The sequence below is a fragment of the Macaca nemestrina genome, chromosome 1 (assembly GCF_043159975.1).
Source record: "Macaca nemestrina isolate mMacNem1 chromosome 1, mMacNem.hap1, whole genome shotgun sequence".
Taxonomy (NCBI): Eukaryota; Metazoa; Chordata; class Mammalia; order Primates; family Cercopithecidae; genus Macaca; species Macaca nemestrina.
In genome coordinates this window covers 132,201,163-132,262,110 of record NC_092125.1, presented here as the reverse complement: position 1 = coordinate 132,262,110, position 60,948 = coordinate 132,201,163, and the positions used below count along the sequence as shown (strand labels likewise).

Sequence of the window (60,948 nt, the reverse complement as noted above, 5' to 3'; positions counted from 1 at the left end):
TGAATCCAACTTTTGTCCAGGCGCTTTTGAAAGATTTGCCCTGTCCTGGCTTCCTGAATGCCTGGGGCTGGCCCCTCTGCATACCTGCTAGATTGAGACTCCCTACCTATCCTGTGTTCTCTGGAATTAGCCTCTGGCCGAATTCTACAGTGGCCTGTCAACACTCCTACAGAGCAGTCTCTTCTGTTTATACACTGGGTTAGGAAGTTGTTTGGTACAGTACTGCAGCGGCCAATCTTATGTAGAGTTTTGGTTTTCCTAACCACAGAAGCCACCCTCTGTTACACTGGTCTTGCTTTCCCAGTTTCCACTTGCAGTCCTCTAGCTCAGGAATCTTGAGTGGCTCTCTAATGCTTATCAAGTGTAAACTCTTCTGAACAACTTTTGAAACTTAAATGCATTTCTTTCCCTCCTTATTAAATCAAACCCTTGATTATGGCACCAAACTTTTCATTAGTCTAGAGCAAAAATAACAGCAGAGACAAGGAGGAGCAAACAGGTTCAATAGGTGTAGACAGAATGATAGCAGTTTACTATTTTTTTCCATTCTTTCCAAAAAAAAAAAGGAAACAGCATTTTAATTGGATTCTCGTTCATTAAAACATTATCAGGTCATCCAGTTCTACTTTGAGGCAAAAAAAAATCTACCATGAAATTCAGGCTTAGCACATGCTACCAACATTTAAATTCACAATTCAAATTTATCTGCTAATGTTAACAGTAAGAAATGCATAGTCTGGCACAGTGTAGGCAAGGCAATTTATTGAAAATGGATGATTTTTGCTTTTTAATGTAAAGTTTAACTCTTTGAAAAGTGATTATGTATGAATTGTTAAAGTGAATAATACTCTTTGTGAGAGAGCAACTGCTGAAACTAAAGAATAAAACAAAATAATACAAAGACATCGTAAAAAGTATTTCCTGAACGTAGCCACCAAATGGCATTTTTTAAATGTGGTATTTTTTAAGTAAACAAGATATTCAGATTCACATATAAGCAGGAGCACTTTCATAGCAATTAAGGCTTGGCTTGGCCATTTGGCTTGGACTTTTATCATTTTGACTTGTAAAATTACAAATAAAGTAAGGTCCATCTGATTAGCCGTTGCTGTCTTCCACCCTAGACAATAAGTTAGATCATAATGTTCAGCTTTACAGGGTTTATTGTCCCGTATGTGCATCATACTACTTTCCCCATGAGCAATAATTTGTACATAGGTCATGTCGGTTTCTACAGTCTTCAAAAGAAGGCAAAGTTACTACATTTGTTGTTAACATTAGTTGGAGGGAAGACTTCCCACTGCCTTCCAAAAGCTTCCCCCAGGCAATCCTGTGGTGGTGGCCAACAGTTATGGAAGCCCACAGGAACTAAAACTTTGAGGGAGGGGAATATTTCTGTTTGGTCGAGTTATGGTTTTAAAAGGGTACAGCAACCCTGTTGCTTTTATTTCTCTCTGTACCCCCTCCACATGGGTCAGAATGCAGGCCCAGTCATGAAGGTATGAAATAGCAACAGAGTAGAGTAACTAGATCCCCAAGTTTCTGGCCAGAGGACCAACCAAGAAAGGGAGCCCAGGGAACCAGGAAGTAGTGGAGAGATTATGGAGTGGGAGGAAACTAGGAAAGCAATCTCAAAAAGTTGTTTACAAACGCCAAGGATCATCCTCAAATCACTAATGCTTGGATCTGGTTCTACTTAGCCTTGAGAATCTTGAGAACTAAACTATCCAACAGACTACTTCGTAAGTCCCAAACTGCAGGCCACAAACTTGAAATAGATCCAAAGAGAACTGCAGTCTTTGAAAACTGAACTTACACTGGAACTGTAGCCCATAAAGAGCAATCTGATAATTGTATCCTGAACCTAACAGGTTGGTTGCCTGCTAAAACAAAAAGATTGATATTCTCCATTAAATCTGAACAAGACCCAGCAACTCACAACGTAATATTCAAAATGCCAAGCTATAATCCAAAATTACTTGACAAAGTGCTGCAAAAATTTCAACTTACAGAAAATCAATAGATGCTAAAACTGAGATATCAGTCTTAGAATTACCTAACAAAGACCTTAAAGCAGATATTTAAAATGCTCAAACAAGCAATACAAAAATGCTATATGAAATGCTAAGACACCTACAGAAAAATACGTGACAAAGAAATCAAATAATCTTGCAACAAATGTTTAAAAAACAGAAGATACAAAAATAACCAAATGGAAATTTTAGAACAGTAACCAAAATTTTAAAAACATACAGAATGGACTCAACAGCAGAATGGAGAAGACAGAGAAAAGAGTCAGTGAATTCATAGATGGATAAAAATTATCAGCTCTGGGCAACAGAGAAAACAGACTGCAATAACAACAATGAACAGAGCTCAGGAACCCGTGGGACAGTAAGAAATGTCTAACATTTATATTTATCGGAATTTCTCAAAGACAGGATAAAGTATATAGTGCTGAAGGAAGATCTGAAGAAATAATGGCTGTAAACTTCCCAAGTTTGGTGACGTACACATAGAGTCAAGAAGTTGGGCAAACCCAAAACAGAATAAACCCCAAAATGTCTACACCATCTCAAACAATTCCAATCAAAATCTCACAAGCTCTTTTGTATATGTCAACAAGCTCATTCTAACATTTATATGGAAAGGCAAAGGAACTAGAATAGCTAAAACTACTTTGAAAAAAGAATGTTAAAGGAACCACACCACCTGTTTTTAAGATTTACCATAAAGCTAAAGTAATTAAGACAGCATAGTATCACAGAAGGGAGAGACACACAGATCAACAGAACAGCAAGAGTTCAGAAAGAGACCTACATAAATATGGCTTAATGATTTTTACAATGGTGCAGAAACAATTCAATGGAAGAATAGTCTTCTTATCAAGATGTTGTAACTAAACATCTACATGCCAAAAAAAAAAAAAAAAAATCAGTGTGGATCTAAAACTCACTTCATACAAATATTGAGTCTGTTGAATTTGGTGATGGGATCTTAGACATGGCAACAGAAGCATAATCCATATAAGAAAACATAAACTGGATTTAATCAAAATTTAAAATGTTTGCTTTATCAAAAATGGTTAAGGGAATGAAAGGACAAGCTACAGATGGGGAGAAAATATTTGCAAGTCATATATCTTACAAAAGCTTTTATCCAGAATATGTAACAAACACTCAAAATTTAACCATATGGAAACCATCCAATTTAAAAGTAGGCAAAAGACATGAAGAGATGCTTCATCAAATAAGATATAAGAATGGTGAATAAGCACATGAAAAGATGATCCACATCATTAGGCATTGGGAAATACAAATTAAAACCACAACAAAGACACCACTGCGGCCAGGCACGGTGGCTCACGCCTGTAATCCCAGCAATTTGGGAGGCCGAGGCAGGCAGATCACCTGAGGTCGGGAGTTCGGGACTGGACTGACCAACACGGAGAAACCCTGTCTCTACTAAAAATATAAAATTAGCTGGGCGTGGTGGCACGTGCCTGTAATCCCAGCTACTTGGGAGGCTGAGGCATGAGAATAGCTTGAACCCAGGAGGCAGAGGTTGTGGTGAGCCGAGATCATGCCATTGCACTCCTGCCTGGGCAACAACAGCAAAACTCTGTCTCAAAAAAAAAAAAAAAAAGACACCACTACACACCTATTGGGATAGTTCAAAATACTGCCAATATGAAGTGCTGGCAAAGATAATACAATGCTGGCGAGAATGCAAAATGTACAAGCACTTTGGAAATCATTTTGGCAGTTTCTTATAAAATTAGGTGCACACTTAATCATGTAATCCAGCAATCCCTCCGGATATCAGGCAAAAACCTGTTATGTTAATGTTTTAACAACTTTATACATAATCGCTAGAAAGTGGAAACAAACCACTTATCTCTCAAATAGTGAATGGATAAAAATGGATAAACAAACTGTAGTCTATCCATATGAGAGAACACTACTTAACAATAAGGAGGAATGAACTAGGGGATGAATATAAAGGGAGAGTGGGAGATCTTGTGGGTGATGAAACTGTTCTGTATCTAGATTATGGAATGGGGTTTCACTACATGATAATTTTAAAGAACTTTATAGTATTAAAGAGCTAAACACTATTAAATAAATAAATGTATGCAGCCTTCAGGTATTTCCATTTTAACTAACACTGGGATTTCACTACTGTTCATCCTTTCCCTGCTGAGTAATGCAGTGTTCATTTTACAATTTCATTAAATTGAGATTAAGTTACATACAGAACAGGATTGCCAGATTTAGCAAACAAAGGAACCTAGTTAAGTTTAATTTCAAATAAAAATTTGGCAGGTTCCCTACTAACACCCGTGGTAGCTTTTTTCTTTTATCCTTGGTTTTCATCAGTTTTACCTGTTATGTTAGGTATGATTTTCTTTATTTCATTTGGGGTTCACTCAGTTTACTGGATCTGTTGAGTTGACAGCTTTTTGGCTTTGACAGAATTTGGGGTAATTCTGGCCTGTAAGTTACTTATATTTTCTTCTGCCCTATTTTCCTTCTATTCTTCTAGAAATCCAGTTACGTAAGTTAAATTGCTTTATATTTCCCCAAATGGCATTGAGGCTCTGTGCTGTTTTCCTTCTAATCTTTTCTTCTCTCTTCCTCAGATTGGACAATTTCTTTCATGTATCATCTGTATTCTCCAGTTAAACCCATTTTTTTTTTTTTAATGTTTCCACTTTTGGGGTGAGAGTATACACTTATATGCATTCATTACAACCACACTACCTTTTCTTTTTTTTGAGACTGAATCTGGCTCTGTCACCCAGGCTGGAGTGCAGTGGCCGGATCTCAGCTCACTGCAAGCTCCGCCTCCTGGGTTTACGCCATTCTCCTGCCTCAGCCTCCCGAGTAGCTGGGACCACAGGCGCTCACCACCTCGCCCGGCTAGTTTTTTTTTTTTTTTTTGTATTTTTTAGTAGAGACGGGGTTTCACCGTGTTAGCCAGGATGGTCTTGATCTCCTGACCTAGTGATCCGCCCGTCTCAGCCTCCCAAAGTGCTGGGATTACAGGCTTGAGCCACCTCGCCCGGCATCACACTACCTTTTCTTCCATGAACATAGTTCTAAAAACTGCTTTAAAAATAACCTTGTCTGCTAATTCCACTATCACCTAGTTTATATTAGGATTTTTTTTTCTATTGTCTGCTCTTTTTTTAAAACCATAAGCTATAAGCCGTATTTCCTTATTACTTTGGATACCCTATAGCATTTTATTGTATTCAGGTCATTGTTTATATGTTATGCAGATTCATTTTATTATACTCTGAAGAGTGCTAAGCTTTGATCTCATTTAAATTATTGGCTAATCACCTTGATTTTACATTATGTTAAAGGTTTTATCCTTAGTTTTAGCATAAATCTTTAGTCTTGTGCACAGCCTTTATTAATACATGGCCATTCTGGGGCTTTGGGAAGCTCAAAGTTCTATCAAGCCCTTCTAACTTGTCAGAATTCAAACTTGAAACTCTGTCTTCTGTTGCAAAAGAAAACAGCCATCTCTGTTCAGCTTCTTGAGCCTTCCAACTGTGGCTTTTCACCAAGGTCCATGGAGTCTTCCTGGGGCCTGCACGGTTCGAGAGTTAGCTAAGGATTCAAGGAGAGATCATATGCAGACAGGAAGCCTCCTCCATTTCTGACACCTTCATTTCTAGGATCTGCTGCTTTAATTTTCAGTCCTTCTAGCAGCCCTTAATTCCATCCTAACACCTCAAGCCAGTAAGACCGCAACTTTCTCTTGAGTTCTAGCCATGCCTTACCACACAGTCTGGGAATGACCTAAGGGGAAAAATCATATATAGTTCACAGCTGGTTTCAGTGACTCCCTAGAGTTTTTAGACCATTGTTTATTATATTTTGTCCACAGTTTATAATTGGGAGGGTTTGGACATTACAAGCTGTAACACCATTACTAAAACCAGAAGTTCTTCATTTTATAGTTCTTAAATGTTTAGTTTAACATATGAGAACAAAATAATATACAACTGGTATTTAAATGTACTTGGCTCTCTCCCCTTCTGTGTCTAACAGATTGAAAATGACACCAGGCATGGTGGCTCATGCCTGTAATCCCAGCACTTTGGAAGGCCGAGGCGGGTGGATCACTTGAGGTCAGGAGTTCAAGACCAGCCTGGCCAACATGGCGAAACCCTATCTCTACTAAAAATAGAAAAAAAAAAAAGCCAGGCGTGGTGCCGCATGACTGTAATCCCAGCTACTCGGGAGGCTGAGGCAGGATAATCGCTTGAACCTGGGAGACAGAGGTTGCAGTGAGCCAAGATTGCACCACTGCACTCCAGCCTGGGCTACAGAGTGAGACTCTGTCTCACAAAGAAAGAAAAAAAGAGATGTTTCATATATATATATATAAAAATATATTTTATCTCGAAGTAAAATAAGTTGAATAATCTTTAGCTAATTGATGAACCCAGGGAGTAGGGAAATCTTTGTTCAACTTCCAATGGATTTATTAAGGGCTCAGAAAAATTGGTTAGGCCATGGAAATACTTAGAGTTGAACCAATTGAACTAGCATATTAAGAAAGCTATTTCTATTCAGAATTGACAAAAAATATAAAACTCTTTGGTCATGAAATAGAATGACCTGTGGTCATAAATGGAGTGTTATTTAAAACTAGTAAGATGTGTGACTACTCGCACATATACAATGGCGTATTAACTGAGTTAAGTGATATGGCATTATCTTGACTAATCCATTGTTGCCTTCAAACTTACATTTTTACAAATTTTATTTTGTAGTCAGCAAGTTTTCCATTTGTCTGCTTGGATGTGAAAGATGCTATTTAAAACCAAACAGCAACTGTACAAGACTGGCTGAACATTTATAATTAAACAATTACATAACCTCCAAAATACAGCAGAATATGAGCCACATAATTAGGATGTCAGCTAACCAAGACAGTGAATTCAGAAGAATGTCATTTTGTGGCATGTGCTCAGCTGAGCTTTAAGTCAGACTGCTGGATGGAAATGTAATCTTTCTACCTTTGTTTATATACAGTAATACGAGCTGCTGTCAGGACAACTCATGCAGTCAGGACAGCTAACTTTTTTAAAAAGAAGAAAATTATAAACATATTTTGTGAATGTTTACTAATCTCTTATTTGCTTTTCTTGGCACTCATAACTTCTACCCTTTAAAACTGAGATTCAAGTGATTCAAATTCCAGTTACCTCTAAGTTATATTCTGTTAACAACCATCTTGTATAAATTGGTTTCATAAATAAAAACTGCTCTTAAATGATTCTGTCACTGGATGTCTATCCACAAGCTTTCCAGTCTGGTCTGCTCTATATGTGTACATCCTGAAAAGTTGCCAAAATAGCAGCAACAACTGATGATATCATAGGGAAAAAACTCACTGCCACGGGAAACCAAGCATTGTTGAGTCAACTTCTTTTTGGTCGCTTGTTTTATACTTGCTAGATAAGCCAAAAGACCTGTTTGTTACACAAATGTGCATGCATCCATGTATTAGTCCATTCTCACACTGCTAAAGAAACACCCGAGACTGGGTAATTGTAAAAGAGGTTTAACTGACTCACAGTTCCACGTGGCTGGGAAGGCCTCAGGAAACTTACAATCATGGTGAAAGGCACCTCTTCACAGAGTGGCAAGAGTGAGAATGAGAGCCAGTAGGGGAAATGCCAGACGCTTACAAAACCATCAGATCTCATGAGAAGTCACTATCATGAGAATAGCATGGGGGTAACCACCCCCCATGATTCAATTACCTCCCACAACACCTGGGGATTATGAGGATTAAAATTCAAGATGCGACTTGGGTGGGGATACAGCCAAACCATATCAATCCATATATGGTTGAAATTTAAATTAGACAATAGTAAATATCTACGTTCAAAGTCCATCTATGCTTTGAGATTCTGAGCTATTTTCTGGTATGGAAAAGAGATTTAGCATCTCCATCTCTATTGGATGTATGCTGCCTCCTGTGATGATCAAGGAATGCAATGGTTCTCCCAAGTCCACAGTACACATTTGCTGTAAAGTGCCTGCTGCAATTTTCTGGTCGTCTGCTCCAACCCTGGCTAAGCCAACACAAAGTGTCTCCTCGGTGATTGCTATTAAAAAAAAAAAAAAAAAAAAAAAGATACTGCCATTCAGTTCAGCAAATGCATCATCCTGTCCAACAGTCAAACAAACATCAGTACCACAAGTACATTTCAAGAAGCCCCAAATATCTTAAATCTCTTTTGCCACTTATGGACCAGTTATCCATTAATTCATCCAAGGGATTTTCTAAATCATTTGTATTACCTAATATTATAAAAGAGTACTTTCAAATTTTACCCTTTTCAGAATTCCAAAGGCTTACATTAAGCTTTTAGGACTTGACAGGCTATACTTATACTCTACAATTGCACAGCATTTGTTTTAAAATAAGTTCTGAGTAAACAATGTTTATTACACACTTATGTTTTTAATAACTTACTTATGTTCATATTGACCTAGCTATACTGAAGAAACCATGAGATTATGAAATAAATTCACAGATTTGAGTTTCTCCCTTGCCAATGTGATAAACTTCAGTTTTCTGTTTTTAAAATGTAATACTCTCTCTTTTAAATCATGGTAATGAGAGCTAAGATAGTAGATACGAGACTAGTAGATTATAGATTCCTTAACAAATAATGAGCATTTGGCATGATTTATGTCTTTAAGTTCAAAAGAGCCAGCCTTAATGAGCTTTAGTATTATTGACTCTGGTGCTACTGCTAAAGAGCTGACCCTTTAATGGTTGTATTGTTTAATTGGGAAAGGGGTCTTGATTGAACAATGATCAAAAGGGGGCAAATGATTTATCCAAGGACAAACGGGAATGCAAGCAACCTCTGTACAAAGTTATGGATATAGAACAGCCTTGCAGACTATTTGTTTCACGACTGTAACATGGCCTACTAATGAGAATAAAATAAGCAACAATCACTCAAGAATCTCTTGACCAGGCGCAGTGACTCGCACCTGTAATCCCAACATTTTGGGAGGCTGAGGTGGGCGGATCACTTGAGCTCAGGAGTTCGAGACCAGCTGGGCAACATGGTGAAACCCCATCTCCACCAAAAATACAAAAAAATTAGCCGGGCGTGGTGGCATGCACCTGTAGTCCCAGCTACTCAAGTGGCTGAGAATGGCTTGAGTCCGGGAGGCAGAGGTTGCAGTGAGCCATGATTGCACCACTGCACTGTAACCTAGGCAACAAAGCAAGACCCCATCTCAAGAAAAAAAAAAGATCACAGTGGGTCGGGCGCAGTGGTTCACACCTGTAATCCCAACACTTTGGGAGGCTTTGGGAGGCCGAGGTGGGAGGATCGCTTGAGCCGAGGAGTTCGAGAACAGCCTGGGCAATATGGTGAAACTCTGTTTCTACCAAAAACACACAAAGAAATTAGCCAGGCATGGTGGCATGCACCTGTAGTCCAGCTAAGGTGGGAGGATCACTTGAGCCCAGGAGGTGGAGGCTGCAGTGAGCTGAGATCGCGCCTCTGCACTCCAGCCTGGGTGACAAAGTGAGACCCTGTCTCAAAAAAAAAAAAAAAAAGAGAACCTCCCATAAAGATTTACTGACAATAAACATTATTATTATACACCACACACTGTGTCTACATATTAGGAATATAATAACAAATTTTCTCATATTTACCCTGAAGAAAACTATTCCTAGTCTCAGTGTTAAGAATGAAAAGAGGGAAAATAAAAGTAGGATAAGTATATTTTTGCAGGACAGATCTCACCATTGATTAGGGATAACATGATAGATACATTTTACAAAAATATTTATATTCTAATATATTTATATCAAATGTGACTGATGTTTAATTTGTGAAAAATCCTCACGTTCTGGAACGGTGTTAATTACACTATAAAAGAATGCCAATTTTTTTTTTCTTACAGTACAACTTGAAGCCTATGGGATTAAAGTTGGACAAAAATGACAAGAAATAGTACAATACGAAAACACTGACTCTTGCTTCCACAGTGGTATGAGTCAATATTAAGTCATATACACATCTAAATGCAGCAACAGAGGAATAATGTGAGAGCCCTTCTAGGGTCTTGAGTACCTGGTTCTTCTCCTCGTATTCTTTGATTTTGAATAATCTCCAGAAGCTGCTGGGCTGCTTGGTTTACACTCATATACCGTGGAGGTTCATAGATCTTCCTTCCCCTATAGGTAGAAAACTAGATGCCACTGTTCTTAGCCATTAAACTACATAATACAGTATTAATGCAATTACTCTCCCAGGTATACTCAAGTACCACAGTCTACATTCTGTTTGATGTTTTTTACATATACTCACTTTAAGCATACACAAAAGCATGATGACTGTTCATTTCTTAAGCTTTTTCATTGTTCTACTTCAACTTTCCTCTCATCTCACTGAAATGATGGCAGGAACACATAAAGATAGATGTCTAAATGAAAGTTATCTTTATTCAAAGTGATACCTTTGGCAAAAACAATTCAAAATAAGTGCAATTTGGTCTATACTCTAGCTTAATCAGGTTTAGTGTCCTTTTTATGGCCATTTTTAAACCACATTTCTTCTTTTCACTGTTTCCTCTAAGAAAAGTAAACTAAAGCATCTTGGATGCTTAAAAGTCTCAGGTGATGTTTATTTCTGTATGCCTCAAAAGCCTATCAGGCTTGCCGAATTATCATATTAATAAAAATATAGCTATTGCAGGTCACGTGTGGTGGCTCATGCCTGTAATCCCAGCATTTTTTTTTTTTTTTTAATCCCAGCTTTTTGGGAGGCCGAGGCGGGTGGGTCACAAGGTCAGGAGTTCGATACCAGCCTGACCCACATGGTGAAACTCCATCTCTACTAAAAATAAAAAAATTAGCTGGGCTTGGTGGCACACGCCTGTAATCCCAGCTACTCAGAAGACTGAGGCAGGAGAATCAGTTGAATCCGGGAGATGGAGGTTTCAGTGAGCTGAAATCACAGCACTGCACTCCAGCCTAGGCGACAAAGTGAGATTCTGTCGCCAAAAAAAAAAAAAAAAAACATATATATACACACACACACACATATACATATATATATAGCTATTGTGGTTTATAATACATTTCATATAGATTATTTTAATGACTTTCAAAACAATTCTGTAAGTCAATGCTATCGAATAGAAATATAAATGAAGCCACATATATAATCAAGTTTTCTGTAGCCATATTAACAAAAAAGTTTGTAAAAAGGCAATTTTTTTTTTTTTGAGACAGTCTCACTGTGTTGCCCAGGCTGCAGTGCAGTAGTGTGATCTCAGTTCACTGCAACCTCTGCCTCCTGGGTTCAAGCAACTCTCTGCCTCAGCCTCCCAAGTAGGTGGGATTACAGGTGCGCGCCACCATGCCTGGCTAATTTTTTTTTGTATTTTTAGTAGAGACGGGGTTTCACCATCTTGGCCAGGCTGATCTCGAACTCCTGACCTCGTGATCCACCTGCCTCAGCCTCCCAAAGGAGGGGATTATAGGCGTGAGCCACCACGCCCAACCAAAAAAGGCAAAAATTTCAATAATATATTTTATTTAATCCAAAATGTTGTAATTTAACACCTACTCATATAAAAATTATTAAAGAGATTGTTTTTATATTAAGTCTTTGAAATCTGGTATGTACTTATAGCACATCTTAATTTGGATATTAAATTTTCACTGGAAATAGTTGATCTGTATTTAAATTTCATAAAATTTATAGTTGTAAAAGTAGATTTATATACTAAAGCTGTTTCAAACATACTTAAAAGTTTTCCAACAAGAGTATCATTTTTCAATTAATTAAAATTAAATGAAAAATTCAGTTCCTCAGTCACATTAACCACATTTCAAATGCTCCTTAGTCACAAGTGGGTAGTGGGTACTGTATTAGACACTGCCTAAGTAAAAAAGGATTAGTACTATCATTATGCATATGAAGAAAATAAGGCTCAGAGATGGAAGTAACTTGCCCAAGAGCACTCAAGTAGAGGCAGACTCAGGACTCAAACCCATGTCTTTTTTTTTTTTTTTTTTTTTCCTCACTCTGTTACCCAGGCTGGACCACAGTGGCATGATCTCAGCTCACTGCAACCTCTGCCTCCCAGATTCAAGCGATTCTCGTGCCTCAGCCTCCCAAGTAGCTGAGACTAAAGGCACGTGCCACCACGCCGAGCTAATTTTTTCCTTTTTAGTAGAGATGGGTTTCACCATGTTGGCCAGGCTGGTCTTGAACTCCTGGCCTCGAACAATCCACCTGCCTCAGCCTCCCAAAGTGCTGGGACTACAGGCGTGAACCATCGCCCAGTCTCACACCCATGTTTTCAGAATCCCAATGCATTAATTCATTCCACAAGCACTGAGTGTCTGTTAGATGCTAACCACTGTTCTCAGTGTTTAATCTATAAGATATATTGCTATTTCTACTCTATTATACTGCTTATCATTTCATAAGAATAAAAATGTTTAATGTTCACACTGTTAATGAGAGCTCATTTTCAACCATCTTTAGAACTCAGGTCATTTAAGTAGAATTTATTGAATTTGGTTCAAGGAAATAAAACAGATGTATGCATTCTCAGAATAATAACTTACTTGATTAGATTTTCCAAAGACTGCTCCTTTACTTTGATGTCTGTAGGAAGTAAAAATAGTTCTTTTAATTTAATTAAAAACTTTATCCAAAACCCTATGTGTAAACCTCAGTTAAGAGTCACCTAAATTTTGGGGAAACATTCTTCCCTCACACTTTAATTAGCCACTTTGTTACAGTAACATAGAGAAGAATGGAAGCTTGTGGTTGTGCCACTAGTTAGAAAACAAACATGAGCTTGGCCCTGAGACCATCCTGCTAACATCTAATTTCCTTTTGGAAAAGAAGACAAAGGAAAGAATTAGATAAACATTGGCAAACACACTACTAACAGCTAATCACAATCTTTGTTTTCATTTCTGCCAGCTAATAACTGCACAGACCCAACTGAAAGGCCTTCGATAGATATAAGTAGAAAAAAAATCTTTTCCACATTTAAAAAAGTCTTTTGCTTTCTTATGAATGTTAACACATGCCATAATTTTGAATAAATACTTTAATTCTAAGTATTCATGCTTTTAACAGGGATCTGAGCACCAACTGTGTGTCAGACACTGTGCCAGAGACTGGGAGACCACAGGGACCTGACCAGATATAACCTCTGCTCTCAAAAAGCTTGACAGTCCAAGCATCACAAATATTTGATTCGGTATACTTTTTAATCACTAATGCTTAACTGAACTATTTGGTAAAGGTAAAAAAGCAGAATCACTCTACATCCTCAAAGGAACTCAGTATACAACAGCAACAGCTGCTTCCTGCTTTACATGCTGAAACAAATGGTTCAGCCAAAGTTTGTTTTTGCAAAAATAAACATAGTGCAACTGAGGAGTCTTTAATAGCTTTATGCACATTTCCTAAGTGATTATAGAAGTGTTTCTTATAAAGAATATCCAAGAGTTTGCTTGGAAATTATAGCAGAGTTAATATTAAATACATATTTTTAAATGTTCTTGGAACCAGCACTGAAAGCCTTTTTCAGGTTTGAAATATATTTGTACTTGTCTGTCACATTATGGAGAAAAAAGTGAATGTCTGTTATTAAGAATGTGGCCTCCCTATAATCAATGGTGTAAGTCAACTTTTAGATTTCCATTAAATTATGTTTGTAAGATTTTAAAAATTTTAACCCATTTATTAATTCATTCACTTTGAGCTTCTGAAATGTTGTGATAATGAGATTTTTCATATTTTCAGTTTTCTTTACTTTTCAAATATGCTCTATAGAATCTGATTTTTAAAGTGAAGAGGGTTGAGGAGAATTTTCACAGGTAAATCCTTTTTAATCAAGGAATGCATTCGTGACTTCGTCTCAAGCCAGACCCCGTGTTACTTTTCCCTTGTCTTCAAACAGTCCATAATTTTTCTTCTCTATTTCTGCTTGCTAGAATGTAAGCGTCTCTGATTCATCTTAGTACCAGGACCTAGCATAATGTGAAGTACCCAGAAGACACTCCATAAATGTTTACTGAATAAATTTACTCATGTGGCTGCCCCACCACTCAGTCACCAACCCATCTTAAACTATCCGCCTTCTGGACAACCTAAGTCTAACTCTTTCATAAAGTCTTTGTTGACATCTCCTCAAATGCTTTTTGTTCTTGGAAAGATCTATACAATTAATGCTATCTTTTATTAACCTCTAATTATATCATATATATTGGTCTTCTCTTTCTAAGTAAATTTTAAATTCTCTGTGTTTTCCTACCATGATTTACCCACACTAATCCCTACAGAACTTAACCCACAGCAAGCATTCAATAAATACATACTAATTTAAATAATGAGAATGCCAGACGATAAAACGATAAGAACTATGGTTTGAGGATTTGAAATCATGACATCCTATACCTCACAGCCTGTTCCTGCTTTTGTTAATGGAGCAAGGAAGATATATTGTTTAACCTTGTTTGTCTTTTCCCAGGAAAGCTAAGAAAAGTGGCAGCTCTTAGAGAACTCAAGAGCCAAATTTCTGGTTTGTCCTTCCTGCCTCTCCATACAATAGAACTTAATTGTTCTTTAAACTTTCACATGCACAACACATTAGTTCCAAACTAGATTTCAAAGCTTTGAGAGCAGGACCCACGTCTATACTTTCTTGGTATTCCAAAAGAAACTAACTCTACATGGGGCATAGGGTAAGCACTCAATAAACACCTATACACTGATCTTCTATTTGCCTTTCCAAAGCTTCTGAAAAGATAAGCACTGCTTGCTCTCCTTCCTGTCACTTTTTCTTTTTTTCTTTTTCTTTTTTTTTTTTTTTTTTGAGACGGAGTCTCGCTCTGTCGCCCAGGCTGGAGTGCAGTGGCGCAATCTCGGCTCACTGCAAGCTCCGCCTCCCGGGTTTACGCCATTCTCCTGCCTCAGTCTCCAGAGTAGCTGGGACTACAGGCGCCCGCCACCACGCCCAGCTAATTTTTTTATATTTTTAGTAGACACGGGGTTTCACCGTGTTAGCCAGGATGGTCTCCATCTCCTGACCTTGCCTGCCTCGGCCTCCCAAAGTGCTGGGATTACATGCGTGAGCTTCTGTGCCCAGCCTTTCCTGTCATTTTTAATGGCTATAAGGGGAGGTTATCAGGTAGCCTGCCTCTCAGATTCTTCCTTCCCTGTTCTGTTTTAGAACCTTTCAGTACTGTTGTAAAACACACATTCTAGTATCTGAGCTCCAATGAATCCCCATTTTTCATCCCTCAGATACATCTTCTTCAGCAAAAGTCCTTTCAAAAATTATCCTTCACCTGTCATCTACTTTGACCTTCTACCCACAGCTGATCTTAACTGGATCGAACTTTGGGATAACAAGATAGATATATCTGATGGCATGGTCCACACCAACTCATAAGTCTTACAGTGTCCTTTTTAGTAAGGACTATAAAAAAGTAAGACCAGTCTCTTTTTACATGGAAAATTCAAGGACAAAATTATAAAGCTAATTAATGATGAATGAAGCACTAAATCACACTGGCAATAAACTAAAATAAGAAAACGTCATACTAGCTGATTGCCAATATTGGCATAAGACAAAAGAAAATGTGTTAGAGAAGAGTTTATGGCCTAATCTAGATCTATAATTAATTAGATGTCAAGAATAAAAGGAGGCCAGGTGCAGTGGCTCAAGCCTGTCATCCCAGCACTTTGGGAGGTCAAGATGGGCAGATCACTTGAGGCCAGGGGTTTGAGACCAGCCTGGTTAACATGGCAAAATCCCATCTCTACTAAAAACAAAACAATTAACCAAGCATGGTGGCACACTTCTGTAATCCCAGCCTCAGGAGGCTGAGGCAGGAGAATCACTTGAACCTGGTAGGCAGAGATTGCAGTGAGCTGAGACTGCACCACTGCACTCCAGCCTGGATGACAGGGTAAACCTTATCTAAAAAAAAAAAAAAAGAGAGAAAAATGGAATTAAAAGGAGTGTATTCTGGCTGGAATTGATTGAACTAGCAAGAGTTAAAAGATTTTCTGTGCCAATGGGTAATAAGACCAAGTCTGAGAATATAGACTAAATAAAACTTCAGTTAATTTCCATAAATATTTATTTAATGCCTACACTGTGCTAGACTTCCAGACATTAGGAAGAGAATAATGAGCAAGATAAAGTCTCTGCTCTTACGACACAGTGAAGAAATCAAGTTAATAAGGTAATTCATATGGCTGGTAAGACTATGAAAAAAGTAGCGTAAGGTTATAACACATCACTGAAGGGATTCAGGGTGCAGCACATGAGATTAGATAAAATTTCACTCAAGATCAGGAGTCAGCAAATTTCTGAAAAGGGGCAGACACATTTTAGGTTTTGAGGACCATATGGTCTCTGTCACAACTACCCATCACTGCTGTTGTGGCATGAAAGTGGCCATAGATAATATATAAATGAAGGTGCATGGCTATGTTCCAATAAATCCTTATTTACAAAACAAACAGCAGGCCAGATGTGATCCATGGGTCCTTGTTTGCTAATCCCCGCTCTAGATATTAATTTCTATCCTAAGAAATGCCAATCATTAGTAAAAATGTATAATAATATTTTCTATTAAGACATACGGCCAGGCACTGTGGTTCACTCCTCTAAGCCCAGCACTTTGCGGGGCCAAGGTGGGTGGATTGCTTGAGCCCAGAAATTCGAGACCAGCCTGGGCAACATGGCGAAACCCCATCTTTACAAAAAATACAAAAATTAGCTAGGTGTGGTGGCATGTGCCTGTGGTCCCATACCTAGAAGGCTGAGGTGGGAGGATCACTTGGGTAATGGGAGGTTGAGATTGCAGTGTGATGAGATTGTGACACTGCACTCCAGCCTGGGAGACAGAGCAAGACCTTGTCTCTTAAAAAACGAACAAACAAACAAAAAACTTACTGTGTTGCTTAAAATTAAATATTGTTAAATAATAGAGAATTGGTTATATTATGCAAATAGCTTAAAAATTTTTGGCAAACAGGCCGGGCGCGGTGGCTCACACCTGTATTCCCAGCACTTTGAGGGGCAGAGGCGGGCAGATCATGAGGTCAGGAGTTTGAGACTAGCCTGGCCAATATGGCAAAACCCCATCTTTACTAAAATTACAAAAATTAGCTGGGTGTGGTGGCAGGCACCTGTAATCCCAGTTACTCGGAAAGGCTGAAGCAGGAGAATCGCTTGAACCCGAGAGGCGGAGGTAGCAGTGAGCCAAGATCGTGCCACTGCAATCCAGCCTGGGCGACAAGAACAAGGCTCCATCTCAAAAAAAAAAAAAAAAAAAAAAAAAAAAAAGGCCGGGTGCAGTGGCTCATGCCTGTAATCCCAGCACTTTGGGAGGCTGAGGTGGGTGGATCACGAGGTCAGGAGATGGAGACCACCCTGGCTAACACAGTGAAACCCTGTCTCTACTAAAAAACTACAAAAAATTAGCCGGGTGTGGTGGCGGGCACCTGTAGTCCTAGCTACCCAGGGAGCCAAGGCAGGAGAATCGCTTGAACCCGGGAGCTGGAGGTTGCAGTGAGCCGAGATTGCGCCACTGCACTCCAGCCTGGGCGACAGAGTGAGACTCTGTCTAAAAAAAAAAAAAAAAAAAAAAAAGTGGCAAACAGAAATCTTTTCTAATGTTCTGAATATCTGTATTTAATATACAGAGGCCAAAATCATGGGTTTATCTGCCCTGATGTTGTGCTATGTGATAGACATTTTGGTGAGTGACTTCACACAGTTTCACTAAGACAGTACAATTCAAAGTATGATCTCAGGACCAATGCCAGTATGTGAGCTTTGTGTTACCAGTAAATGATGAAGTAACTACAGGAGTAAGAATATGTACAAAATTTATAGTAACTTGACACTGACATAAAAGATTGAAAATTTAAAAATCAAACATATGTTTTAAACAACCCAACCATGGTTCTTTACCACAAATAGTTTGAGAAGTACTGCTCTATACAACTCCATGAAGGAGGAGGAATTATTCCTATTTGATAAATATGAAAGCTAAGGAATGTTTACAGTATTCTCTAGCTAGTAAGTAGTAGCACTGGGATTTTGTCTTCTGATTCCAAGTAGAAGTATCATTTCAAAGTTATCAAAAACGTCAGTTAGCTGTGTTCTGTTCAGTCACAGATTAAGTCTTTGATACCAGTATTTCTTTCTACAACATATGCTACTAAAATAGGGGCTGATTAGCAAAGGTGAGTCAGTAAAATTTCAGTGCCTCTGCTAGAAAGAAAACACCAGGCCTTTCTGAATCTCAGTACTATTATCTGGGTAAACAAAGACAGTGATCCCAGCCAGCTCTTTCCACACGAAACAGGAAATGGGATTTGAGCAAGATGGTACAGTGAAATGAGCTATTATTAAAAGGCTATCTGATTCTCCCAGTTCTGCCACCAACTGACTAGGTGACATTGGGGAAATCATTCAATATTCTGGGCCTCAACTTCATCTGTAAAACAGGCTTCAGTAAGATGATCTCCAGAGTCTCTTTTAGATCTATCATTGTGAATCTGATAGCATCAAGACTGCAGTATTCAAAGAACCTCCCTAGGAAGGTGCAGGATGGTCCTTGGTAAGACTTGCTCAGTGCATGTCTATTGGATTGCAGTAAATCCTTGATGGACAAATGAGTAAGATATGGAATACTGGAGAGGATCTACTAGGGCATAAGAGGGAGCAGCATAACTATGGTGTGTATGCAGAAATAACCACGTGGTACCTGAAGCAGAAGATGCATCTCTCTCTAAGAGTGTAGGAAAGAGTGTGGTCTGCATAGAATGGCTAGACTGTGTCTTTTCTTACCTCTAGCTAATTATCCATACAACAGTTTTTACCTTAACACAAAATCAAAAAAAAGAAAAATATGATAGTTCCATATTGTTACTTCAAGGAAATTCCCAAACCCTTACCGAGTAAACATAATGTGTGCATGCCATTTTGTCTGTTCTTCTTCACTTTGTCAAAGAAGCTTTCTGGTCTCCAAGTGTCTGTCCAAAAAACAATAGAAACTGTCTCTCCAAACTTATATAACTAGAAAAAAAAAGCACATTAATTAATGATGGAACAATTCGCTACTATTTCATAGATAAGGAGAGAATTTAATCATTTTACAACCAAAATAAAACATGAAAACCCAACTTGATATGGGTTGGGGATCAAATCTGTCACCAAAAAAGGTAACAGGAACTTCTCTTTGGTTCATGGTAACTGGTGTCTTTCTGACGCCAGTAGTAGGTAAATTTCAGTAATAAGTTTCTAGTATTTCTGCATTCTGTATAGGAACATGTATAACAATTTCATAATTTAGCTATATAGTGTTACTAAAAATACTGAAATGCAAAGAACCCAGGAGAAAAAAAAAAAAAAAAAAGAGTTCTGAGCAATCAGAGCAGGGTTCACAAAGTTAATATTGTTCTCATTTTACAGATGAGACCATCAAGGCTTAGAAAGATCAACTGACTTAGCTAGTCACATAGCTAACTAATATAAAAACAAATACTTAAATCTAGTCTGAGGGAATGCTCCTTTTCATCACACTATCTCAATAAAACCAAGTATATACTCACTCCTGCCATTGTTCCAAACCTACAGTCCCTTAATTTGGCAAGATTCTATTTGTTCCTTCACTACAGAGTTCAGGGGTGAGGGCCTTTTTCCAAACCTCCTCTTTAACCCTCATGTGGCCTACCCCACTTCACCATCACTACAACCAAGAAGCTTGCTTCTCTGATCCAGACTGGCTGAACTAGTTCACTTAAGTAAGTCCAATTTCAAATCTTACGCTGAGAAAATCTACTTTTGAATTCTGGCTCTGCAACTTGTTGGGTGTGTGATATTACCCTAAGACTTTATCTCTAAAATGGGAATAGTGATAAAATTCTGTTCTTCCTACTCTTCAGGTTGTGAGGATCATATTACATGTAAAAAGTTATTCAAACTGTGAAACAATAGGTTAATATTAGTTCTTAGCACTGAGCAAAGGATATTTATTTTCAAAGACTTAATATAAAACAGGATACTAAAGTTGTATAAAGATTTCATTATTCAATTTAAATGGTACTTGAAATAATTTATAACAGAACTGGTAAGCACTAGACTCTGAACGTCCCATCTAGTCCTCTGCCACAAATTAACTGTGTGCCTGAAATAGCCGTGTGACTTCAGGAAGTCACTTTTCTCAGCCTTGGGTTCTTCATTTAAAAATGCAGAAACTGGGCCGGGCGCGGTGGCTCAAGCCTGTAATCCCAGCACTTTGGGAGGCCGAGACGGGCGGATCACGAGGTCGGGAGATCGAGACCATCCTGGCTAACACGGTGAAACCCCGTCTCTACTTAAAAAATACAAAAAACTAGCCGGGCGAGGTGGCGGGCGCCTGTAGTCCCAGCTACTCGGGAGGCTGAGGCAGGAGAATGGCGTGAACCCGGGAGGCGGAGCTTGCAGTGAGCTGAGATCTGGCCACTGCACTCCAGCCTGGGCAACAGAGCGAGACTCCGTCTCAAAAAAAAAAAAAAAAAAAAAAAAAAATGCAGAAACTGGTCTGGAGCAAGGATTAGTCATCCTCTGCTTCCAGTAGCCTAAGGCTTGTCAAATCAGTTTCAGAGGCTCCGCAAGAGATGAGGGGAAGACAGGCAGGAAGGAAACAGAGAAAGTGGGGCATTCAGGTGCTTCATCCTTAATTCCCTAGAGCAGCTCGACGTTTCTCAGTTTTTACATAATGAGGTCCTATAAACTATAATCAATACTCATAATGGTGACTTTGAGTTCTAAAGGGAAGGCTCATCATGTTCCTCATAGGCCACAGTCTACATCTTACCTACCAAGAAGCTTTACTCCAAAGTCCATTTGAAAGCTGCCTAAATACGTATTCTCTCATAGAAGTTATGCTATTCAGTAGCAATCGAATTCACAGGTCAGTGTACCAAGACGTACCAAGACCCATGTAACTCCAAATATTCAGTCATGAAACTTCCTGCCACATGTGACAAGGTTTCTCTGTAACAAATGTATTTCTGGTTCTAATGTGGAATGCCAGGAATATGTTCACTCTGTGCCAAGCTACCAGGAATGGTCCGGGCCCTGCTGAGAGGTTCCATTATTATTATTAGGTGATGAGAGGCAAACTTAGCCAACATATACTTGTTACAGATCATCTACTATGTACCAGGTATTATGCTAGTCACAGGTTTAAAATGACAGGTAAAACATAGCTCCGGCTCTCATGGATTGTGCAGTCTTGCTCATGTCTCATACAGCAGGGAAAGGCTCTGCAGTCATGGCACTGGTTCTTATTATGATTAATCACGGACAAGTCAAGTAATGTTCCCAAGCCTTGGGAGGAACCCTTCTACAAAATGGGTATAATAACTGTAAACATAAAAATGTGGTTTTTTAGGGTTGAATGACACAAAGTATGCAGAGTGCCTAGCAGTGCCTTGCACATGGAAAAGTCTCAGTGTTAGGAATTTGATGATATAATAATGATAATGTTTTAATAATGATGATGTTCTAACATGCTGTGCCCTGCTATAATCCAACTGCTTTTCTTATTGGAGTAAGCTCAAAAATATTAAATATTTGAAACTACATTTATGATTTCATTCTGACAAGTTCAACTGTTCACATTCTAAAAAGGATTTTTCACGTCTCTGATCAAATTATGAAATATTAGTATTATTCCATAAAAAAACTTCAAGGTAAAATTGTTAAAAAATTATATATGCAATAATACATACTTTAAATGAGTCTTAAATACTTTAAGAGTCATGGGAATACAGTCATGGAAGGAAATAAGTTCTTCATTCAAAAAGAAAGTAATAGACCACTTAAGAAAGAACTGAGATGCAAGTCACATATAAACACTATCTGAAGCATTTTGTGTAGCAGTGTCTTTGAATTGTCTAATTTGAGAGATTAAAGAAAACCTCACACAAGCACTGCTCTCCAGGACCCTGATTTATAAACTGTAACCACTCCTATAGCTGTGGTGCAAAATTCTTCAGTGAATCCTGGAATCTTATGCAAACAATTTCACCATATGTCAATACCTCAAAGAACAAAAGAACCAGTTCTTTGTGTTTCACAATCCAAGGGCTCACCAGTGAACTATACTAGAGCAAAATCACACACTGATGAGAACTGAAATTGCAGAAGCCTAAGTATTGAGCCATCCTATAATACTAATATAAGCCTTTGTGCTGTAATCACTTTTCCTCCAAAACATTATCTGCAAATCTAAATTTAAAGACTACAGAAACAGCTGTTTTATAAGAAACAGTAGGTAAACACAGGCCTTTTTAAATTTTAACCTGGAGTAACCTATAGAGAAAGCAGTTTACCTAACTTATATTGGATTATGTTTTATCTAAGACAAAAACCAAAAAAACTCAACTCAAAACATCCACTTATTAGGCATAAGGCACAATCTAGTCAGAAGATGCACAAGACAGACAATAGCAGGTAGTAATAATTATTATTAAATATGCTATAGACTCTAAGCATTATAAGAATTCAGCATTTCCCCCACTCAGAGGGCATCTGAAGGCATCTTCTGAAAATACAAGGTGTAAGCTAGACCTTGAAAGACAGTTAAGATTTAAGACTGGAGAAGCCAAACATGGGGAAAGAATGAGATACTATGAACAAAGTAACAGAGGTGGGAAGTCTTGGGCAATATTTAGAATGGCATTAAGCAATTACCTAGAAATAGCTAACTGTACCTGACTTCTCTCTAAACATATATCTAATTCCTGACGTCTTATTTAGTGCCAATTCCTGTAAATTCTGCTGTGTAATTTATGTAGCTGACTAGTCATTTCTTTTCCTACAACTATGGTTTGAGCCCTCAATGTCACTTGCCTGAATAACCTTAACAGTCTCCTAACTCATCTCATAGCCATCAATATTTATTTCCTTTTAGAAGCATAGATGCTTTGTAAAACTCCATTTTAGACTTCAATGCTTTTGTTATTTTGTATAATAAAAATATTTTCTGTGGTATTTAAGTTAAAAAATCTGTTAAATTAAGAAAAATTAAACTTGTTAAGAACTCTATTAAGCCCTGCAAGTATCATATATTTATATCCTAAATTAAATCAGTGAAATCTGTGAAGTAAAAGAAAGCCAAGCCAGCAAAACTGTCAAAAAATGTACCACAAAACCACATAATCAAGAGTGATTAGTTTTCTCTTCTATACAGAATACTGGTCTTGGGGTTAAGTTTGTTTGTTGTTGTTTTTATCCCCACATACAATCTGCTTACCACTGATGTAACACTGATTTTTGATGACACTAAGAAAGAGTATGCACATGGCCACACACTAGGTACATAAAGTTGAATGACTATGTGGACAGAAGAGCTACAGGATTTATAATGAGAGCCACTTATAAATTAAATTTTAAAATGACAATTTAGAGCATATAATTTCAAAGACAAGATCGAACTCCATGGTGGAAGGCAGGGGGTTGGGGGAAAAAAATAAATAAGAAATTCAACCCAGCAAGTACTTGTTACATATTGATTATATGCATGGCACTGTGATAGACTGTAACGGCAGACAGGAAAATCAGTAAATCAAAGCATTTATAATATAAAATCATAAACATATATAACATGGCTTGGGTGTGCCCCCAACCAAATCTCATCTTGTAGTTCCCATAATCCCCACATGTCGTGGGAGGGCCCTGGTAGTGGGAGGGTGAAGAGGGGGGCAGTTACCTCCATGCTGTTCTCGTGATATTGAGTTCTCACGAGATCTGATGGTTTCATAAGGGGCTTACCCCCTCTTTACTCTGCACATCTCCTTGCTGCTGTCATGTGAAGAAGGCTGTGTTTGCTTCGCCTACAGCCATAATTGTAAGTATTCTGAGGCCTCCCCAGCCATGCTGAACTGTGACTCAATTAAACTTCACAGTTTATTGACCTCAAAGTCAATTTAACCTCAAAATTGAGTCAAAATTGACCTCAAAGTCAATTTCCCAGTCTTGGGTATGTCTTTATGAGAAGCATGAGAATGGACTAATACAACATACAAGTAACTGAACATTCTATATAGGATGGGGATTAATTTACCAAAATTGTTTTAATAGAAGAATGGCACAATTAGATTTACAATTTAAAAAGAAAACTATGAAGTAGGAAAAAAATGATGGTAAGGTGGCTATTAAAAAAAATAATGATTAGAACCAGTAATAAGTGGAAACAAAAAGGAAGAAAAAAAATTAAGTATGCTCATGACTTAGCAGGTAGTCAAAAACTGTTGCTAAGTGACTAAAAGAATAGAAAGAGCTTAGATTGTTTTCTTCTAAGACCACAGAAGGATGTAGAACTCTAGATGATAAAACCTAGCTTAATACAAAGAACACTAAAACTACGTGTTCTTTGTATTAAGCTAGAGTTTTTCATTACTACGTTAGTCCCTGGACAACAATGAAACCAATTAATGATTCTGAAAACTAACAAGAAGAATCACTACAAAGTTGACAATGCTGACTATCACACTGAATGTTGTGGTATTAAAAAAAAGGGAGGAAATGAGTTGTTACTTTCAGAAAGTAACATACATTTTTCTAAACTAGAAATGCATTATATAAACAGATGAACATATGGCAATACTCAAGGTCACTCATGCAATAGCAAGAGAAAGTGGAAACATTTCACAATGATAGGAAATTATACAACCTTTTCTCTGAAGTCAGCCACAACTGATAATGCAGTTTTTATCTAGAAATCATTGCTACCTAGTTTCATGGAATTGTCTCATTTATCTGCCTTTCAAAATGTTTTAAAAACATTTCAGTCACCAAATTTCTACAAGAGAACTAATATATTCTATCACACAAATGATTAAGATAATAAAATTATATATAAAGAAGTATTTCAGAATTTTTAATTTCTTCTAATATTTGTTTGGCCTATAAGATTGAGTAAATATACACATACTAAGTGTTGAATAAAAAGACTGAAATATGCCAAAATTGGTAATTGTGGATACCTCTAGGTGGTGGTACTATGGATGCTTTATTTTCTTTTTATAATCAATATAGCTTCCTAATTTTCTATGAGTATAGAAATCATTTATTATCAAGGAAAATGTTTCTTCTAAAGCAGGAACAATGCTAAATGGAAGCAATTCTGACTATGTCTAAGCTGCTTCTGCAGAAATGTTAAACTCAAGAATTCAAGAAAAGGGCTTTATTCTCCTATCTTCTGTGTATTGAGAAAAATCTCTGATTTATTAAGATTGATCCTCAATTTATTAAGCAAATTTTCATTACCACGACATCTGAACACAACCAACATGCCTGGCTTTAGACATACAAATAGGCTTTTCTTTCATTAGAAAAATCTGAAAAATGTTAAACAATTACAAGTGTTAGAAATGTCTGTTAGGAATTTAAAAACATGATTTTAAAGTATATGTGTTTATAACTATTATTTTAATGTAAAAAATCCTAAAATTTATTGAATGAAAATTTGAGTACCTAATAGTATCTCAGTCAAGATAATCTTTCCCAAATGTTGGTAAAGACGCTGGCTTTTTGGCTTCCAAATCTATAAGATATTAGAGCTTATGTAGTTTAGTAATTTTCATACATTTTACTGGCACTTAGTGTACATTTAGTTCTTTTTTTCTAAATGAACTACTCTTAAGTAGAACATCAATAGAGTTAAAGATAATAATTGGGCTCCCTGAAGATCTAAATATTTGTTATTTGTTGTTATGTCACTACTTCATTATCTGTAGAATCCCTAAAGCATCTTCATATATCATGGTGTGGTTTGAAAACCAGCTCTCTCATCCAATCACCCTCCCAATCCTCAACACATACCCTTACGGTAAAGAAATCTGAGATCCGGAGAAGTAAGATGATGCCTTAGTTACTGCCTAGGCAAGAAGTAAAACGAAGGCCTTTTAATTTGAAGTTAAATTCTAAATCTTTTCCATTATATTTTTCCTCTACCAATTCTACCCAATATGTGGTCAATTTTTATTCAACATACATATTCTAAGCCTTGTGTTAACTGACTCCCTAGATAGCCAAGGTTTCTTTGGTATTTATTTATGTGCATATTTGTATGTATGTGTGTGTTTCTGCAATACCTTACAAATTCCCTAAGAATTTTACAAAGTCCCTAATTCTTCTAAGACTCTCTCTTTTAACTACACTTCTCTCTATGTTGGGAATGCCTTCTGCCCTTTTGCCTATCTAGCTAACTTCTTATAATTCATTTTTTTAACCACTTTACTGCATTATCATTCACATAACAATGACCCTTTCAAGCGTATAATTCAACACTTTTTAGTAAATTACCATGCTGTGCAACCATTGCCATACTTAGTTTTAGAACATTTTTCATCACCCAACTAAGACCCCTTATGTCCATTCACAGTTAATCCCTGTAATGCCCAGCCCCAAACAACCATTAATTACTTTCTGTCTCTACAGATTTGCCTTTTGGGGACACTTCATGTAAACAGAATCAAATAATACATGGTCTTCCATGTCTGGCTTCTTTCATTTAACATACATGTACTTAATATCTACCCCATGACTTTAACTCTTCCCAAGACATTAGTAGAGCCTTCCAAGCAACATCCATACCCTCAAGAGTCTAGGAGTAAGATAAACATAATACTACTCTTCCACATAATCAATTCTATGATTAATCTATGGTCCTGAAAGCACAGGAAGACTGGCACAGGGCTCTTACTGAAAGGAGGCAACTGCTCTAGCAATGACAAGTTTAACAGAACCAACCAAAGTAGGAAGCCAATTGAGCAATAGTAATAGAAGAGTCCAGCCCTACAGACAAGTTTTTGTGGGGTACAAACCATAATAACAGTGATAGTGAAGATGATGCATAAAGACCCCAATTCCTTTCCTAAGACTATTAGTAAGGCAGAAGTGGCTCTCTACATCTCCCCAAATCTCAATTCTCTTAATAGAAAATGTTCCTAAGTTCACTTTCTAAATCTTCTCTTATGCCATACTCCATACAGTACAAGCCAACATCATCTTTCCTCTAAATGACTATAATTAGCCTCCTAATTGATTTCCTCAATTCAAATCTTGCCTGGCAGTAATTCAATCTTCACATATTGGCCAAAGATTATGTTTTAAAAAATTTATCAGATCAAGTATTTCTATTGCTTAAAACCCTTCAATGTCAATCTATGTCACTTACGATAACATCTAAACTCCTAATGTTGGATGAGAGTCTAGTGATCCAGCCCTGTCCACCTATCCAACCTCAGGTCACTCTTCCCCTTGCCTGCTACGGCCCAACAGCCTTTCCTTGGTTCCTTTAACAAGCCAAGCTCATTCTCACTTCAGGACCTTTGTACCGACTGTTCCCTCTGTATAGAATATGCTGGTTCCTTCTTGATTCATATCTAATCTTAAATGTCACCTTCTTAGAGATACCTCCCCGACCTCAGTAGTGACTTAGTCACTCTCTAAATTCCAGTCTACTTGAATTTCTTATACTTACCAATATCTAATATTTATCATTTTATTGTTGTTGTCTCTTCTGCCCACTAAAACAGAAGCTCTTTGAGAGCAGGGACTCTATTGGTCAAGTTTATTACTGTATCCAAAGGCACTTAGAAAAATAAGTAGGTTAACAGTATTTGTTGAATGAATGGATCACTATTCTCTTTAAAGATGTCTAACTTAGAAGCCTCTAATACACTTTTTATTTTACAAGGAAATTTTTCATCAAGAATATGGAGTTTGTGGTAGATAATTTTATTTTATGGCAAGCCTCTAAGTGCATATCAACTGGCTGTGTATGTGAATGTCTGTGTGTATGAAGGAGTGTTAGATAAACAACTATTTTTACCATCATAGTGATAAACAAAAATTTTCTGTTGGCTAATAAAACTACAAAGGTAATGAACAAATACTCAGTGGTTGATTCTGAACTCTGCATGTTATTTCTTTAGAAAACAACAAAAACAACAGAATAGTTCAAAGGGGGTTGATATGTTGATAGCTGAAAAGTCTGCCTATTTCTAGGTTAGAAATTTCACACTGCTACTCTTTAAGTCAAAGACGTTAGAAAGCATATATGGTTCAGGTTTGTCACAACATCCAAAGTATATTTCTGTTCAATAACTTGATGACTGTTTTTGAACTCATGGAAAGCTCTTTCATGGAGATGACAGAATGCCTTTTCACAGTGGTTCTCACTTCCCTTTTAAAAAATTGAGCAAGAGAGCATGGCAAGATAACCTCTCAACAGCCTACATTTAACAAGTGTATACTGGGAATTAAAAACCTACTCTTCCAATCCTACCATGTCAAATGAAAGATAATACAGTTCTCTCACTTTCTAAGTTTTTAATTTGTCTAGGTTGGTGGTTCTCAAAGTATGGTACCTGTAGCAATAGGTTCAGCATCATCTGAGAATTTGTTAGAAATATAAATTATCAGACCCCATCCCAGATCTACTATATCAGAAAGTCTGAAGATGAAGCCCAGCAACCTGTCTTACAAGCCCTCCAGGTGATTCTAATAAATACTAAAGTCTGAGAACCACAGATTTAGGTTATGGTTTCTTCCATAAGCACTAGTCCAAATAGTAAAAAGGCCAGCTATTATAAGGAAGAAGACTTTGTCAAAGTACTTGCATTATGCAGGATATCTATACATTTATTTTAAAATTTAAGTGTTATGCATATGATTTGTAATGCTTTTTATATTAGAAAACTGTATAAAATGAATCAGTAATTACCTCTTCTGATATGAATTTCAGTGGTACAAGAAGTATATCCTCATGGAAATGTCATCACTATATAAGACAGAACCTACAAAGGCACCTCCTGTTTCTCACACAAATAGTCATTTCATATTCAGATTAGATAATAAAACTAAGCTGGGGTAAAAATGGTGTGTGGCTGTTTAGAGAAATCCCGCACACAATTGTGAGAAAGTTTTTTGAAAAATAATATATTATATATGGATATGACTATAGGTGCTTATATGAAGACTGCTAATTCTCACAGTAAATTCCCACTCAAATACCTTCACCCATTTTAGACATAAGAACAATTACACTTTACTTGTCTATCAATGTAGAGGATCAGAAGGACAGGATCACCCAGGTTTAGTTTTAACCAGTTTATAAAACAGATTTACAAGGGATGTGTTCTATTTTTATGCTTAAAAAAGAAGCAAAAAAAATAATTTAAAATAGCTATAATTTAGAGCAAAATATGATGGAGAAAGGGCTAGTTAACTTTCTTTACAAGACATAAAATTATATGAAATATGATAAAAATGTATGTTCTATTAGCTTAAGGTTTACACATCTTTATTTATCAAATGATAATTTCTCTCCTTTTTTTCTTTCTTCTAGCATTTATCAATTCTTTTTTTTTTTGAGAGGCAGTTTTCATTCTTGTCGCCCAGGCTGGAGTGCAATGGTGCCATCTCGGCTCACTGCAATCTCCGCCTTGCGTGCTGGGGTGATTCTCCTGCCTCAGCCTCCCCAGAAGCTGGGATTACAGGTGCCTGCCACCACGCCTAGCTAATTTTTGTATTTTTAGTAGAGACGGGGTTTCACCATGTTGGCCAGGCTGGTCTCGAACTTCTGACTTCAGGTGATCCACCCGCCTAGGCCTCCCAAAGTGCTGGGATTACAGGCGTGAGTCACCGCGCCCAGCCATCAGTTATCAATTCTTAAAAGGCAGCACTGTCACGAGTTTGTCCAATCCGCCTTATTTTGTGGTTGTTTTTCTGTTTTGTTGTGTTTTAGGCTTTTAGCAGCCTGAAGCCTTGGTTTTTAGTTTCTGTCTCTAGTGATAAGCAGAAAAGAGAGATGAGGAAGCGGCTTTATTGGCTCAACCAGCAACAGAAACTAAGATTTCTCTCCCTTGGACACCCGCAGAAGGGAAGAATACTGGACTAGGGATCAAGAGTTTTAGCTCCATCTATGCTACCACCTACCTGAATGACCTTGGGAACATATTTTGGCATCATTTTCTCCATCCCTATAGCATTCTTTGTAGCACTAACACTTTATGGTTTTATGAACAGCATTCAACTTACTCCAACACAGAAATGTTCAGAAGGGTTTCAAATTGTAAAAAAAGACTTGAATGGGCAAGGTTTTTTAAAAGTATGCATTCTGGGCAAAAAAGATAGCAAAATTCCATGCTAATTTAAACATAACAACTAAGAGCAAGTGGTGAATACTGTCAGGTCAATCATTTATACTTTTTCTCTAGTTCTTCACAAACACAGGCAACATTTTGACATAAAAAGCCAGTATTAGTCAATTAAATTGAACTATTCTCTCCAAGTCATACAGAAAATATAGTCCTCTAAAGCTATAGACATAGAATTGGTGCCTGATGCTAACATATCTTCTTGAAAGTATCTATTTTTAAATTATGTGTTTCAGGAAGACACACTGGGGAATACTTTATTTCATAGATTCTAAGATGCATGTTGTTTTCCTGTTACGATATATCTGAAAATAGGACTATGTCTTAACAATCGATGATGTCTTAAAACCACTGTTAGCCAAGCAGCAGTCATAGTTGTCATGGATTATCCATGTGTGAACATCAGAATACAAACACCAAGCTTGGAAAATGAATGTCAGTAGCTAAGAAGTAAATCTTGGAAACAATTGTGGGGCACTCTAACCCCTTAGAACCAAGACTGTTGGACACAAAAATGACCAACTTTACACATCAATAACTGCAAATCCGGTTTAAAAGCCTACATCCCTGGCGTTTAGCTTTTATACTGATTCTATTAAGAAATGCAGCATCACAATGCTCTTGACAGCACACAAAACAATACTGTATGAAAAATCATGGACCTTGACAATGCTGAGTAAGTCATTTGGATTAGTTTATATTTTCCTTTTTATGTAAGTACAAGTTGGATATAAGGTTAAAACAATTTTCTAGTTAAATCTAAATATTCTACACCAATAAGGTGGAAAACCTAGCATAAAAAAATTAGTGTTAAAAAATTCAGAATATGTATATACTAAGTAGTCTAGTATCAAATAATAGTATGTTTTATGATTCATAAAATACAAATAAACGTATTTTCAATTTGTGGAAAAATAAAACCTTTTTGTTTAATTCCACTGAAAAACCTCCTTTGTTGCATTACCTGTAAACCACAGCAGCCTACAGCATTCATTATGGAGGCATTGTGAATAACTCTATAAGGAATTCCCAGCTTTGTTGCTCTTAGGACAAGATCACTGTGTGTTGTAGCCCTGTAGTGAGAAAAGATTAGATTGGATTAAAGCAAACAACACTTTCAAGACAGTAAAGCTATAATATTTCCTGAGTTCATGTCAATTAAAGAGATAGGAGCACTGCATTTCTTCAAATTCTTCTACACGCCTGCATAAAGGTTTCATCTGAGCTTTTTAGCAAGAAAATGCAAGACTAAACCTGCCCTTCAAAATGTTGAGTTGCTACTATAACACTCCAAAAGCAGCCTTGGCAGCTACTTAAAGGGACCTTTACTTGCCCTTTGTCCTGTAAATACCTGAAAAGACATCTAAGAAATATAAGCTCAGCAACTTAACTCTTGAGCAGCAATTCTTAAGCTCTTTGGTCTCAGAGCCCTTTTAAATTCTTAAAATTACTGCTCTAAAATTCTAAATAAGGGCACAACTAGAATCACTGCTCTATTTTGAAGGCTTTGTTTTTGTATTTAAAATATAAGGCAGAATATACAGATATACCGTGAAGATACTGCAAGTTTAGGTCAAGATAACCACAATAATGTAAATATCAAAATATAGTCAGCCACATTAATTATTTTAGTTTCTTATACATATAAAAGTTATGTTTATACTAAACTGTAGTCTGTTAAGTGTGTAATAGCATCATGTCCAGAAAATGTGCACATCTTAGTTTAAAAATACTTTATTGCTAAAAAATGCTAACAATCATCTGAGCCTTCAGTGAGTCGTAATCTTCTTGCTAGTGGATGGTCTTGCCTCCATGTTGATGGCTGCTAACTGATCAGGGTGGTGGTTGCTGAAGATGGGGGTGGCTGTGACAATTTCTTAAAATAAAACAATGAAAACTGCTGCATTGATTGACTTTTCCTTTCATGAAAGATTTCTCTGTAGTATGCAATGTTGTGTGATACCATTTTACCCACAGTAGAACCTCTTTCAGAATTGGAGCCGATCTTCTCAAACCCTGCCAGTAATCTAATCAACTAAGTTTATGTAATATTCTAAATCCTTTGTTGTCATCTCAGCAATGTTCACAGTATCTTCATCAAGAATAGATTTCATCTCATGAAACCACTTTCTTTGCCCGTCCTTAAAAAGCAACTCTTCATCTGTTCAAGTTTTATCCTAAGATTGGAGTAATTCTGTCGTATCTTCAGACTCCACTTCTAATTCTAGTTCTCTTGCTATTTCTACCATATCTACAGTTACTGCCTGCAATGAAGTCTTGAAGTCCTCAAAGTCATTCATGAGGGTTGGAATCAACCTCTCCCAAACTCCTAATAATGTGGATATTTTTACCTCCTCTCATGAATCATGAGTATTTTAAATGACATCTAGAATGGTGAATCCCTTCTGGAAGTTTTTCAATTTACTTTGCCCAGACTCATCAGAGAAATCACTATCTAGGGCAGCTATAGCCTCACAAAATGTATTTCTTAAATAAAAAGACTTGAAAGTCAAAATTACTCCTTGATCCATGAGCTGTAGAATAGATGTTGGGTTAGCAGGCATAAAAACAACAGTAATCTTCTTGTACACTGCCTGAGCTCTTGGGTGACCAAGTGCATTATCAATGAGCAATAATGTTTTGAAAGAAATCTATTTTTTTGAGCAATAGGTCTCAAGGGTGAGTTTAAAGTATTCAGTGAACCATGCTGTAAACAGATGTGCTGTCATTCAGGTTTTCTTGTTCCACTTACAGTACACAGGGAGAACAGATTTAGCTTAATTCTTACAGGCCCTAGGATTTTCATAAGGTTATATATATGAGCAATGGCTTCAACCTAGAGTCACCAGCTGCATTAGCCCTACCAAGAGTTAGCCAGTCCTTTTAAGTCTGGCATTCGCTTCTCCTCTCTAGCAATTAAAGTCCTACAAGGCATCCTCTTCCAATAGAAGGCTGTTTCATCCACACTGAAAATCTGTTATCTTAGCTAGACCTTCTGGATAACTTGTTTCCACATTTTGTTATCCATAAAAGCTCACACATTTATGTTATAGAGACAACTTTTTTCCTTCAACTTCATAAACCAATCTCGGCTAGCTTGGAACTATTTTTCTGTAGCTTCCTCACCCCTGTCAGCCTTCACAGACTTGAAAAGAGTTCGGGCCTTGCCCTGGATTAGACTTTAGCTTAAGGGAATATTGTGGCAGGTTTGATCTTCTATACAGAATACTAAAACTTTCTCCCTATCAGCAATAAGTCTGTTTTACTTCCTTATCATTTGTGCATTTCTAAGAGTAGCACTTTTAATCTCCTTTAAGAACTTTTCTGGCCGGGCACGGTGGCTCACGCCTGTAATCCCAGCACTTTGGGAGGCCGAGGCAGACGGATCACGAGGTCAGGAGATCAAGACCATCCTGGCTAACATAGTGAAACCTCATCTCTACTAAAAATACAAAAAGTTAGCCGGGTGTGGTGGCGGGTGCCTGTAGTCCCAGCTACTCGGGAGGCAGAGGCAGGAGAATGGCGTGAACCTGGGAGGTGGAGCTTGCAGTGAGCCGAGATCGCACCACTGCACCCCAGCCTGGGCGACAGAGTGAGACTCCTTCTCAAAAAAAAAAAAAAAAAAAAAAAAGAACTTTTCCTTTGCATACATAACTTGGCTGTTTGGTGAAAAAGGCCTAGTTTTCAGCCTATCTTGGCTTTCTTTTTTGAGACAGAGTCTCGCTACGTCACCCAGGCTGGAGTGCAGTGGAGCAATCTTGGCTCACTGCAACCCCCACCTCCCGGGTTCAAGCAATTCTCCCTACCTCAGCCTCCCGAGTAGCTGGGATTACAGGCACCCGCCACCATGCCCAGCTAATTTTTGTATTTTTTAGTAGAGACGGGGTTTTGCCATGTTGGCCAGGCTGGTCTTGAACTACTGATTTGAGGTGATCTGCCTGCCTCAGTCTCCCAAAATGCTGGTATCACAGGTGTGAGCCACTGCACCCAGCCTCTTGGCTTTCTATATGTCTTCCTCACTAACCTTAATCATTTCTAGCTTTTGATTCAAAGTGAGAGACATGTGACTCTTTCATTTGAACACTTTGAGGTCATTGTAGGGTTACTAATTGGCCTAACTTCAGTATTGTTGTATCTCTGGTAAAAGGGAGGCCCAAGGAGACAGAGAGAGAGTCGGGGGAATGGCTGGTTGGTGGGAGCAGTCAGAACACACACAACATTTATCAATTAAGTTCACCATTTTATATGCACTTGGTTTGTGGCAACCCAAAGCACAATAGTAACATCAAAGATCACTGATCACAAATCACCATTAACAGATGTAATAATGAAAAAGGTTGAAATATCACAATAATTGCCAAAATGTGACACAGAGACAGGAAGTGAGAACATGCTGTCAGAAAAAAATGGCACCAACAGGATTGCTCAATGCAAAGTTGCCACAAACCTTCAATTTTTTAAAAAATGCAATGTATGTGAAATGAAATAAAGCAAAACACAATAAAACAAGGTATGCCTGAGAATAAATTTTCACAGCTTGTCACTCAGTCTTTACATGAGAGTCCTATCTCATATAATATTGGATTTTATACCTGTCTAGCAGTCATTTTATTTATAACTGTTTTCATTTGATTACTGTGTATAATTAGGATGTGTGTATGCACATGTACATGTGTGTGCATATCTGACCTGCTGTCTTTCCTTTTTTAAGATAAATCTCAAGATTATAAGTAGGTAGATTGGAGTAAAGAGAGAATATAGATAAATATGAACACAGTGAAATGTAACCCCTTATCAATTTAGAACTGCATTTTAAAGACATTTTTCCCTCTTGATAAAAATTCCAGGCCCTACTGGGTAAAGCAACATTAGCATGTCTGAGAAATCACATGCAAACAAGCAGAACCTGTCGACTGCTCAGTGCATACCAAGTAGGAAGATCAAGGGCTTTCACCCCATGAAGCAGTCAGATATATATTAACAAATGCCCACCAAGGAAGCTTGTTTTTAATCACATACATAAAATAAAACTAGTATGAAACATAATCATTAATTTGATTTCAAATAAGCTTTAAAAAAAAACATGAATATCAATTATAAAGCATTTTTTTAAGTATCACCTTCAACAGAATCTCACTACTTAACATTAAGAGTCAAGAAAACTAAATTACTTACTTGGTGAGTTATTTAAGTACATGAAAAAGAAAATCTGGTTCAAAATTACATCTCTATCACAAGTTTATTTAAAATGAGTAGACACATACATACACACACACACATTTACTATTTCTAGGTATATGGCTCTATCTAAAATCATATATGTGTATATGTATGTATGCTCAGAAATAGTAATAAATCTGTAATAATATGCTTGTTACTTGAAATTGTTCTAAAGGCAATTTCAAAAAAGGAGACCCAAAAATGTTTTGATTAATGGAATCGATAAAAGTACACAAAGGTGGCCAATTTGAATATACAAAATTTGATTTTTTTTTTTTTTTTTGAGACAGAGTCTTGCTCTGTTGCCCAGGCTGGAGTGCAGTGGCACAATCTCAGCTCATTGCAACCTCCACCTCCCAGGTTCAATCAATTCTTCTGCCTCAGCCTCCCGAGTAGCTGGGATTACAGGCACCTGTCACCACACCTGGCTAATTTTTTGTATTTTTAGTAGAGACGGGGTTTTGCCATGTTGCCCAGGCTGGTTTCAAACCCGTGAGCTCGGGCAATCCACCCACCTCAGCCTCCCAAAGTGCTGGGATTACAAGCATGAGCCACCGCACCAGCCGGTATGTTTGTTTTAAATGTTATAGTGCCTCCCTTTTTGACGTAAGTATGGCTGGTGGTCCAGAAATTCAGTAATGTTTGCAATGATATAGTGAAAATGATGTTTTCATGAACTATGGAAGCACTAACAATTGGCACTATCCTTTTGAAAAATAATTGACAATATGCTTTTTGCTAGAAAATCTCCATGTCCACACTTTTTGATATTTTATTCCTAAAAAAACCTATTTTGGAGGATCTACCATAAGGAAACAATCTAAAATATGGGGATAAAGAAGTGGGAGGGAGGAAGGTATTATATACATAAATTTATACGTGACAGCTTTATTTATATTGAAGAAAAATGGACTAATAATAATGCTGACATTGATTTTATAGTTATTAGGTGCCAAGCACTGTTCACATTCATTACATGGAAATGGAAGCAGTCACACAGCCTACATCAGGACATATTATCTGTACATGTATGCCACTAAGGAAAAGGCATACAACATAGGGATAAAAATTATGTATTCATTATAATAATATAGTTACAGAGCATATTGAAATACAGAATGGAATAATAAAACAGAACCATCATTAGAAACAGTGTGTTTAATAAAGACTTCTTATGCAGAGATTTAGGGATAGAATGTTTGAGACCGTCAACTATCATAATGATTAAGTTCCATTAATTTAGTATTTTTTTAGACTCATTTACTTTCTTTGTGTGATCTATTTCCATATTCCTTTCAATAACCTGGGTAGAAGAACAAAGATGAGACTATATGAACTTACTTTACCACGACTTTTAATTGTCTTCAAGAACTTCATATTGTTGGAGATGGACAGTGCTGATAATTGCACAACCATGTGAATGTACTTAGCATGCCACTGAACTATACACCAAAATGGTTAAAATGACACATTTTGTCATGTGTCATTTTACCATTTTAAAAATATTGAAAAAAAGAATTTAAGATTCAGCATCTTAAACAATCTTCTCTTTTTATATATTTTATTTAAATAAGAAGGGGTCTTAAAATTAAATAAGGGATATTTTTGGCTGATATCTAAGAATTTCAATGCCTTGCTGCCGTCTATATTCCTTACCTGACTTCTCCTCCATTTAATCCACTCAAATTCCAATTAAAATTACACATTCCCCACCATGCCATTTTCAACTATTACATCCTAACAATAATCTGCTCTTAAATAAAAAATAACTGCAGTACAGTAAATATTCCTTAAATCTGAATTTAAACACAAGGTTATATATGATGAATCACTGAGAAACAGCAAATTAAAGGAGTTTAAAATGAAAAAAAAAAAGGCACTCCTGAATAAAACAGGAATGAAACAGGTAGCATCTGAGCTGTATACTAATTTTATAGTACAATTAGGTATAATTAGGAACTGAGAAGAACTGTTTTAAGGAAAAAGCTTGAGCAAAGAAATGGGGGAAGAATATTATAAAACACTTATGAAATGGAAAGTTGCACAATTTGGTTCTAGCATAGCAGTTAGAGTAGCTAGAGAAAAAAGAAAGACTTCAAGATTTAAGGTCATGAGAAGTCACTGAAGGTTTTTGAGCATGGGAGCAATTACATTAAGGTACTTTCTCTGTACCTCAGTTTTTTCATTTATATGAGCATTCTTCCTTCTACCTTTCTCCTGACCCACCCCATAATCTCTATCTGTTGAACCCTAGCCAGACCCAGCTCAGGTTCCAACCCCTCCATAAAACTACCACTAATCAACTCCAAACATCGTGTCTTTAAATTCATACACATACTTCTATCCTCATCTTACAGTCAAACTTTCAGTATTATATTGAAGCTATTCAGTCCTTCCTTTTTGAAACAGTCTCTTTTCCTGGTTTCTGTGACAACATACTCTCTTGCTTTTTCTCCCTCCTCCTCTGGCTCTAGGTACACGATGAAATTCCAAGGTTTCCTAGGGCTATCCTAGGTCCTCTTCTTTTCCCATTCTTCTCTCCTAAGCTGATTCTACTCATTCCTCCAGCTTTAAACACCATAAACATACTGATGACTTCGAAAGCCATTTATCTAGCAGCAGCTAACTGCCTACTTGACATCTCAAAGTTAACATATTTCCAGAATCAATTCTTGTTTCTCCAAATCCTGTTATTTACCAGTTTTCAAGTGACACTATCAACCACTCATTTATAAAGCTAGAATCCTGGGAGTCAGATTTACTCCTTTCCTTTTCCTTATCTACCACATCCATCTTGGCATTCTTCTTCTAAATATGTTCCCATCTTTTTCTCTTTTCCACCCAAAACATTCCTGCCTCCCTGAAATCCATTTACCTAAGCATTTAGAGTGATCTTTTAATGCTAATCAGATTTTGACTTTTTCTGCTTTGAATCCTGCAAAAGTTTACCACTATATTTAAATTAAATTCCTAGTCCCCTCCAAGGTCTTACATGGTCCTTATGTTCCTTAAATCTGTGATATAAATCTCAGGTAACCAGCTGTAGACAAAAAACTCTTCTGTTTGACTTGACATTAGAGATTGATGATGCTTGACTAGGCAGTAGAAGCCCATCTTCATGGTAATGACAAAGAACAGGGTTCCCAATGGGTATAATAAATTGAAATCAGAGACTTGATAAACGATAAATTCAAGGCAAGCAAAGTGATGGCAGTATTGCCAAATGGTAGATGATTACAAAAGGGAAAAAAAAAAACCCAGGACAAAAGAAGTCAAAGATGCTTGAAATTATCAGCAGCAAATGGCAGGCGTGACTTTTGATAATGTAATGAACTGTAATGAACTATTTAATAATGATATACCAGTTAAGGCATTTGTTGCCCTACATGACCTTCTAAAACAGCAGAAGCAATGATACAAACTTTACAGTTGACACTTGATAATACAGTGATACATATGATGATATATTTACCAAGTAGCTTTTCTTCATTAATCTCAAAGATCATGAAAGTTTAAACTACAACATTTTAGATAGAGCTTAAGTAAACAGAGTTCCTGGCAGGTAAGTTTTAAATGCAATAGAATAATTCTTACTGATTAAAAAAAAGTAAATGAGTTAAAAACTCAAAACTATCTGCCTTGACTTACCCAAACGGATCGCCAACCACAAGGAACGCAACATCACTGATATCAGCATCCTTTAAAATATTATCTGCTTCTTGTTCCACTTCTTCTCTATCAGCAAGAATCAATTTTCTTCCGTAAAACTCTTCCTACAGATATAAGTCCAATATCAAGATAAAAAGACAGCAGGTGACCATTCTAACACACACACACACACACACACACACACATAGTTTGTTTGGGACTGGTGCATATCTTGGCAACCACCCAAACACAGATCGTTCAATACAACTCATCAGTGAGCCAGTACTTTATATCATGTTGCAATTAAACTCTGTCTTTGGGGCTGTCTTAATATCCCAAAGGAGACAGACCTCTAAACATCTGAGGCTTTTTGCATTTTTAATTTATTTCTAAATTTGTTTCTAAAGGCCAAGTAGAACACTATAGGATGAATACGGAATATGTACACACATGAGCCCTACTTCAGAAACATGATGTAATATGGAATAAATATATTAAACAATAAGTTTAAACAAACATGGTGGTTTAGCTTTTATTAAATTTTCAGTGGTTAAACATATGTAAACTCAGCTAAAAAAAAAAAGGCAGCACCAATGAAAAACAATAGAAATTTAGCTGTTTACAGAACCAGTGAACATTCCTACATAAATACAGAAGATAGTAATTTAAAAGTATATTCCTTAGTTTCTGCTAAAAAGGCAGAGTTGCAGGAGCAATAACTGAATTCTAAATATGTAGGAAGTTTGCAAACAAACTGCTTTGTGATTTAATTCCCTACAGCTCAACTCTAGAGAACAAATTCAGTAGAGAGTGAGCTAGTAAGCTGGTAGTCATCTGATAGTGGTTACAGGCTGTTATGCAAGATCATGAATTTTTTTTTTTTTCATTTCATCAGCCAGTACAGAAATGAAGAGGCATGAATCTTAAAACTGATTTCCTGAGAAGTAATAAGTAATTCAAATGGAGTAAAACTGGATGCATAGATAAATAATACGGTTTCTTACATACTGAGAACTTTGAGTGAGTTATTAAAAGTTATAAGGATTGCTGTAGTGCAGTGGTATCTGGTACTCAATGATATCTGTCAAACAAAGGAGTACATGAATAAATTATTAAGTAGGGCAGGATCCAGCATTGACCATTTTGCTTAAATCCTACCTTCTCTGTAGGTGTTCTGTGAAGTTACACTTTGTGTAGCTATTATCTATCCTTAAGAATACAGAGACACAGTACAGTGTAGAGGTCAAAAGTGGCAGACCTCGGCTGGGCGCAGTGGCTCTCACCTATAATCCCAGCACTTTGGAGGCCGAGGCAGGTGGATCACCTGAGGTCAGGAGTTCGAGACCAGCCTGGCCAACATGGTGAAATCTCATCTCTACTAAAAATACAAAAATTAGCCAGGCACAATGGCACACGCCTGTAATCCCAGCTACTCAGGAGGCTGAGACAGGAGAACTGCTTGGATTCCCACTTGACAAATGAAGAAACTGAGGTTCAGAGAAGTTTGGAAATGTGACCATTGACAATTTCTATTTCTGAACACTTTTGTGCCATGTACCATAGCTAAGAACCTATGCTAAGACCTATGCTCAACACCTAAAGTAGGTGGTTTTTACCCTATTTAGAAAAGTCACTAAAGTTAAAGGACTTGTCCAAGGTCACAATAACATGTAACAAAGCAAAGATATAACTTTATCCAAACTTTCCTCTATGCCATCCCCTGATATGTCATTCTATCAAACTGCTGTTTTGTTATTTGTCTCTCTTTTCTTGATGGTATTAAGTTCCTTCTACTTTTCCTTAATCACTGATTAGAGAGGCACATTTCTATCATTCTGAGCTTAGATATTTTGGTTCTATCCTAAGAGTGAAAAAATGAGGAAAAAAAATTTTTTTAAATGAAAGCTGGTCTTAGGCTGGGTGTGGTCGTTCATGCCTATATAATCCCAGCACTTGAGGAGGCTGAGGCAGGCGGATCGCTAGAGTCCAGGAACCTGTGACCAGCCTGGTCAACATGGCAAAAACCTGTCTCTACAAAAAATACAAAAAAGTTAGCTGGGCATGGTGGCACCCACCTGTAGTCCCAGCTACTCAGGAGGTTGAGGTGGGAGGATACTAGAGCCCAGGAGGTTGAGGCTGCAGTGAGCCATGATGGCACCACTACACCGCAGCCTGGGCAACAGGGCAAGACTTACTTTCTCTCTCTCTCTCCACGTATATGTATATATCAAAGTTGGTCTTTACACACAACTTTTATTTAAATGCATGGCCAATTCAACTAGCAGTTCTTAATTCCTTCTTCAAATGTTAAAGTAATCTAAGGCCTAAAAATTTTAAGTCAATTTTTTGTTTGGAAGACAGGACAAAGACAATTCTAAAAATCTACTCTCTTCTCCCATAACATATGTATTAATCATTTGATTTACATTCTACTTAGAGTTTGACAATGAACCTGAAGTTGACCCTTCCCCCAAATTTACTGGGCCCTTATGAGGGCCAACTAAATGTATAATACACTAACAAATATTCTGGTTACTTAGTGTATACTCATATAACTGTATACTCATACATTTGTATATATTAAGTCCAGGCTCACTCAATGTATACAAGTGTATCAGTATAAGCCTTATTGGGAGATAGTCTATTTAAGGTAAGATCTCTCTGGATATGATATAGAAAGGCAATCACCATTCCCTATGGACATACTTCAAAGGAGGAAGCTTTCAGCTTGGTTTCTGAATATATAACCAACTCATTAAGGCTGTGTCAGCACCTCATTAGCACTCAACTCAGAAAGGATTTCTTGACTACCTCATGAAATAAGGGGTTTTGATAACTATCCCCCAAGAGTATAAAATGGCTTTCCTATTTACTGGAGAAAGCCACAAAATTAGACTTGTAAAATAGGACAAAGCACACTTTCATTTTCCAAGTCACTTGGTTGGTGTATAATTTCCATTCTTCTGCTCCTCAGATCATTAATGAACAAAGGATGCGTTTCAAAGGGTTTAAACAAGCAGACCTGAAAATTCTGTTCAGCTTAGGGTATGAAAATCAGATGTTAGATAGCTTTCTTCCCAGGAGGCTGGGGAACGCTCAGCACCTACCAAGGCTTCCTTCCCTACAGTCAGGACTGAGGTGTAGGCTTCTAGATACACTCGACTGCAGCGTCTAACAGCTTCCAGGCCCTTGACTGTGATGTCCTTGGCATCTCCCAGGCCCAAGCCGATGAGATAAAGCATTTCAAACTTCAGGAGAAGAGAGACTGCAAGACGAAGTGGACAGAAAAACCGTCAGTTACACCGAGGACACCTAAAATCTAGTGATGAACACGAAGGTGACAACCAAAGTAGCACAAGAGAAGCGGCAAGTCACAAGGAGGGGTTTGGGAAGCATATGTCACGCTTAAGGACTGGGATAAGAGGTTTTAAACAACCCTACCACTTTTACCGCTTGTTACACAAACCTAGGAGCAGCCAATTACCCGCAGACAGAATCGTACCTAGTTCCCTGGCCTTTCCAAATTCCAAACTACCGTCTTTCCGCAGAAGGAACTACCAAAGCGCCGGCTCCACGCACCGCAAGGACCCACGCCGCCGGCCTCACCTACGCTGCCGCAAAATGCTGGTGCCTTTACTGCACTTTACGACTAGCGGGAGGGGGCCGGGCTAGCCGCTAGCTGGCTGCGGAGACTAGAGCCCCCGCTTCACGGGTAGAAACCCGTCGGCCGCTGGGGCAGGGCGGCGAAAGGTCAGTCGGCCGAGAGGAGTCCGTGAAGCACCCCTTTCATTGCCTCAGGGAAAAGATCGGGCGTGCTCACGATCCCCCTAACCCATGGCTTAAACACCCGCTTCCTAAGCCTGGGTAAGTGCAGTAGCTCTTTGCCGGAGAGGAGCCACGTGGGAGAAAGTGTGGAGGGGCCTTGCGTCCTACTCCTCCTCTCCAGAAACTGGAAGGGCGGGAAGGATTTTCCTGATTTGTCCCCGGATTTTCCCGAGTGCACAGATTTTAATCCCCCCTTCTCATCCTCCTGTAGTTCAACTAGGTGTCTTCTGGTGAAGCGTCAGATTGGCAAACCTAGCAGTGAGTGTGCTTCTGATTTGACCTTATGCCTGGAGTGCCCCAAGGATGCTTCGGTCACCCTCAGTGTCAGGAATCCCAGATCTTCCTGTACCTAAAGAAGTGACCTTTAATAGCGCTCAGGGAGTTCAGACCTCTCAAGTGTTTCTGCCGGGGGAATTCTTATAAAGCTGTTGGTTACATGTGATTATGAATAGAGAAGATTTGTTTTGACTGAAAATGCTCTTCCCAAGGTGACCTCATCCAAGTTGAAAAGACAGCTGTCATTGCTTTTCTCAGCAGGCAGTGCTGGTTACTCAGAATTTTCCTGTTGCCTCCCCCACAATGCCGAACTCTGCTTCCTTGAATCTTGGCTTTTTTTCATTCCCAGGTTCCATCCACATTTTTGCACTTCCTATCTATAAACTCTTCCTGGCTGGTTTTATCCCCTCTCATTACGTTGGTCTATTCCTCACACCACATACACGCCCCAAAAAACTCAAAATGGATCGTAGATGTAAATGAAAAACCTAAACCTATACCAGAAGAAAACATAGGAGGAAATATTTGTGACCTTATTTAGGCAAATATTTCTTAGACCAAAAGCATGATGAGAAAAAATTGACAAATTGGACTTCAACAAAGTAAAAATTTATGCTCTTCAGAAGACTGTTGAAGCCACATGCTGTGAAAATATTTACAAAGCATGTATCTGATGAAGGACTTGTGTGGAGAATATATAAGGAGCACTCAAAAAGCAATAATAAAACAGCTCATTGTTTAAAAATGGGCAAAAGATTTGAATAGACACCAAAGAAGATACACAACAAATAATCATTTTAAAAGATCCTAAACAAACAAAAAAAGATCCTAAACATCATTAGATATTAGGGAAATAAAAATTTAAATTACAATGAGCTACCACTACCCACCTATTAAAATGGCTTAAGTAAAACAAACAAAACCCCCCAAAAACTGGCTGTTCTCTCAAAATTCCTAGTGTCTCTAATATTTTGCAGATTCAAATTTCAGCCTGCTATCCAGACTTCCTCCCTCTTGGCTTCTTGTTAACTTTCTGCTGGAAATCTTCACCTAGGTAACCCGGAGTCATATTCAGCACTTCCAACATTGAATCCATAACCTTCCCCTTCAATTTTGCTTTTCTTTCCATATTAGCTACTTGGATGGAGGGGGGAGTAGGTGAGGACAGTATTGTCATCAACAGATTAACCCCAGCCAGACACTTGGGAGTCACCCCTACATCCAGTCTGTCCTGTCTGCCTGTATATCTCAATGGAAACCATACCCTCTGTCACCATCTTGGTTTTCAGGTCCTCATTTTGTCACTCTTGTAGCTGATCATCATGTCTCCTTCACTCAAGGGAGTCAGAGAGTTATAGTTGGTACACAATCTGAAAATATCACACCCCTTTTAGATCCTTCTGAGACCAAGAGAAAGTCCAGGTTTGTTAACATACCCCACAAGATCATTCATGGTGTGGCCACTGCCTACCTTTTTAGCATCAGCTCTCTCCACTCCATACCATGAGCTTTCTCTCCAGCAATACTGAATTGCTTATAGTTCTCTGCCCACAATATGCTGCTTTGTTCCTCTGTGCTGCTGCGTCATCATAGAATATTGTCTCCCATTCTCTCCTGCCTAGATCACTAATACCCATTCTTTAAGACCAAGCTCAGGAAGCCTTCCCAGAGACCCTCACCCCGCTAAGCTAATTTAGGTTTCTCCTCTATTACAGTATTACTCTACATATACTTACTAACCAATGTATGAGATTTTATATTTGTTCATTTGTGTTTCTTCTTCACCAAACTCTTGATTTAGTCAATTCAGGGACTGCATCTTATTTGTATTCTCATCTTTAAGGTTTAGCACTATCCCTCGCACATAAGGTATTAAATGTTTGTTGCATAAATCATTATTATCCACTAGTAGCTGAGTTACATATTTTTCCATCTTTATTAAATACAGAGGGTGGTATGTTTTAAATAACTACCAAAAAGTCATTAATGGAATATCAAACATAAATATGCCTGTCTCAGTACCACTTTAGAAGGTCATTTGTAGTGAAAGGCTTGTAACACACAAAACATATAGTTCATATGCACGCTATTGAGTAGGTAAACACATTTTCCAACGTGTTGATCATTTGTGTTTTTTATTTTCAGATTTAAAAAAATAATATTTTCAGATAGATTCACAGCGAAAGGACACTGCCAAAAAGGATGATTAAGTAATCCGAAGAAGGTGTGGTTTATCTCCTTTCAGGAAATATATCTGTATTGAAATAAAGTTATTCTGGGTAATCAAGGAAGTGAAACATTGTCTGAAATAACAGTAATAATTTGTTTTTAAGCTTCAAAATTTAGCCAGAGGAACTTAGTTTCACCACGTAGAATTCTTAACAAACAACGCTTTCACCTGCCATTATTTCTCAATAAGAGTGGAAATTTTTTGTACTTTTCTGGAGCTAGACAGATAAAGGGATTATGGTAATCTTTTTTTTTTTTTTTTTTTTTTTTTTTTCCCTCAGCTCAACAAACATAAGCTGCAAAAGTCTTGCCTATTGGTTTTTGCAGAATTCTTCTGTGGGATTTGACATTTCTCCCTTGCCATTTAAAACGGGTTTCAAATGTGGTAATATTTTCCCCAACAATTTATTGTGCAAAATTTCAAACATATAAAAAAGCTGAAACAATGTCACAGTCAACACCCATATAGCCGCCTCCAAGGTTCTAAAGTTGTTAACATTTTGCTGTTTTTGCTTTATCACTTACTCATCCTTTTACCCAGACATCAACCCCTCTTATTTGTTGATGCATTTCCAGGGAAGTTGTAGACATCAATACACATATTACATTTTGCTTGAAACATAAACTCCTCATCTAGGTAATAGATTAACAAAACATACCTGGTCATATAGCTGATTAAATGATATCATTGCTTTACCTAATTTAGGCTGGGTTTTGAAAATTTTGCTGTAAAACGGTTTCAAATTAGTTTTTAACAAATATTGTAGTTTTATAATGATAATGAAAGCAGTTAGAGGACAAATTCATTTATGTCAGCAAATTTGTAGTCTCATGTCTAGCAGAAGAGAGAGTGATGGTTAAAGAGAAGGGTGATTATAGGACAAAAGAAAAAAGATTTTTAGCCTTTTTTGGCTTCAAGAATAACATGGATAGATTAGACCTGAAGAGTTTTCTACTTTGTATTCTTGCTTTCAGGTCAGATGATGCCAAGTCATCCCTGAGGGTGAACATTTATGCTTTTACTGAAAGATCTTTAAGATATTTTTATAACCTTTACGAGTAACTCATTTTCACTGGCAAATTCTTCCTTATATTTGAGACCTACAGGCAGTAGTCATAAAATGTGAGAGAGATGCAGATAGTCATAAGAAGTTAATGCTGATGGCTTTTCCATTCTATTGTCATAAACACATCATATGCTACTTTTTTGAAGTAATAACATAGTCGAGTCACTGCATTACATTATGGACAAGTTATAATTACCCTACATTGAAGAGAAGTCATCCTTCAATTGTCCTGTTTAAGTAGTTTGTCTATTGAAAAGAAGACATCAGGGCGACTGACTAAACTCCATCTGACCTTACTGTGAATAAAGAATATTATTTTACTCTGAAGCTGGCCTTTTAACCTACATGTTCCCAGAGATTGCCTTTGTTAGAGGAAATCTTGATTAATATTTGTAGAACTCAGACTCTGAATTGATTGATAGTCATTATTTTCTAACAAGTCACAAATAAGTGATAATTAAAGATAGCATTGCTTTAGGATAAGGACCTGTATTTACTAAGGTCAAAAGATTTGAAGTTACTTTATTGTACACTTGTTTACTTAGAGAAAAAGTCACTTTTTATAAACTCAGTGATTTTAAATACTCATCCACGCATTATATGTTAATCATATGATGTAAAATGCATAAATAGTAAACAAATCTAGAGCTATTTTCTGTGTCTAATGTGGAAATTTTTATTGTCATTCATCCTAGTTTAATAGATTGAATGAGTAACAATATGGACTGTCATAAAGAAGTCACCTAGAGCCCTGCATTTTTGTGTAAAGTAGCTCCCAGAATGTTCCCATCAGTGCCTGTGTGTATGTGCATGTATGTGTAAACTTTCTGTGTGTTTCTAACCCATTTTTGTATATGGCAGTTCCTTCCTGCAAAATCTGTTGCTAAAAAGGTTCAATCAGGGATACATAGTTAATTCTTTTTGCACTTAAAAAAACTACAGTGTCCCTTTAAGTTTTTTTAGGGAAATATAGCTAAACTAGCCAAGATTTGGTGGGAGAAGGGGAGCGGTTTCCCTTTCATTCAAAAGCCAAAACATAAAAAGCGAACTACCAGGCTGTATATTAGCCACACATGCATACCCTCACTGTCTACACCACTCCCCTAGTTCTCCAGCCTCACCTCCTCGTCTCCGTCCCCCTGGCCCCTACAGATAGCTGTGTGGCTCTGGCTCTACTTCCTTGAAGTCATTGTTCAGAATTCACTTCCTCAGTGAGGGCTATCTTATGTAAAACTTCAACCGACATTTCTAATCACTTTGTCCGCCCATTTGCCCCTGTAGCATTGCTCACTTTCTAAGACAACTGTATAATTTACTTATTTATTATGATGTTTTTTGTCCATGTCCTAAGAATATAAGCACCACAAAGGCAGGATTTTTTTTTCCATGTTATGCTCTAATGTGAAACAAACAGCTAGAACAGTGTTTGATGCTCAGTAAATATGTATTGAATGAATGAGTATACATCTACACTTGGTAATAAGTTATAAATAAATTTCTTGAGGAGAAGAACTGAGCAGAGGGGATTTTTTATGATGGTTGAGATCTCACATTTTGGTGTCATTCAGACCATGTTTTAGTCTAGGCTTTCCACTTGGTGTATTCCTTGCATTCCCTTTTTAAACCTTAGTTACTTCTATAAAATAGGGATAATAGTAACATCTTTCATGGGATTATTGTGAGGATAAATGAAAAAATACTTCTAAAGGGCTTAGCATACTTTCAGACAACTAGTAAAGACTCAGAAAACATTGGCAAATATTGATACAGAGTTTGAAATTAATTTTAGAGTTATCTACAGCGTCTGTTAGATTATAATATGAAAGTCAAGTCCACCTAGATTGGTTCTCATTCTTTTCCCCATTCACAAAAGTTCTATGAATCATTTACATAATTCAGTAATTATAGACCAATCCACTAAATAGTTTATTGATTGACAAAAGTCTTCTTAAGCAAACATTATTATTTTAATATTATACTCTGAGGTATTCTATGAGAGAAACTGTCTTCATTTCAATTATTCTGTCACTGAGTTCAACTATAGACTTTTTTGGCACCAAAGAAATGTTGTCTGGCAATTTGTTAAGACTTAAAGTAGAACTTAAAGGAAATGGAGCCAAATGTAGTTTACAGCTGTATAATCCTAGCACTTTCAGAGGCTGAGGAGGAAGAATCACTTGAGCCCAGGAGTTTGAGACCAGTCTGGCCAACATAGCAAGATTTTGTCTCTACTAAAAATAAAAAAGTTAGCTGGGCATGGTGGCATGTACCTGTAGTCCCAGCTGCTCAGAGCTTGAGGCAGGAGGATTGCTTGAGCCCAGGAATTTGAGGTTGCAATGAGCTATGATCACATCACCACACTCTAACCTGGGTGACAGAGTGAAACCCTGTCTCAAAAAAAAAAAAAAAAAAAAAAAAAAAGTGAGTGGACTTTTCTTCTTAGTAGTTAAGTAAACAAAATCTGCTAGTTAGCAGAGAAAATGTTCATTTGGGAACTGAATTCTTTTTTAAAAAAACTTTTTTAGATGCCCAACAACAATAAAAATAATCATTGTGTTTTGTGATACATTCATATAATACAATGCTATACAGCAATCAAAAAGAGTGAATTACTGCTACATGAAACAACCTGGATGAATATCACAGAAATGGGATATAGCTTACATAAAGCAGAGTCCACCAGATTTTAAGTATACAATTTGATGAGTTTTTACATATGTGGATAACCATGTACCCATTATTCTGATAAAGATATGGAACATTTCTGGCATCCCAGAAGGTTCCCTTTTGTCCTCTCCCAGTAAATGCCCTCCTCTCCCCAAAGTAACCGAACCACTATTTGACTATAAATTAGTTTTGGCTATTCTTATACATGGAACCACATAAGATGTACCCTTTTGCATCTGGCTTCCTTGGCTCTGCTTTACTCGTCCATGTTCTGTGTAGCAGTCGTTCATTCTTTGCTAAATAGAATTCTGTTATTTGAATGTACTACTATTTATCTTTATTTTTGATGGATGTTTAAGTTTCAGTTAAGGGCTAATATGAATAAATCTGCTATGAACATTGTTGTATTTGTCTTTTGTTAGACGTTTAAGTATTCATTTCTGTTGAGTTATATTACCTAGGAATTGGAATTGCTGAGTTATAGGATATATGTTTTCACTTTAACACATTGTGCCAAACAGTTTTTCAAAGTGTTTGTACTATTTACATTCCCACCAGAAATGGATGCAAGTTCCAGTTGCTCTGTATCCTTGCCAACACTTGATGTTGTGAGTCCTTTTAATTTTAGTGGGTGTATAGTGATATATCATTGTGGTTTTAATTTGCAGCTCTGTGGTGGTTAATGGTGTCAATTGACTCATATGTAATTTTTTTCAGTTATTTTAAATTTTCAGTTATTTAATTTTTCAGTTATTTTCTTTATTCTTCAATATGAATAAAATCAATATCACTTTTTGTATTGGATGGAAGTGCTTTTAAAGTCATTATTAATTGAAACCTCTTCAAAGTCAATTTATTTATTTTTAAGACAAAAATATTTCTTCTACCACAGTGATATTTAAATGTGGAATCTATACTTGTAGTTGAGTAAATTCATTTGTGAATAAGATACTTCCTTTAAAGAGGGCTTAATAGATTCACTAATAAATATGTGTGAAATATGTTTTAATGTATAAAAAGCACTTAGTGCCTGAAACATAGTAAGTGCTAAATTTTTTTTAAATAATTAAAATATACTTTAAAAATTATATATATATTGCTTTGCCTGGAGAGAATACCTGTTGTCAGAACACCCACTTCTCATTCTGCCTCTGCTGCCAGTAACTATGTGGGTTTGGACCAGTTTTTGCTATCAGGAACATGAATGCTTTTAGTTAGATGATTTCTAAGTCACCTTGTAGGATTCAGTAGCTTCCTTTGGGGTTAGAATGGAAAGAGCACTAGACCAGTAATTAGCCAATGTAAGCTATTTACACTTGTGGACCTTTGCTTTGTTTCATGACTCAAAACCCCAATAAAAAGTGTCTTTCCCTTCCTCCTCCTTTTCTACCCTTCTTCCTTTAATAGATTTTGATATAAAACTGCAAGCAATACAGTAATTTCTTAAACCTGGAAATTAGCATAACCAATATAAATTTTTTTAAATGTAAGTTGTTACTAAATTTTATACACTAATAAACTGTGTAGACCTTGAGTTATTCTTCACATGACTGTACTTCACTGTAAGTACAGTGATTTTTTTTCGTGATAACTAGAAACTTTTTCAACCAAAGTTAAACTGATATCTATATCAAGTTGCAGAATTTTCACAGATTTAATTTTCTCAGAGTGATTTTGGTTTGTATTTCTAAATCCTGGGTAGTCATAGAATATGATTCACCCTAATCTTATTTCCTTACATTTTGCTTTATTTTATTAGGGTCTTTTGTTTGTTTTGCAGTAATATGTTCTATTGTATACTTTTAGTAGCATTGTTTGTTTTTTTTTTTCCAGCAATTTTTACATCTTACTATCAGAGCTCATTACATATTCTGATAAAGACTTATTGGGATTGAGACTCAAACTCATACAGATTCTATTTTAATCTTATCTTTGCTTCTGGCTATTGCCTGTCTTCTAGTGTTCACTAAAACTTGATGAAATCCTATTATATCAAAATATTAGTAGTAGTATTAGTGGTATCAAAAATACTGTTTTCTCCATGCATACCAATTGCAGAAGCAGTGAATAGCAGTGGTTAAAAGCCTGGACTATAATGTCATGGGCTTTAGAGTCAGACTACAGAATTTGAATTTTGGCTTCTCTTACTAGCAATGTGACCTTAGGAAAATTCTTGAACCCTTAGTTATATTGCCTGTAAAATACAGATAATAAAGGCACTTATAGGACCATCATGATGATTAAATGAAGTAATACTACATATAAACAGTGTCTTTGAACAGTGTTTTGCACTTTGTAAGTGTTCAATAAATGTTAGTGATCACTATAAATATTACCTTTAGGGTTTTGTGAAGATTAAATGTGATAAGTAAACTGTATATCAAAAGGCCTGCAATATAGTGCACAATTAACATTAGCCAGTATTACTACCAAAAATATTCTCTAGCTCGCTGGTTTTACAGAGTTTCTGTGTGGTCTAGGTAAAATTGCAGTTTAGGACCGTCATCCATCCCCCTTGACACCAAACAAAAAGTGAATTTGTAATTAGAATATTTAGTACTCAGAAAACATGGACATCCAGGCTAAAGCTCAAAGCTTTAAAAAATTATTATGTAGCTGAAATGTTATTTGCAATGAAAGGAAACAGAAAGTGGTATTAGTAATTTTAAAGATAATTTTTTTCTTGAATAAGGTGTGATGTTTAATTCCTAATAATCTTGTCCTGTGACCAATTAAACCCATCAGTAGATTGAAGGTGTTCAGGGCATGGTGATCTGAGACTGAGGCCAGTCACTTTCTTAGACAGAGAAGCTATAAGAAATCCTATGTAGAAATTACTTAGTATCACACTAATTTTGATGTTTGCATCACTTAGATGTTATTTACTTCCCTGTTATCTGTGCTCCTGTCTGGCCTCCCTGCCATCTCAGTAATAGAGTTCCTTGCCTTATTCCTAGTCATCAGGACCTGTCTCTCTGCCTTGTTATTTCAAGAGGTTGAACTTTGCTACTGATTTCATTCTGAGAGACTTAAATTCTTGCCTTGGCCCCATCTCCCCATGATTGGGTTCCCTTTTACAAAGCTAGACTCCCGCAAAGGTAGACACTCACCTATCTGAAATTGCCAGGGTCATTGAGTACTTTTGAACAGGTGTAGGCACAACTTCAAGAGGTACCATTCACATAGATGACATACAGCTGCCCAACTGTACATGGTGGCTCAGTGGCCAGTTGCCTATTTCTCGAACTATGGTTGATCACCTGCTGTGTTCCTGCTTGATGGTCTTCATTAGACAGCATATGCTGAGATTCTTGCCCCAGTGTTTGTGGTCTTCAGTTTTTTTAATTATGTGATCTCACCTGCTTTTTATCTTGCTTCTGGTTAATTTATCTCAAATTTCATGGCCATTCATTGCTCAGTGTATTGCCTCTACCGGGGAATACTTCCCTACTTTATCTCATAGGAATCATCCTTAGAATTCTAGTTCAGAACCCTCTCATCTGTAGTGTTTTCCCACCTCACATAAACTGCAAAATTTTTTCTTATTTTGATTTTCTTTAATAATCTATTGCTATTGTGTGTTTTTCTTAAGTAAGACTATAGATTTTAAGGGCAAGGTCAATGTTTTATCTTTATATTCTCTGTAACTCCTGCATGGTGTTCTGCTCATAATAGATGTTAAATGAGTATTCATAGAATGTCTTGATGAAAGTGCTACTTAACAAAAGGAGGCAAGTCAAGGTGTACTAATGAACTGACAAAAGAGAGGCTAGAAACAAGGAAAGAGACTTGATAAACTATTGCAGCGATCTGTACCTGAGGTGATAGTAAGTCTTGTGTCTTCTCAGTGACAAAAGAAGTTGAGATGTGTTAATAATATAAATTAGTGGGGATGGCCATGAACATAATTAAATGGTGGAAGGGAGGAAAGGGATTGATTAAAGCCAGAGGATGATGCAAACTGGATCCTACTTCTTACTTTTAGAAGTTTATATCAAATGTCAAGAAAATAAAAGTAAGTTCAAATTTAAATTAACAGTATTCTATATTCAGTTTAATAATGTTTAAAACCACAAAGAAATGGATCCTAAAAAAACTCTCATTTAATCTTTGTGGAGCTGTCATAATATTTGATGACTATAAATGTAAATTCCATTTAATGGTGAAATTTCAACAAAACTGAAACGAGCTATGGGATTTTTCTTTCACAACCAGATAGACAAATAAATAGGCAGAGAGAGTTGAGATTATTACTCATTTTTGAAAATCATTTGAAATACTTTTATACTCCCTTCCCAAAAAGGCTTTTGAAAGCTAGAGTTATTTTTGGAGCATCACATTTTGACAGATTTTTGCACATTCTTCAGTGGTCATCACATGTAGAGATTTAGCTTGATTCCCTTGCACAACGAACTTGAAGTCTTATGATACCTAGTTGACCTTAATTGTGCCTTGTTCAGTCCAACAAATGCTTACTATCTATCATGCATAAGGCTATGTGCTTTTTGTTCCCAGAGATAAAAAGAAACATAAATCACTATTTGTACCACCTAGGGATTATATTCAAATGAAGAACGCAGCACACCTGTGCTCTATAGGGATATCACAATATGTACAGTGATACCTGCTATAATAGAAGTGCAAGCAGTAAGGCAGAAAAGGAGGAAAAGATTAATTAAACTGGATACTGTTCTAATAGCTTGATCTGATCTTATTGTTTATAATATCTAGGTAACACATAGAAGCTATTTCTGGATTCTTGATGATTTAGAAGACTCATCACAAGATCACCAAAGTTTATTTATGTCATGGTTTAGAGAGACTAAATTGGTATAATGTTGTCCAGGAAGCCCAGACATGTTGCAGATAGGACAGCATTGCAGCATTGCAGATGGCCTTCATCCTTACAAACATGCTAACTGGATTTTTCTTAGAATACCCAGAATAGCCGGGCACAGTGGCTTATGCCTGTAATCCCAGCACTTTGGGAGGCCGAGGCGGGCGGATCACAAGGTCAGGAGATCAAGACCATCCTGGCTAACACGATGAAACCCCGTCTCTACTAAAAATACAAAAAATTAGCCGGGTGTGGTGGCGGACGCCTGTAGTCCCAGCTACTCGGGAGGCTGAGGCAGGAGAATGGTGTGAACCCAGGAGGCGGAGCATGCAGTGAGCTGAGATCGCGCCACTGCACTCCAGCCTGGGTAAGAGTGAGACTCCGTCTCAAAAAAGAAAAAAAGAATGCCCAGAATACCAGTTGCTTAACAATGGACTAACACTAGCTGTGTTTATCTGTTGCTGGTATACAAAAGTCTCGCTGCCATTTTGTCCACTTCCATTAGGGTCTAGGAAGAGGTGAATAATATGTATTTCTTCCTTTTTTTTTTTTTTCTTTTTTTTTTTTTGAGATGGAGTCTAGCTCTGTCACCCAGGCTGGAGTGCAGTGGAGCAATCTCAGCTCACTGCAACCTCTGCCTCACGGGTTCAAGCAGTTCTCCTGCCTCAGCCTCCTGAGTAGCTGGGATAAAGGCACACACCACTATGCCCGGCTAATTTTTTTGTATTTTTAGTAGAGACAGAGTTTCACCATGCTGGCCAGGCTGGTCTCGAACTCCTGACCTTGTGATCTGCCTGCCTGAGCCTCCCAAAGTGCTAGGATTACAGGCATGAGCCACCGCGCCCAGCCAGTAATGTGTATTTCTAATTAGAACATCCCTTCTTTCAGATGCCAGTTTGCATATGATAAGCATAAAATTATAACAGGTAAGTGGGTCTAATTACCTAGATGCTTGGAAGACGCAGAAAATATCTTTCTTCCACATAGTGTCCTAGTTAATGGAATTCTTTTGAGCCCTGTAAGTGCCCTTTCTGAACTCTGTTTTCTGGACTAACCTTTTCACATTAGTTCTTTCTGTTAAAAATACCGTTTAAGCTACAGTCCAGTTGCTGTTTCTGAGGGCCTGGAAGAATTCAGCCTCATCCGATTAAGTGTAGGTATATTTGACCAGCTCTCTGTCCTCTTAGGCCCATCCCTTTATTACAGTCTATATTTTAAGTTTTAATGTTTATAATTAGGATCTCATTTATTCTTTTCCGGTACTGCTGAATAACCACAGTTTTACTAACAATAACATAAAAATATTTCAGCCACTACATGAGCCCCATTAAAAAAATTAGTTTCAAGTTAGTTTGTTGGGTGGAACTACAGTGGCACTAATATAACACTTGCTCCAAGATCTATGATCTAATGCTTTAATCACACAGGATATATCTAGTTACTCAAATCAGAGATTCTAGAGTCACCCTGACTGTTCTCATACTCTCCAGGTAATTTCTCTGTCTTGTCAGTTTTGTCCCTTGCTTATCTCTTGAATCTTTCCAGTGTTCTCCATGCCCACTATTCAAGCTTTAATTCTAGCCTCTGTCCTTTTTCACCTATACTGTGGAGTAGCCTGCTAACTAGTCTCCCTATCTCAAGTATTGTCCTAGACCATCTTTACACTGCAATAGTGTTTTCTCTAAAAAGATTCATCATGTAATCTTAAACTTTTTTAATCCTTCTATGATATCTTGTATAAAAGTTCAAATTCCTTAGAATAATACACAGACCCTTACTATTTAGATTTTGCCTATCTTTCCAATCCTTTCTCCATTCTCCTATTGTATACCTCTTACTCCTGCCATACTGAACTAACTTTCCAGAAGTCGGGTTTTTCTTGCCATCACCATTTTGCACATGCCGTTTCTCTAGAGAACTCCCACAACCATCTTCCAGGTAGATTTCTATTTATTTTCAGGAGTCATCTTAGACATTCCTTGCTCCAGGAAATCTTTCTTATGCTCCCAGACATAATGTGATACCTTTTCTGTTTCCATTCCTATGTCTAATAGCACATGCCCTCTTAGAGTAATTAATTATTTGTGGATTCACCAATGGACTTTGTACTTCGGAGAGATAGAGACAATGTTCTCTTCCTTTTTGTGACTGTCACAATACTAGAACATAGTGATAATATTTGTTTTGAATGAAGTAGAGTAGGCACTTGGCATTCTAGATTTAATTTCCTAGCTTGCAAGCAACCTTGAAGATTCATCACTTGTACTAATTTGTATCATAATGTGCAGAGGCATAACTTTGACTCAAGTGCCCTATGGGGTTGGTATGTAGGAACAAGTCACTAACCTTGTGAGAATTCTAACCAGCTACTTGATGCCACCCTTTCAGAGTGGCTTTGCTTTTTTCTTTATGAAAACTGTCAAGGTTCTTTTATTAGTTTTCATACTGCTGTAAAAACATACCTGAGACTGGGTAATTTACTAAGAACAGAGGTTTAATTGGCTCATGGTTCTGCAGGCTGTACAGGCTTTTGCTTCTGGGGAGGCCTCAGGAAACTTACAATCATGGTGGAAGGCAGAAGGGAAGCAAGCATGGCCTTCATGTGGCCAGAACAGGTGAGGGGAGTGGGGAGGTGCCACACACTTTTAAACAACCAGATCTTGTGAGAACTCTATTATGCACCAGCACTAGCGGAATGGTGCTAAAACATGAGAAACCACCTCACATGATCCAATCATCTCCCACCAGGCCCCACCTCCAATACTGGGGATCACAATGCAACATGAGATTTCAGTAGGGGCACAGACCCAAGTTGTGTCATTCTACCCTGGCTCTTCCCAAATCTCATGTCCTTCTCACATTTCTAAACACAATCTGGCTTCCCAATAGTCCCCCAAAGTCTTAACTCATTCCAGCATTAACTCAAAAGTCCAAGTTCAAAGTCTCATCTGAGACAAAGCAAATCCCTTCCACCTATGAGCCTGTAAAATCAAAAACAACTTAGTTACTTCCAAGATACAATGGGGGTACAATTCTCTCATTCCTAAAGGGAGAGATTGACCAAAATAAGGGGACTACAGGCCCCATGCAAGTCCAAAACCCTTCAGGGCAGTCATTAACTCTTAAAGCTCCAAAATAGTATTTGATTCCATGTCTCAAATCCAGGCCACACTGATGCAAGGGATGGGCCCCCAGGGGATTGGGCAGCTCTGCCCCTGTGGCTCTGCAGGTTACAGCCCTCACAGCTGCTTTCACAGGCTGGTGTTGAGTGCCTGAGGCTTTTGCAGGCACCCAGTGCAAGCTGTCAGTGGATCTACCATCCTGGGGTCTAGAGGACCCTCTTCTCACAACTCCACTATGCAGTGCCCCAGTGAGAACTCTGTCTGGGAGCTCCAACCCCACATTTCCCCTCTACATTTGGTAGAAAAGAAAAACTCATTTTCTGGGGAGGAAATGCCCTAGTAAAGGTTCTCCTTAGGGTTACAGTGCCCTAGTAAAGGTTCTCCTTAGGGCTCTGCCCCTACAGCAGATTTCTACCTGGACTGTCAGATGTTTACGTACATCCTCTGAAATCTAGGTGGAGTCTCCTAAGCCTCAACTCTTGCCCTCTGCACACCTGTTGGCTTAATACCATGTGGAAGCCGCCAAGGCTTATGGCTTGTACCCTCTGGATCAGTGGCCTTAGACATATCTGGGGCCCTTTTAGCCACAGCTGGAACTGAAGCCACTGAGACACAGGGTGCCATGTCCTGAGGCAGCACAGATCAGTAGGTCCCTAGGCCTGGCCCATGAAACCATTTTTCCCTCCTAGGCCTCCAGGCCTGTGATGGAAGAGGCTGCTGGGAAGGTCTCTGAAATGGCTTGGAGGCATTTTCCCCATTGTCTTAGTTATTAACATTCAGCTTATCTTATGCAAATTTCTGCAGCTGGCTGAATTCCTTCCCAGAAAATGAGTTTTTCTTTTCTACCACATGGCCAGGCTGCAAATTTTCCAAACTTTTATGCTCTGCTTGCCTTTTAAATTTAAGTTCCAGTTTCAGGTCATTTCTTTGTTTATGCAAATGAACATAGGCTTTTAGAAGAATCCAGGCCACACCTTGAATCCTTTGCTGCTTAGGAATTTCTTCCACAAGATACCCAAATCATCTCTCTCACAGTACCACCAGTCTCTTTGCTAAAGCATATCAAGAGTGACCTTTACTCCAGTTCTCAATAAGTTCCTCATCTCCATCTGAGACTACCTCAGTCTGGACTTCATTGTCCATATCACTATCAGCATTTTGGTCAGAACCATTCAACAAGTCTCCAGGAAGTTCCAAATTTTCCCTCATCTTCCTGTCTTCTTCTGCGCCCTCCAAACTGTTTCAGCCTCTGCCTGTTATGCAGCTCCAAAGTTGCTTCCACATTTTCAGCTATCTTTATAGAATTGCCCCACTCCTGGTACTAATTCTCTGTTATAGCCCATTCTCACATTGCTATGAAGACATACCAAAAAGTGTGTAATTTATTAAGAAAAGAGTTTTAATCAGCTCACGGTTCTGCAGACTGTACAGGCTTCTGCTTCTGGGGAGGCCTCAGGAAGCTTACAGTCATGGTGTATGGCAAAGGGGAAGCAGTCACATTCTTCACATGACCAGAGCAGGAGAGAGGGATTAGAAGGGGGATGTGCTATACACTTTTAATCACCAGGTCTTGTGAGAACTCTATCACAAGACAGCACTAGAGGAGTGGTGCTAAACCATTAGAAACCACCCCCATGATCCAATTATCTCCCACCAGGCCCCACCTCCAATACTGGGTATCACAATTCAACATGGGATTTGGGTAGCGACACAGAGCCAAACCATATCAGTTCTATTGTAAAATTTTAGTTACAGGATGAAGTTATTCCATTTTTATGGACTTTTTATGAAACTTTTCATAACCTACATATCCATTTCAGTGGTTAAAAGGAAATACAACATGGAACTGTTTCTTACTCTTTGGTTTATTTATGCATGATATTCCTCTGTAGAGAATGTATTAAATTGTTACTTGGTTTGTATCATTTTCAAAGATTAGCAGGTTCAATAGTATTTCCATTGTCAGTGAATTCCATTTTCCAGTTGTAATGTAAGTGTTCTCTTTCTAGCGCCCTCCCCTACCATTGTTTTGTTTTATTTTCACTCAGAATGTAGTATTCCTCATCTTGCCAAACACAGATCCCTCTACCCCTTTTCTGAATTTATTCTCCCACTTTCACAGAGACCTATTATCCTCTTCCATAATTTCAAGTACTCCCTCCCCACTGACTTCTCCCCTTCAGCATATTAGAATACTCCCATCTTAAAAATAATCAAAACAACTGTCCTCTAATCATTCATTGCCTACTTCTAGCTATTCCTCAGTACTTTTCCTTTTCACCATAAGTATTTTGAAGAAATGTTCAGAGATGATCTCAAATTCTTCATCATCTCTGCTGTTTTCTTAATTGATTTTATCTGACTTCCACCCCTACTACAATGAAACTATTTTTGCCATGGTCTCTAATTATCTGAATATTATTAAAATAGGGACAGTCGCTACTGGATATCTCTGCATTTTTTGACTCTGTTGATCAATCCTTCCATGGTTTGTCTGACACCATTTTATCTTGAATTTCTTTCTATCTGTTCTAAGTTAGTCTACTCCTCAACTGCTGGTATTCTCAGCATTCTGTTCTAGATCTTATTCTTCCCTCACTCTGCAAAATTTCTGCTTAGTGATCTGATTTACTCCCATGGCTCCAAAATCACTTTTAAAGTTGACTTCTTTCTTTCTCTCTTTCTCTTCCTTCCTTCCTTCCTTGCTTCCTTCCTTCCTTCCTCTCTTCCTCCCTTCCTCCCTTCCGTTCTCCTTTCTTTCTTTCCTTCCTTCTTTCTTTCTCTTTCTTTTTTCTTTCTTTCTCTCTTTCTTTCTTTCTTTCTCTCTTTTTTTTCCTTTCTCCTTCCCTCCTTCCTTGCTTCCTTCCTTCCTTCCTTCTTTCTTTCCTTCCTTCTTTTTTTTCTGAGACAGAGTCTCACTTTGTTACCTGGGCCAGAATGCAGTAGTATGATCAGCTTACTGCAGCCTGAAACTCCTGGGCCCAAGTGATTCTCCTCCCTCCACAATAGCTGGGACTGCAGATGCATGCCACCATACTAGGCTAATTTTTTTTCTTTCTTCTTTTTTTTTTTTTTTTGGCAGAGATGAGTTCTCACTATGTTGACCCAGGCTGGTCTCATACTCCTGGCCTCAAGTAATTTTCACGCCTCAGTCTCCCAATGTGCTGGGATTACAGGCATGAGCCACGTAATACCCAGCTAAAGCTATGACTTTCATACGTGTTTTTTCACTTGGGATTTCTTTCCTGAGCTGCCATCTCATGTATTCAACTGCATTTTCCACAGCAGCTCAATACTGTGTGTGCAAAACTGAACTCCCATTTTCCCACTGTATATGCATTTCTTTCTGATTTCCCTTTTCCTCTTCCTATCATAATTCCAAGACCTTATTTCTTTCCTCCAGAATTGCTTCATCACTTCCTAAGACTGATTCCAGTCTCATCTGACATTTAATCTTCATCTTCATCACTGCTGCCAAAATGATTTCTTTTTCTGAAACACATCTTTATTTTATTCCTCTGCTTGAAACATTTCTGTGCTTCCCATTATATTCAAGATAAAATGTATGTAAATATATGTACACTGTGTATTTAAGTCCATTTATGATCTGGCTCCAGTGTTGCTATGAAACCACAATTTTTGCCTCTCCTGTGTGCTAGTCAACTTTATATCAGGTCTCAGGGAGCAATCTACTGTCTACCTTCGGTGTTACGCACTTTCCTCGCTCTGACCTCTTCCTCCTGTGCAATTCTCATTCTTGAAGCCTGATGTCAC

General features: G+C 37.6%; 1 protein-coding gene and 1 long non-coding RNA gene across 3 annotated transcripts; one reads left to right on the top strand and one right to left on the bottom strand.

The window, feature by feature from the left end:
• Positions 1-504: 504 nt before the first annotated feature.
• Positions 505-42,777, bottom strand: LOC105485475 (diphthamide biosynthesis 5). 2 transcript variants are annotated; one of them, XM_011747872.3, is made up of 8 exons: positions 42,654-42,773; positions 42,259-42,416; positions 39,152-39,276; positions 31,248-31,356; positions 19,022-19,142; positions 12,649-12,688; positions 10,139-10,242; positions 505-8,137 (listed from the first exon to the last, which is right to left on the bottom strand). In XM_011747872.3, exons 2-8 carry the CDS (start codon positions 42,391-42,393, stop codon positions 7,914-7,916), a joined length of 858 nt encoding a protein of 285 aa, XP_011746174.1. In that variant the 5' UTR covers positions 42,394-42,416; positions 42,654-42,773; the 3' UTR covers positions 505-7,913. The 2 variants fall into 2 exon arrangements, with proteins under 2 accessions (XP_011746174.1, XP_011746175.1); XM_011747873.2 differs by lacking the exon at positions 10,139-10,242 and having other exon boundaries at positions 42,654-42,777.
• A 34-nt stretch (positions 42,778-42,811) lies between these two features.
• On the top strand, positions 42,812-50,019 carry LOC112427353 (uncharacterized). The gene is made up of 2 exons (XR_003018881.2): positions 42,812-43,015; positions 43,188-50,019. It is a non-coding gene; the product is annotated as an uncharacterized lncRNA (long non-coding RNA).
• Positions 50,020-60,948: the final 10,929 nt, after the last annotated feature.

Bases quoted from the DNA above. Each gene is read 5' to 3' on its own strand.
- LOC105485475 (XM_011747872.3), bottom strand. From the start codon at position 42,393: ATGCTTTATCTCATCGGCTTGGGCCTGGGAGATGCCAAGGACATCACA. The intron at 12,689-19,021 runs GTAAGGGTTTGG...TACTTCCTACAG, and splicing joins GCACACATTATGTTTACTCG to ACATCAAAGTAAAGGAGCAG. The intron at 10,243-12,648 runs GTAAGTTATTAT...TTCTACCTATAG, and splicing joins TCTTTGGAAAATCTAATCAA to GGGAAGGAAGATCTATGAAC.